This window comes from Odocoileus virginianus, chromosome 16 (assembly GCF_023699985.2).
Source record: "Odocoileus virginianus isolate 20LAN1187 ecotype Illinois chromosome 16, Ovbor_1.2, whole genome shotgun sequence".
NCBI classification, from domain to species: domain Eukaryota; kingdom Metazoa; phylum Chordata; class Mammalia; order Artiodactyla; family Cervidae; genus Odocoileus; species Odocoileus virginianus.
The window spans coordinates 829,594-883,210 of record NC_069689.1 but is presented as its reverse complement, the minus strand read 5'-3'; the positions used below and the strand labels follow the sequence as shown (position 1 = coordinate 883,210).

The 53,617-nt window shown below is 53.2% G+C and overlaps 3 protein-coding genes and 1 long non-coding RNA gene across 4 annotated transcripts in view; 1 reads left to right on the top strand and 3 right to left on the bottom strand.

The window, feature by feature from the left end:
• Positions 1-1,136: 1,136 nt before the first annotated feature.
• Positions 1,137-19,542, bottom strand: CSK (C-terminal Src kinase). The gene is made up of 13 exons (XM_070477558.1): positions 19,346-19,542; positions 6,223-6,302; positions 5,784-5,897; positions 5,568-5,680; positions 5,006-5,225; positions 4,139-4,232; positions 3,869-3,934; positions 3,686-3,785; positions 3,501-3,591; positions 2,975-3,048; positions 2,690-2,885; positions 2,497-2,583; positions 1,137-2,003 (listed from the first exon to the last, which is right to left on the bottom strand). The coding sequence occupies exons 2-13, from the start codon at positions 6,235-6,237 to the stop codon at positions 1,821-1,823; spliced, it is 1,353 nt and encodes a 450-aa protein (XP_070333659.1). The 5' UTR covers positions 6,238-6,302; positions 19,346-19,542; the 3' UTR covers positions 1,137-1,820.
• LOC139038648 (uncharacterized) lies at positions 14,874-22,250 on the top strand. Its single transcript, XR_011491661.1, has 3 exons — positions 14,874-15,741; positions 15,827-19,071; positions 21,971-22,250. It is a non-coding gene; the product is annotated as an uncharacterized lncRNA (long non-coding RNA).
• Positions 19,159-23,508, bottom strand: LOC139038646 (collagen alpha-1(I) chain-like). Its single transcript, XM_070477536.1, has 3 exons — positions 23,362-23,508; positions 19,346-20,421; positions 19,159-19,253 (listed from the first exon to the last, which is right to left on the bottom strand). The coding sequence occupies exons 2-3, from the start codon at positions 20,301-20,303 to the stop codon at positions 19,159-19,161; spliced, it is 1,053 nt and encodes a 350-aa protein (XP_070333637.1). The 5' UTR covers positions 20,304-20,421; positions 23,362-23,508.
• A 24,559-nt stretch (positions 23,509-48,067) lies between these two features.
• The window catches only part of CYP1A2 (cytochrome P450 family 1 subfamily A member 2), a 7,053-nt gene continuing 1,503 nt past the window's right edge, over positions 48,068-53,617 (bottom strand). The window contains exons 2-7 of the mRNA XM_070477557.1: positions 53,025-53,617; positions 52,097-52,217; positions 51,539-51,628; positions 51,146-51,269; positions 49,509-49,595; positions 48,068-48,799 (exon numbers count right to left, since the gene is read on the bottom strand). The exon at positions 53,025-53,617 is cut by the window's right edge and continues 247 nt beyond it. Coding sequence (XP_070333658.1) covers positions 48,502-48,799; positions 49,509-49,595; positions 51,146-51,269; positions 51,539-51,628; positions 52,097-52,217; positions 53,025-53,617 — 1,313 coding nt within the window. The 3' untranslated portion in view covers positions 48,068-48,501. The remainder of the gene's footprint in view (positions 48,800-49,508; positions 49,596-51,145; positions 51,270-51,538; positions 51,629-52,096; positions 52,218-53,024) is intronic.

Sequence of the window (53,617 nt, the reverse complement as noted above, 5' to 3'; positions counted from 1 at the left end):
GCAGCGAATCTGCTGGCTCCTCCCTCTCGGAATGCTGCTACCCACCCCCTTACCCTCTCATTCATCCTTTTGATCTCAGCTTATGTGCTGCCTCTTCTGGGAAGCCCTCCCTGATCTACACATAAGGTCTGATTCCCATGTTACACGTTTCTTTCATAGCACTCATCAGTTTGTCTATGTGATTGTCTTCCCAACTGTCAACTCCACAGGGTCTGTTTTGCTCGCTGCTGAACCCTAGTCCCGCCACACAGCAGGGATCCAACTGTGTGTTGAATGAATGGTCTGGTTTTAACAAAATGCATCTGGCTGTGTGCTGAGAGAACGAACTCGGGGAGGTGAAGAGGCGGCAGCACTGAGCTGCAGGAGGTGATGGGGTCGGACCATAGTGGGCTAGGGAGCAGACCCGAGGCGTCCTGTACAGTCAGAACGGCCTGGATTTCAGGTCCTGCAGGCTGGGAGAGGACAGGTCAGAGCCGCAAGGACAAGGGGACACGCCACCAGCTGCCTGTCTCAGTGAAGGAAGTGAACCCTCAGAGGTCCTGCACTGACCACTGGCCCCGCGGAACTCAGGGCAGTCTGCCTTCTCCACCTGTGCCCCACGGGGCTGGGCACACGTGGGGCGGGGTCAGCAATGCCCCATCTCAGGGGAGCTGTGAGAACGGCCAGCAGCTCAGAGCCTCCCCGTCACGGTCACCTCTCATCGACATGAGATGGCTATCCTGCCTCCTACCGAGGGGAGCCCATGTCCAGTGCGTCACGCCTGGCTTTCTCCCACATCTGCGCTCCAGCGCCCCCTGTGCTGTGGGCCTGAACAACATGGCAGGAGAGGCAGCTGGGATGCCGGCAGGCGGGACCCAAGCCCAGGACGGCCCCGGGGCCAGGCCTGCCCGGCGGTGGGATGCTGGGGGAGGCGGGTGGTGAGAACTCCCTCATGACAGACACAGGACACTTGCTCGTGCAGCTGACACAAGGCGGCAGCTACATCTTCCCGCAGTGCTCCCCACCCCATCCCCCCTCACAGGGCAAGCACAGCCTCACTCACAAGAGACAGGGGGATGGACAAGATGGCACGGGGATGGGGGGCTGGGTGGGACAGGCAGGCTCGGCGGATGAAGCGCCGAGACCGGGCAGCGGCGTCCTCATGGAGTGGTTTATTACGATTCCATCTCACAAGGCAAGTGGGTGGGCGGCAGCGGCACACGGACTCCAAGCCCCTGACAGACGTCTGCCTCGGGCGCATGCAAACAGTGCAACATGGTCAAGCGCAGACACGGGGCGACCGAGGCGACATGGACACGGGACACGGGGTGGGGAACAGGGCCGGGGCGATGGGTCCCTAGAGAGGGGCCTGGTCTCCCCAACCCTCGTGGGCAGGACAGGAAAATAAGATTCGTACTTCTTGTAAAATGCCCATTTGCTGGGTACTTTCTTTCTCCTTATCTTGAAAAATAATAAAAAATAAACACACGGAAAAAAAAAGATCTCAAAAAAAGGAAAGGAATAAAACTCTAGGAAAGCGAGAGATGGGAGGCCAGGGGGAGCCTGACCACGGCAGGGCATCTACCCCCCAGCTCTTCAGCCTCCTCCCATCCGGGCCCGTGGGCCGGGCTCCCAAAGCCCCAGAGGTGGGTCCATGGAAGAAGGTGCCAGGCCTAGGCGGGGTCTCCGGGGGCCAGAGGGGGTGTGGGCTGGGACAGGAAAGAGACCCACTGGCCTCCTGCTGGGCTCAGTTCGGGTTTGGGCCCAGCGAGCGGGGCACGAGGTCCGCAGTCTCTCCGGGTTCAGTCCCCACAGGCCCTCGGCCTGGGCGAGGCCGGCAGTCACAGGTGCAGCTCGTGGGTCTTGATGTGCTCGAGCTGCTCGCGGAGCTGCAGGAAGGAGGGCCGCGTGGCGGCGTCCAGGTGCCAGCAGTTCTTCATGACTTCGTAGACGGCAGGCGGGCAGCCGTCGGGGGCGTCCATCTTGTAGCCCTTCTCCACCCGCGGGACGACGTCCTTCAGGGGCTGCGGGGGCGGGGCGGGGTGAGTCGGTGCGGGGGCGGGGCGGGGTGAGTCGGTGCGGGGGCGGGGCGGGGTGAGTCGGTGCGGGGGCGGGGCGGGGTGAGTCGGTGCGGGGGTGGGGTGGGGTGAGTCGGTGCGGGGGTGGGGTGGGGTGAGTCGGTGGGGGGGGCGGGGTGAGTCGGTGGGGGGGGGCGGGGTGAGTCGGTGCGGGGGTGGGGTGGGGTGAGTCGGTGGGGGGGGGCGGGGTGAGTCGGTGCGGGGGTGGGGCGGGGTGAGTCGGTGCGGGGCCTGGCCCTGAGGGGCCCCGACTCAGCAACCCCCTCCACGACACTCCTGGTTCTGTCTCAGATCCAGGTCCCGGGGCCGCCTGTGAGGACCCCAGGGCAGGTCTGCAGCTTCCAGGCCTCAGATGGGGGAGGCAGGGCCCAGTGAGGCCCCCCGCCGCCACCTTCCCCTTTCTCCAAGCCCCCGTCTCAGCCCCAGCGCCCACACTCACAATTCTTGGATAAGGCACTCGCCCAAAAGAGTAGATTTCCCAGAGAAGGATCCCGAAACTCCACACATCAGACTTGGTGGAGAATTTCTGCCATGTGGATGGGAGAAGCAGTGTCAGATCCTGGGAACTGGGGGTGGGGGTGACCAGGAACCCCACCCACCACTGCTCAGTTCCGGAGGAGAAGCCCGCCCACCTTCTCTCTTAGGGCCTCGGGGGCTGTCCACTTGACCGGCAGCTTGCCCGTGTCCTGGGTGCTCGAGGCCTCCTTGGTGAGGCCGAAGTCGCTGACCTTGGCCACGTTGTCCTCGGACACCAGCACGTTGCGGGCAGCCAGGTCCCGGTGCACAAAGTTGTTGCCCTCCAGGTATTCCATGGCCTCGCAGACGTCTCTGGGGGTGAGCCGTCCACACGTCCCCTCAGACAGGGGTCCCGTAGCAGGGCAACGCCCCCCACCCCCAGTCAGGGTTGCTTCACTCACAGTGAGAACTTGAGGAGACAGTCTCCGCCCAGCACCGAGCGACCCCGCGACCGCAGGTAATCCACTAGACTCCCCTGGGGCAGGACAGACAGACCAACAGGCCCCATAGGTTAGACTTGCCCTCCAGACCTCAGGGGGCTTGGGGCTGGGTAAATGGCGACACTCAAGGGAGGTGTGAGGAGACGGAAGGGGCAGGGGAAAGGTCAGGACATCACTTCTGAAAGAATATCAGGTCCTACACGCTGGACACTGCACTCAGCAATTCTCATGCACTGTCTCTTAATTCTCATAAACCTCTGAGGTAAACTGTTACTACCTCCCTTCACTGATGAGGACCTGAGGTTTGGCGACGTGACACAACGTTTCCAAGGTCACCTGGAATGGTCATTCCATTGGTCACCTCCAATGAATAAATGATGAGCCAGGACAAAAGCAAGCGCCAGTGACTTCAAAGCTCAGTTGGAGAGCAGGGACTGAGGGAGCAGGGGCCCAGGGGTATGGCGGGGGGCTTGGGGCAGGCACACACCTTGGCCATGTACTCAGTAACGATGTACAGCCCGCCCTTCTCCTCTACGATCACGCCCAGAAGCTGTACCAGGTTGCTATGCCGGAGTTGCCTGGGGTGGGACAGGGTGGTCAGAGCCTGCCAAGCCTCCCCATCAGCTCCCGGCTCCGGGGCGACCTCCCCACCCACCCTCTGCCCCAACTCACGTCATGACAGAGGCTTCAGCCAGGAAGGCCTGTGCAGTGGCATCGTTCTTAATGCACTTGACAGCAACTTTGTTCCCTCGGTAGTCACCCAGCATCACGTCTGGGGGAAGACAGCTGGGGCTTGTTCCCTGGACTCCCCACAGTCACCAGCCCCTCCCAGGGCTCCCACCCTCTCTGGCTCACCTCCAAACTCCCCCTTCCCTATGGTCTGCAGCAGCTTCAGGTCCTTCATGTTCAGCGCCCAGCCGCCTGGGTAGGAGGTGACGGGGGCAGGAGGCGGTTGTCAGGGACGGGGCGGGGTTAAGTCAGAGCGGGGGTCGCAGCAGAAGCAGGCTGGACTATGACATGTGGGTTCCCTGGAGGTCTCCAGAGCCTCCGGGATGGGGGTTGTGCCGGGAAGCCTGGGTTGGGGAGGAGGCGGGTGGGTAACAGAGGGGCGGGGGTGGCACTCACTGCGGAAGAACTCATCCTGGGCGGCCACAGTGCCCTCCATGACCTTTGGCTTGATGAGGCGAGTACAGAGTCCGTCTGCATCTGAGGTGTAGTGCTGCAGGGCACAGGGCAGCCCATCAGGACCCGCCCCTGTGCACCACCAGTGGCTCCCCTGCACCACCCTGATCTGACCACCAGAGGGCAGCAGAGGCCAGTCCCACCCAGTCAAGAGTTGCTTTGGGTAGGGAGGGTGCCCCATTTCTAGCAGGGTTAGGGGGGCCCAGACACACAGCCTGTCTCCCACGCCACCCCACACCCCAGGTGCTGGACGGACACCGGCTGTTGCTATCACTTGGCCTCACCAGCAGCCCTGACTCAGTGTAATACCAGCCTCTAGCCAGGTGTGCAGAGGATCCCTGCCCCAAGTCAGGCCAGCCGGGGGACAGTGCTGAGGGTGGGTGCAGGAGGCATCTGAAGGCTGCCTGGGGCAGAGCCGGCCTTGGGAACTGCCGGAAACAGGGACCACCAAGGTGGAGCTCGAGGGGACATGCTTATACACACATGGTTGGGCACAGTTGAGTGGCTGAAAGGAAGCTAGCTCTGGGATCAGAAGACTCAGATCTAGTCCTGGCACCTCCAATTCACAGCAGTGTGACCTGCAGCAGGCCCCTTAACTGCTCTGAACCTTTGTTTCCTGGCCTACATACTGGGTTGCCATCTCCATGTGGAGGCATTGTGGAGTCAGAGGTCAACCCTGGCACACAACAGGGGCTCTACGGAGGCAGGGGAAAGGCAGGCTCGCCGAGGCCGCGGGACCTGCCCAAGGTCACCCCGCCAGTGGCGGTGGGGCTGCAGCCAGAACCCAGCCGGCCCAGGGGCCCTGCTCACCTCCACCAGCTGCATGAGGTTCTCAAAGTAGACCTCTTCATCGATGCTGAGCTTGCTGGCGTGGTACATGATGCGGTAGTGCTCCACCTTGCCGTCACAGCTCACGCACAGCGTGTAGTCCCCGGGGTAGTTGGTGCTCTCCCGCACCAGGAACAGACCCGTCTCTGGTGGGCATAGGAGCCGCTCTGCCTGCTCCCGCGTGATCTTGCCGTGGAACCAGCTGCAGGGAGGCCAGGCCTGGGGTCGTGGCAGCCCAAGGGCAGTGCCGGGCTCCACTTCCCAGAGGCCCTCCCTCTGGCTGGCGCCTCCCCAGGGTTCGTGGCTTGGACAGGCGCTGAGGCCCTCATCCTCTGCTTTCCGCCCTTCATCTCCTCTGAGGTCTGCACCCACGCCCTTCTTGTCTCGAGAGGTCCGCACCCACGCCCTTCTTGTCTCAAGAGGCCCTCACGGACATCCTAGCTCTTACTCCTGCCTCCCTGCTTTCCTGACTCTCTTCCAGGGGACTCAGGGCTCCCGTCCTCCTCCGTCCCAGACTGGAGGACCGCTCCTCGGAGGTACTCACGGCATGAGGCTGAGCTTGGTGCCTGCCTTCACACCCTCCCGCTTCTGGACATAGTTGGCTGGGATGATGCCCTCACGGCCCACCTTGTTCTTGGCTTTGTACCAGTTGGGGTCCTGGGGAGAGGGGAGCCCAGACACTTCTCAGGCTCACCCACCCCTGCAGAGGAGCCAAAACCCAGAGGTGGGTGGTGGGTGGGGGTGTGAGGTCCCTGGTTACCTTGGTGACAGCCACAATGGTGAGCACGTCTCCTTTGCAGAAAGGAAGGTCTTGCTCAGCAGTGCCGTGAAAGTTGTACTTGGCAATACATTCTGTACCGGATGGCCAGGCGGCCTGCAGGGCAGGCGACAGGTGGGCGGTTGCAGCCCAGGGCAACCCCCACCCACCTGCCTGCACGCCTGCAAGGTCACAGCCTCTCGCCTAGCCTCTATGAGCCTGGGTGAGGTGCCCCTCCTCCAAAGAGTGCTGGGTGCCTGCCAGCTGAGTTTCACCCCCTGGGCTCCCATCTTGAGTGCCTCCATCTGAATTCTACTTTGCTGAGGGCCAGGGCTGGGGAGAAGGGGAGCACATCGACCCGCACTCTCACTCCCTCTCCTCTCAGCACCCTATGGTGTGGCGTGGGGACCCCCACCACGCCAGACCCCCATCCCTGTAGTACCTGAATTGCCGACATCTTCTCAGAAGATCTGGCGTCCCCGTGTCACAGGAAGGCCCACCTGTCACTTGGTACCATGAGAGCTGCGGGGAGAAGAGGGGACTGAGGGGAAGCTGAGATCCTGCTCCCTCCCCATAGCAATGTGAAGAGATGCCAGAGGCTTCTGAGCTGGGGTCTGGGGCAAGGGCTGCCCTTTCCAGTCTGGGGGCACTGGGCAGGGGAGGAGGGCTGAGGACCCCCAACGCCGAGCCCACTGTGGCCTTGCAGCCCACAGAATAACCGACAGAGCCACAGATCATCGCCGGTGAGCAGCACCTGCCCTACCAGCCCCACGGCGGGATGTTAGCTACATGGTCTGGGAGGGACCACTGTGGGTGTTCACTGAGGACGGCTGTGAGACAAAGGTGCTTGGGATTTGGGGGAAGTCACTAGTCCTCTGCGGGTTTCTTAGTTCTGTCACCTATGAAAACTCGCCCAGGCAGTATCTCTGAGGTCAAATGTAAGCCAGCTCCATGGCCTGGCCACCTCACTTCCTGCACACCCGAGAGATGACAGGGCAGGTGCTGCTGAGACAGGCCCAGGAGAGCGCGCGGTAGCCAGGTCTGAAAAGTGCACACTGGGGACCGCCCAGATGCTCACCGGGAGTGAGACAGATAAGCTGGGTATGCTCGCAGAACACCGACAGCAGCACACGTGAATGAACTACCACCATGAACCAACACTGACGCGTCTCTAGGCGTCATGCTAACCAAGATGCCAGGCAGGAAGCACACACGCCATGTGATCCCACTTGTATCAGGTTCAGAATCGGGGGATTCCTAGTGCAGGATGGAGCCCTCGGAGGAGGCAGCTAGCTGACTGGAAGGGGGCAAGTTCAACTCTGGCAACTCAGCGAGCTGTACCCTGTGATGGGTGTACTTTCTGGTGTACACGCTGACTTCAATACAGTGGACTCCACCAAGAAAGCTACCCCAGCCAACCTGATGCCCCAGAGCAGCAAATCAGCCTCGTCCTGCACACATACTCTCTGTGGCCCCAGCTCAGCACACCCTCTACAACCATCATTTTCCTACACACAGCCCAGAGCCGCCGTGGACCTGTCTCAGGAAGCAGAGGGATGGGACTACTGTTCTTTGCTGACAGATGAGGAATCTGAGGCTTAGACAGGGCCAGTGACTCTCCCATGCCTATGGTATGCCAGAAGAGAAACTCTTCCACGTGCCTTGTTCCCAGGCTCATTCATATGATGGACAAGGTCTGGGGCCTGGCTGACATGCACAAGCAGTGGAAGATAACGTTTAAATGCAAGTGCCTCGGGGTGTGAAAGGAGTGAGGACTGTAGCGCTTAGGTGGGCCTCCTGGAGGAGGGAGTGCTCGAGATGAGCCTGGAAGGTTGCAGGGCTTGGGAAGACAGGGGCACTCTGGCTGGAAGCCCATGCTGAGGGAGGGTGGGCAACAGATCCTATGGTCTGAGAGCCCCGTCATCCACTGCAGAGGACGGTGAGTACTGGGCTCACGGGAGGACACAGACCCTACAGGGATGTGGGGCTTCAAATGCCAGGGGAAGAGACAAGCTTGGCTTCCGAGGGCCATGGGACCTGGGGCCTGAGCAGGGGGGGCGTGTGGTCTGGGCAACCAGAAGGAGCCAGGGGGAACCACCACCACTGCTTCCAGGCCCTGCTCCTGGGGCTAGGGTCAGGCAGAGCGGGCTCTGACAGTACACAACGGGCAAGACACTCAACCCTTCTGATCCTCCGATCTCACACTCTGAAGGCGGGACAGGGACACCCCGCAAGCAGGCTATGGAGGGAGTGGAATGAGCCCCCAGACTTGGAAGTGTCTAGCATCAACCCCCTGCCCCTGGGGATGAAGGGCTTCCCTTCCTCCCGGAACACACAGTGCTTCCTGTCCCAAGGCCAGTGCGGCAGCCTCTGCCATCTGGGCAGGGAGACCAGATCCCCCTAGACACACACACACTGACCCGACGGAGCCACCATGAGTATAGGAAGCAAATTCCAGCTCCCGAGAACCACCTGTGGGAGCCACGAGCTCCTCTTGCCCCCATTTCATAGAAATGGAAACCGAGGCTCAGGAGGTTGCAACAACTTGCCCTAAGGCACACCACTAGTTAGGGGTGATGGTCTGGAACTTGAATAGGGGTCGCTCTGTGGTTGGTTGGGTCCTCAACCTGCAAGCCCTTCTGCAGAGGGGCTCTGCCAGCTCTCTGCACCCCCACGTCTCCCCCTCCCTCCACGGAGGGCGGAGGCTGAGGCACCGTTAGTCACCCTCTCAGCTGTCAGTTTGCAAACACTCTCTCCCCGGCCTGCAGCTGCCGCTGCCGCCTCCCCACCGACTTGAGGATAATAATAAAAATAATAATAGGCCATGTTGGCTGAGCACTTACTCCTTGCCAGGCTGTCCATGGCACATTATGGCTCATCAAATCCTCCAATAACTAAGAGAGAGGCTATTGTTATTCCCATTTTACAGGTGAGGGTGCCGAGCTAGGCCAAGAGGCAAGTGGCCTTACCTGAGGCTACACCTCCAGTGAGCATCCGGCCTCACACAGGAGTCAGAGGCCTGAGCCAGCAGGCCATCCCACCCCCACGCCTGGTGCCTCTGCCTAATGTGCCCGCACATGTTTACAGGACTGCCGGCAGGCTGGGCCCACCCTGGCCTGGAGAAGAGAGTGCAAGGGAAGAGGGAGAAGTGAGCAGTGCTCAGGGGAGGGGAGAGCCCAGAGAGGTCAGGGGGATTCCTCGAGGGTCTGGGTTTGGAGAGGACAGATCAGAAAAGGAGAGTTATGAGCTAGCCTTCCCCTTGCTCTACTGGCTACGGCTTCAGGACTCAGTTTTCCCATCTGTACAATGGACTGGTGACAGTCTTGCAGCTTCCAGGGCTGCTCTGAAGCCTGCTTTCTGCACACAGAAATCCTGCTGGCGGGAGCTGCAGATACTTTCTGATGGCTCCTCCCTGGCCAAGTCATGAGGCCAGGACGGCCCTGTCCTTAGGGCCCTGAGGGTCCAGATGGGCTATCCCCCTCCAGGTCAGAGGCCAAGAGTCAGCGGCTGAGAGGGGCCACTAAAAACTGTGGCCTCTAGTCTGGCCTTGGTCAGAGGGGCCCTGCCGGGGTTATCCAAACCTTGTTTCAGGTTGCTTTGTGGAAGAAGTGCAGGAACAGTGTCCCGGGAGTCATGGGCTCTCAGTCCGGTTCCTGCTCTGTCACCAACTTGCTGTGTGACCTTGGGGAAGTCCCTTGAGCTTTCTGATACTCACTAGCTCTCCAGCACATGAGCCAGATCCCTTTATCACCTACAGCTCCTAGGACTCTGCCTCCCTGTCTCGACATTCCCTCTCCACCCCTCCCCATTCTTTACCCAAGGAGCTTCCACTCAACATTTGGGGTTACACAGGTGCCCATAAAAAATGTAGTAGGACAGTCCCTGCAGCACTGTTTGGTGTAGCAAGAGGCTGGGAGACAAATTTTATGTCCATTAATAAGGAACCAAGTAAATAAAACGACCAGGTATCCCCAAAAGGGAAAAGGGGCAGCTTGAATGGGGCCAAGACGGACCTCAAGGTGTTGAAACAGAAACCTTGCCATGACAGACTAAGCAGAAATGGCAAATAACCAGCTCAAGTCATGAAGGACATGTTGCTAGGGGTACAGGACAGTGACGTGGCATTTGAGGACCACGCTCCAGATTAACCAGAGAGAACAGCACTTGCCCCACAGTGAGATGTGGTCAACGCCTTGTTCACCAAGTGATCAAATTAAGCAGCACCAATGACGAGAGGGGCATACAGAGTGCCTCCTGCCCAGAGGAGGGCACAACATCCTCAGTGCCACGGGCGCAGGGCGGCTGAACCCGACTCCACTCAGGGAGCCCAAAGACCCAGCCTGGCTTGAGGCAAAGTCATTAAAGACGAAACAAACAAGCGCAGGCTAGGGAATGCTCTGGATTAGGCAGGACAGTAAAGAAACACGACACAACAACAAAATGGTAATTATGGGAGGTGAGGGACGCGTTAGGCGACCTTACTGTGGTAATCGTGTCATAATATGCATGTGTATCAAATCCTCACACTGCACACTACTTAAATCCACATACACTAAGTAGCAATTATATCTCAATAAAGCTGAAAAAGAAAGAAAAGACACCCGACAGCAAGGCTCAATGAGTGATTCTGAATCAGATTCTGGATCAGAGGAAAAAAAATAGCTATAAAGTTCACTTGGGGACAACCTCGAAAAATGAAAACGTTAGATAATATGATGGAATTAATGTTAATTTTCTTAACTGTGTGATCATGGTACTGTGATTATATAATAGATCTGTGCTAAAGTACTTAGAAGAGGAAGGTATGATGCCTGCAAACTCACACTCACATCGGCAAAAAAAAAAGTATACACATATGTCTAGTACACAAAAGAAGAGATAAAGCAAATGTGGCAAAATGTTAAAAACCGGTGAATCTGGGTAAAGTATACATGGGTATTTATGTGTGTGTGCTAAGCCACTTCAGTTGTGTCTGATTCTCTGCGACCCCATGAACTGTAGCCTGCCAGGCTCCTTTATCCATGGGATTCTCCAGGGAAGAAAACTGGAGTGGGTTGCCACACCCTCCAGGGGATCTTCCCTACCCAGGGACTGAACCTGGGTCTCCTGCACTGCAGGCAGATTCTTTTTCCACCTGAGCCACCAGGGAAGTCCATATATGGGTATTTATTATACTATTATTTCAGCTTTTTGGTAGGTCTGAAAAACTCAAAGACTGGGGGAAAAAAAAAAAAAGCAAGGTGCAGAATATCATCCATGGTATATTACAATTCTTGTTTTTCCAAAGGATATACCCTTCATCTCCAACCTCAGAAATGCAGATTATCACTAAAAGACAAAAGAAGCTGATAACAGAGATTATCTATCTCTGGGAGGGGGAAGGAGGAGTGAGGATCAAGTTCAGGGCAACTTCCTTTTCATTGTATATCTGCTGTTCTGTTCTTTAAATTGTTTTTTTAACAACATGTATCTATTGAGTGAGTGAAAGGCGCTCAGTCTGTCCTGTTTGACTCTTTGCAACCCCGTGGATACACAGCCCACAGAATTCTCCAGGCCAGAATACTGGAGTGGGTAGCCTTTCCCTTCTCCAGGGGATCTTCCGAACCCAGGGATTGAACCCAGGTCTCCCGCATTGCAGGCGAATTCTTTACCAGCTGAGCCACAAGGGAAACCCATGTATCTATTACCTCCCCCCTAAAAATTAAGACTTGAGTTTCCCAGGTGGCTCAGTGGTAAAGAATCCACCTGCCAGTACAGGAAACACAAGAGATATGGTCCAACCCCTGGGTCGGGAAGATCCCCTGGTGGAGGAAATGGCAACCCACTCCAGTATTCTTGCCTGGGAAATCTAAATCCCATGAACAAAGGAGCCTGGCGGACTACAGTCCATGGGGTCGAAAAAAAGTCAGACATGACTTAGTGAATTAAACAACAAGAAAAAGAGCAAAAATTAAGATCAGGAAGGAAATAAATAACTTTTTGAAACTTGACTCATGCCAGGAGTCTTCCATGGTCACCTGGCTATGGTGGCTGGCTGCTCCGGGCCTCCAGAACCTCTCATGCACGTCTCATGGTCCAGTGAGAACCTCCCCGACCTTGGCCTGGGAGCCCCGCAGGAGTAAAGCTGGGCTGACTCATGTCCTAGCAGGGGCCAGGCCCAGAGCGGCTGGTCAGTGAGTGAGCACTGAATGAATGAATGAACCAACAACCAACAGGGGGAAGCTAGGCTGGCTGCACCACGCTGTGGTCCCATAACCGACAAGGACTATATTTAACCCCAAAGGGACAGCAGCTGCCACCCCACCCCACAGAGCTGGGGGACAGGGGGCTTTCATTCCGACTTCCTGTCCCAAACCCTGCTCTCGGGAGCCCTTGTGCTGGGGTCCCGGGAACAGGCTGGGCATTGTGCCCAAGCTCTGAGGTCAGTGGCCACAGCCTCAGGCAGGCTTTCTCGGGAGCCCAGGCTGGCAGGGAAGGGGCAAGCCCAGAAACTACCCTCTTCCTGCTCTGGGGCAGCTGCAGACCCCGGAGCCAAGCACGTGCTGAGGGCCAGAGTAGGTCAAGGGGCTCCTGCCCTGCCCTCCTCGCCAAAACTCCACTGCCCAGTGGGGCGTGGGAGCCTTCAGTAACTGTTTACACCCAGCTAAAAATACCCACTGAAAACGGAAGTGCACAGGAGACCTGGGGGGGACTCGGGGGCCACGGTCTCCAGAGACTCTGGTCCTGCCGTAGGACCCGGCTGTAGCCTCTGTGGGGCCGGGGCAGCCCCCTGGAGGCAACAAGCCGGTCTACTTCACCCTCTGGTTCTTTGAGCCATTGTTTCAAGAGCCTCCCTGCGTGCCCAGCCCCACGTGTGGTGGGTCAGTATGGACAGGAGGGTCCTGCCCCTGGGGCCCCGAGAATGCTGCTTGGCTTCTCTCTCTGGTGCCCAGCCCTGCTCGTTGAGCTGCCAGGTGGTCGGCCGGTGATGGCCAGGTGTGCCTGATGCCTCGAGAGAGACAGGGGTTGGGGCCCCTGGGGAAGGGGGGAAGCGGGAACTGAGAGGATCTCAGGTGGAAGATGCTAGATCAGGCCAGGATTCGGATTTCAAACCGCGTGGTACGCAGAGGGTTAACTGAGGCTGAGGAAGCTCAGGGTGGGGCCTACAGGGGCTCTGAACCCAGGCAGTCTGGAAGCTGCTGACAGGTAAGGGGCAGACACAAGCAACACTGTTTCCGACTGGGCACACCCCTCCACTCCCCACCCACCACCCCACCAAAGGGCAGTGCACCTGAGGAGGGCGGGGCACAGCTGGCAGCTGGGCTGGGCTGGCAGCTGGACAATCAGCCCCGCCTCTGGCTTTGCAAGGGGCACCCAGGCTGACGGCGCTGTGATGCTCCTGGCCACACACCAGGGCGGGGGGTGGGAGCTGGTTCCCACTAAGCCGCCGGGTGGTCCCAGAGCCCTCAGCACACCCACTACACAAAAGGTCTCAGGGCCGGGCAGCAGCAGAACTGGTCACAAGACCCCTGGAGAGGCCTGAACCTCCCTGGGGGTCAGGAGAGGACTGGAGGGAGGGTCCCACTCACTTTGCCTCTGGTGTGTGCTGTCCACCCCCACCCCGGGGCTCCCTCAGCCATCAGCACCCCGGTCCTAAGGGGAGGGGTGAGATGAATGGCTGAAAAATGTCAAAAACCAAACTACAGCAACGCATGGGCTTTTTCCTGCCCCCAGGGGCTCAGTGGGACCGGAAATCCTGTCTAGCGGTTGGGAGAGGCGGGGGCTGGAGGAGAGGAGCCTAACGGGGTGCCTCCTCCCCCCCACCCCCCCACCGGCACTGCTGTGGCTGTAGGCTGTCACTCGTGGCCCAGAAAGGTTTCTAATTACCGCTCAGGAGCCTAATTACCTACATGCACCAGGCAAGGGGGACTCCAGGGCTCCCCAGGGCCCTAACCCAGGCCTCAGTCCACCACACCCCTCGGCACAGCCTGTGGTCTTTGCATCTTCATTTGCCTACATTTACATACAGCCTCTCAGCACTGGTCTCCAACGAACCCTTGAAAACCAGACTGTCCTTGCCCCTCACCCCAAAGTCCCCTAGTCACCTTACAGGTGGGGAGACTGTGGCCCAGCGGCCGGTGAGTGTTCTGGAACTTTGACCCCAGATTCCTGTCTCCCCGTCTGAGAACATAACAACCATGCTACCCAGCAGAGGGAGAAGAAGGGCTACCAACACCCTCCCCCATGGGATGGACAGTAAAAATGAAAGCACACGAGCGAGAGCCTACTGACCCAAGCCTGCCTTAGTTACTTCATCCTCAAAAATCCCCTGTGAGGTTTTACTGTTATCTGTTTGACAGAGGAGGAGCCCAGCTGAGGACGATCACCCAGCTTCCAAGGGGGAGAGCGAGGGTTTGAGCGCAGGCTTGTCTGAACTTGGTCAGCAAACCCTCCACCCTCTCCTTGGGCAGGACTGATGACGTCCTGGACAGACAGGTGAGGGAGGGCAGCTGAGGGGAGACCGGCCGGCCCTCCTGTTCTGGGAAGCATGGGTTACATCTGTGCCATACCCTGCCTTGCAGAGACAGGCCAAGAGTTTGTCCAGGGCCACACAGCAGCTAGAGAAGTCAGCAGCCCCAGAGAGTAAGCGCTCCGGCCAAGGACCTCTGCCCCCACCCACCTCTTTCTCAAATGCTTCTTGATTTTCATGGCCCTGCCCCTCCAGGAAGTCCTCCTGGCTGTTCCAGCCTACGCAGATCCCCAGCTTCTGAGCTCCCACCAGCCCTGCCAGGAAGTTGGAACCACAGGCCTCCCCCAGCTGACTCCTCTCTGAGTCTGGCCTCCTCTACTGGTCGGCAGGGGGCTCTGAGGGTTCCCTCTCCCCTCCAGCTTCCCTGCGGCGTGGCCAGCACTGGGGCGGCCACAGATGTCCGGGCCTGGGTGAGGAGCAGAGGTTGGGCTGAGAAGCAGCAGCCAGGGGGTGCAGGTGTCAGGTGACACCCAGGTCTTTACCCACCCGCAGGGCTTCCAATCATGTGGAGAGCAGACCGGTGAGGTGGGGTGGGGTGCGCCAGGCAGCCTCTCTTTTGCGTCTGGAGGCCCAGGGCACGGAAGGGGAGGGGGGGCGGAGGGAAGCTGCGGTTGGAGGCCCAGCCCCACCGAGGCGTTCAGAGCTGGTGTGTGATGAGAAGCCACGTTCATCACAGGACCTCAAAACCAGGAAGAGAAACTGAGCAGGCAGAAGGGCAAGCTGGGCTGCGCGGGGCCCCGTGCCCCGGGGCGAGCCAAGGGGAGCTCCCGGACAAACCACTTGGCCCCCGCTGGGCCTCAGTTTGCCCATGGGAAAAATGGGATTTCTCTCCCTGGTTCTGGCACTCTGGCCCTGACTGGTATGGTCTGCAGTGTGCCTGAAGCCAGGGACCCTGCCCCAAGTAGTGGAGTGCTCCTGGTCCCGCAGGGGGCTCTGGCCTCTCCCGGGAAGCAGGGCTTGGCGCTCTGCAGCCAGCCTTGCCTGCCTGCTTCTCCCCTCAGCCACGCAGGGAGCACACGAGCTCTTCCTCACCAGCTCTTTATTTTTAGGTCTGAATTTGACTTTAATCATTACTTAGCGGATTCTATTTCCAGCCTTTGGATGAAGGGACCCAGAGGAGAGGAGGAGGGGAGGCAGTGCTCCCTGCCTGGGATGGAGGGGTGGCCTGCTCCTCCACCCATCCTGTCCCCAACCAAGAAAGGGGGGCATTGAGAAACACCCGAAGTGCTCACCCCAGCCAGGCCAGCATCTTGGAGAGGACCGCACCCTGTGACCTCATCCTAGCCTGGGCTGTGGGACAGGAGGGCAGCTGTAATGCCCACTTCCCCTGTGCCAAGACCAGGCAGGAGGCGGACACTCCAAAGGCAAAAGTCTGGTGGCCGGAGCCTGAGGTCAGGCGCCGGGGAACCCTGTGCATTGAACGAGCCACGTCGGGAAGGACCCTCTGCCTAGGTCAGTCCTGAGCCATACTGGGGTCATCTGGAGCTACGGTCTCCTAGGCCCCGGGAGTGCCAATCTGAGACTGGTTTCCTCCTAGGGTCCCTGCGGTGGCACTAGGAAGGCACGCCCCCACCCCCGTCCTCCGGTTCTCCACAGAAGCAGAACAAGAGGAAGCAAGTGATGTCACAGCAGTATACACTCAGGTTAGACCCGGGCAGCACCTGCAACAGAGAGGGCTGCCAACACACGAGATTTCCCAGTGATCTGTGGACCATCTATGTTCCCTTCCACTCCCAGCTGGGAGGCTCTGGAGTCTGTGGCCCCTGGCCCCGGCTTTCTTCCCGCCTTCGGCTGCTCGGCGGGAGGATGCGGCCGGCATGGCTGTCCCTGGCTTGAGGCTCAGGATGCCTGGGGTTCCTTGCCCAGTATGCAGTTTTCCCAGGGAGTAGGTCCCTGTCTCTACAGGGGAAACGTGGGGTTGGCCTAGGAAGTAGCTGAAGCTGGGGGACAGGAGGCAGCCAGGCTCTCGGAGAAGAGGCCTCATTCATTCAGCTCTGATGCTGGAAGAACAGAAGGAGAAGGGGTCGGACCAGGCCCCAGAAACCAAACCACAGCCCATCTTCCACATGGTGATGGGGCAGGTGGAAGGCAGAGAGGGGTGACAGGACACTGGCCAGAGCAGTCTCTGGACACAGGGTTTCAGAAGGGCTCCCAGGGCAGAGACCACCCTCGGTTAGGTGAGCCATCAGTCAACCCTGGCCCCGGTGTCTTCTGCACTCGCCAAGGCAGCCAGCCTTGGGCATGCTCTCAACAATACCTACCCTTCTTATAGAGCATCTAGTGGGCGCCAGGGGCTGTGCCAGGCACCTTCCAGTATCTGGGTTAGTTAGTTCAGTGTCCGCCCCTCTGAAGTAGGGATTGCTGTTGTGTATATAAAGGAACTCTGGCTCAAAGGATTACCTGCCCAAGATCCCTCTACCCTGGCCTCAATGGCACAGCTGGGCCTAGAGTCACTTGTTGGCTGGGTGCCAAGTTGCCTACTCTCTCCAATACCCTCGGCTGCTATGGGGGCCTGTAGTAACAACAGTTACAACAGCGACAGACGTGTAACAACAGTGCACAAGCCTGGGGAGACAGTTGGAGTATCGCCGCTATGGCAGAGCTGTCCGGAATATTCTGCAGCTTTTCAGAGGCAAAGTTACAGACTGCGTAGCAACGTGAGAAAATGCCCAGATACAGTATTAAATGAAAAAAGGTGTGAAGGCACATACACCCAAATCACAACAGCGACAAAGGGAAAGAAGATCAGGAAAGGCTGGCTGGGAGCTCCAAGATACTAACAGCCACGGCACTGGGGAAGAAACAGTGGGTGAGTTTTTCGTTTTCTAAACGGTCTGCAGTGCTGTTTTGTTACTTTCTAAATTAAGCACCCTAACACTACACACCTACATACTTAGTTTTCTCGTAAGGAACTTAGGCTTTGCGTTCTGGGGACCTGACTGTCCCCTAGCTCTGGTCCTGGTGTCTGGGACATCAAGGGATGGCCTTTCTGATTTGGGACAGCCCCTGAGACACACGAAGGGTCCTTCCCTACCTCCTCTTTCACAGATCAAGCATCTTTGGGGTATTTTTTTGAAGCCAAGGCTTCAAACCCCTCAAAGATGGAGCCCAGAAGTAGACCCCGGCCATCTTGGCCGATCAGGCTTGTGGGGGCAGTCACGTCACACTGTGGGCCCTGGGCCTCTGTTTCTGCCTGAACTCTGGTCTGCTCCGTGATGGTTCAACCCCTAGGGGCCTGGTACCCTCTGCAGTGATGCTGCAGGCCCTCTCCTGGTCCTTCTCAGTCCCAAGTCCAATGCAGACAGAAGAGCTGGGAGGAAGACAGCAAGCTCGCCAGAGAAGAAGTGAATCCCTGCACACACGCTTCCTGAAGCCGGACCCTTCCTTCGAGGGCCTGGGGACCCTGGGCCGCACCGGACAGCTCACAGGCGTCCAACCAGGTCAGGTTTCAGCCCTAGGCCCTCGGGTTGGAAAGGAAGTCAGGGCTGGGTGAGGGGAGCCTCACAGACCCACCACATCTGTGAACCCTCCACTGTGCCTGTCAGGGCAACCGGAAACAACAGTCAAGGGCAGAGGCCTGAGCAGTACAAACCTGCCAGTGGCCCCCGGGGCCCCAGACACACTCCAGGGGACCCCCCCCACACCTCTAGGAGCAAGAGGATCCTGTCACACTCCCAATCTCCCACCTGCCACCTTTGCCTTGTTCCTGCTGGGGCCCCTACCAAGAAAGACACTGGGACCATCATGGTGTGGGGAGCTTGGAAGAGACCATCTGGGTGTCCCCACTCTGACAATGCTCCAATGCCAAGGCGTAGCGTGGTCCCTACAAGGTTTTCACTTTCCCCTCCAGATCCCAGTCACCAGCTGAGCCAAAGGTGTACAGGAGGGCTGAGTCAGGAGAGCCCACCAGACTGCTTGAGCTCAAAAGCAGGGGTACATCCCATGGGTGCCCCCACGCACTCGCCACATCCCATGAGTGGGACCCAGCCTCAGACAGCAGGGGGAAACCCCATAGATAGGGCCGATGCTGCCCGAGCCCAGACGGAGGCAGAGCTGGGGCCGGAAGCACTCTCCTTTCCCTCCGAACCTCTGTAGGGGAGCACGTGCTCACCCCACAAGGTCCCATGGGCCAGGCTGGGGGGCTTATGTCCCTTGTGGATAAAGGTACCTGTATCGTTTCCCTCTACCCATAGCAGTCTAGCCCTGCAGAGTGGGGGGAATGAAAAGACAGACAACCTAACTCTGCCAGAGGCCTGGGACAGTAACTTCCCCCTTTAAGCCTCAGTCCCCTGGTCTACAGAAAGGGAGGGGAGAAGAACCCCTAGTTAAGCTTCAAGAATCTGATGCCTGGACACGCCCCTTCCTGACACCTGGCCTGGGCCCTGAGGAGCCTGGGAGAATGGGCTGAGGGCTGACAAGGCTGCCAGCAGGTGGGGGCATGGTCCTAATAATGCCCGGTGTCACCTCCACCCAGGACAGAGGCCCTGCCCAGTTTCCCCACCCTAGGGTCAGAGGTCCCTTGGCTTAGGCTTGGTCTTCTGGGAGGCTCAGGGTGACAGGCTCAACCTCTGGCAAGCTCAAGGAAGGTGGCTGGGCCCTGGGCTTCCTGGAGAGGACAGGGCCTCCGCGGGGGTAATGAGGGAGGGGTCAGAACCAGGCAGGTCAAGGAATCTGCAGGGAGGCCCGGGGCAGGGAATGGCAAACCGCCCATTCTCCGGGGGCCCTGGTCCATGCTGACCCCCTCCCTCCAGGTTCCAGTCAGCACCCACGAAACGGGTGCGGGTAAGACAGACTCGGGGTGGCCTGGGACAAGTCTGTGGGGCTAGAAAGGCAGTACCTGCCTCGTGCGCTCCCCTCCCAGTCCGGCTGTCAGTGACTCCCGGGAGATTTCGAACCCGGGAAGGAGGTGGGGGGGGGGGGGGCGCGGTAAGGGAGGTGGGGGATGGGTGTGGACGGCACGGCAGCTGCAAGAGAAGCGGGACGAGCGACCTCCGCCCGCCTCCCTCCGGGAAGCACCCGGACGCCCACCTCCTCTCCCGGCCCGTCAGGCACTCACCTCTCTCGGGGCACTGCGGTCCGGGCCACCTCGCTGCGGGCAGCATCAGCGGCCTGCCGGACGGTCCATGCGGCCAGGGGGGAGGGGAGGGGCGCAGGGGTCCCCGGGTGGTGAGGTACAAAGAGGTCTGGGTGCGAGAGAAGGGGGAGGAGGGACGGCCAGACAGAGGCAGGGGGATGGCCGCGCGGCCCGGGTCGGGGAGGGAAGAAAGGCGGGGGAGAGGGGGCGGGAGGGAGTCGGGGGGAGGAAACAATGTAGCCGGCGCGGCCCCGGCAGAGTTCCGCTTCCAAACGCCGCCACCGAGGTTCGATGTGGGGACGTCGCGCCGGCTGCCCGGGGCGGCCCCGGACGCTGGTTCGAGGCGCCGCAGAAGGTCCCCGCGTTCCACGCCCCGGAGGCTCCGGCGGCCACAGGCTGGCTGGGGCGGGAGAGACCGCTGGCCCGGGGGGTGGCCCCGACGGCGGCGCGGCCGGGAGACCGCCCCGCTCGGACCCCACCCCAGCAAGATCTCCGCGCGGGGTGCGGGGTGGGGCGAGAGCGGGAGGGCGGCGGCGGTCGCGGCGGCGGCGGCGACAGCGGCGGCCAAGCTCGGCTCGCCCTGGGCTCCGCTGGGAGGAAGCTCGCAGGCCTGGCGAGAGGAAGCGCGGCCCGGATCCTCCGCCCGCGGCACCGCGCCTGCGCGAGGGAGCCGGCCCGGCGCGCGGCGGGGCGTGGGCCGACGGAGCAGCGCCCCCTGCCGGGCGCCGGAGACACTGCGGGGGGTGTGTCCGCGCGCGCGCCCTGCCCCCGCCTGCCCGCCCGCGGCGGAGGCTCCCGAAGGTCCCTCGGGGAGGGCCGGCCCGCCCGCCTTGGAGCAACAGCCAAGCCTTCCCCGGTGTAGAAGCGACGGAGGCCAGGCCTCGGCCCCCCTCCTCGGGTCTGTTTGTGCACAGGGGCCCTCACCCGCAGGAGCATTCATTCGTTCACAAGCATTTCCTGGCCCTGCCAATGTGACAGGCCCTGTTCAGGAGTCTGCCCGCAGGGCCGCTTGGTGGCTGTCAAGGAGTTCCCAGCACCGACAGGCCAGCAGACAAGCGCTAGGAAATAATTGATAAAAGTGAAGAAGTGGTGTACAAGGCCCACAGGAAGCAGGAAAGACCGGAGGGCTACCGGGGAGACTTGCTAGAGCTGGGACTTTAGGCGGAAGGAATAAGCGTGGCCAAAGGCGGGAGAGGTGAAAGCGCTTGACCCCTGTGCCTGCTCAGTCTTGTCCGGCTCTCTGCGACCCTGGACTGTAGCCCACCAGACTCCTCTGTCCGTGGGGAGTCTCCAGGCAAGGATGCTGGGGAGGGGTTGCCGTGCCCTCCTCCAGGGCATTTTCCCAGCCCAGGGATGGAACCCGGGTCTCCTGCATGGCAGGAGACTGTCTCAGCCACCAGGGAAGCCCCCTGACGGCTCTGGGAAGTGTAAGTGGCTCAGTGTGGCTGCAAGTTTGCAGGGCAGGTCCTGTAAAGTCGTGGGAGATGGGGTCCCCTCAAGCCACAGAGCACAAAGAGATCCAAGAGGGCTTACGGGACTTTCTTGGACTTTGTTTTCAGCCTGGAGGCAATGAGGAAGTTGTCAGTGACTCTGTGGCCCTGGGAAAGTTACTTAACCCCTCGGAGCTCTAGTTTACCAAATGGGGAAAGTAATAGCACCAACTTCTGAAGGTTCCATGGGGGAGGAAATGAGTTAATATGCCTAAAGTGCTTAGTGAGCAGTGGCAGGCACTTAGTCAGCCCTTAGCTAGCTATCACTTCTTCCTATGTATTATTGTTAATGAAGGACAGGGTGTGATGGGCTCTGAGCTCAGGAGCAGACAGTGAGCGTGTGTGTGTGTGTGTGTGTGTGTGTGTGTGTGTACATGCGTGTGTGTGAGGGGGGAGTGTAGAGCTGGGGGTGAGGGGGGGGGGCGGTCGGGGTGGAGGAGAGACCAGAGACTCCAGTGTAGGTGGGAGGCAGGGCAGTTCCTAAGGACAGGGCCCTGAAAGAAGGTTCAGGGTTGGATGGGCAGAGGAGAAGGTCCTTCTATGATGGGGAAAGGAGGTATACAGGAGGTGACATTCCAGAGAAGTGAGGGAGTCAGGAGTGAGAGGGACAGTCAAGGGTCTTGTGGGAGAGCCAGCTGAGAAGACAGTGTGGTTGTACATTGCAAAGAGCTGAGTTGGGTGTGCCTCCCCAGACAAACCACAGGATGGCCCTCTGACCCAATGCACCCCTGGGCCAGTTTCCAGTAAGAAGCCAGCCCTGCAAGGAGGGAAGTAAGTGTAGTCACACCACTGCCCTTTGAGGAGATGTCCAGTAAGTCTTAGAGATAGCTGTGGTGTAATAGGAAAAAAGCATGGATTTGGTGTTCTCACGGTAAAGTTAAATCTCAGCTGAACCACTTCCTAGTGTGTGACCTTGGTCTAGTTACTTAAAGTCTCTGAGCTCAGTTTCCTCCTCCATAAGATCAAGTTCAAAATGCACCTCTCTTGCAAGAGATGGTGCAAAAAAAAAAAAAAAAAGAAAGAAAGAGATGGTGCAGATTCAGCAAGATAAAGGCCTTGGGGTGGGGGAGGTGGGGAGGGCACTCAATTTGGCTGGTTTCCCTTTCTTTCCTCTGAGGTCAAGATGGAATGATAAAGTGGGACCGGATGGGGCCGCCTCTCAGCCTAAAGGAAAGCACTTCAGCAGCTCTGCAGAAGCTTCGGGAAGGGTCAACCTGACATCTCCCCTCCCCCGACTGGATCAGCTGGCAAAATGAGAAAGGGCTGTGAGGATCCCTCATTCCAGTTTGTCAGCGCTCCGTCTTCCTTTACCCCCAGACAAGTTTGACTTCTTCCCGTGGGTTTGCTGTGGCCTGAGTGTGAACTTTGGAGTCAAATAAACTTGTATTTGCACCCTGGCTCCACCTCTTCAGAGCAGAAATGAAATAGATTTGTTAACTTCCCTGAACCCTGACCCACAAGGCAAATCAATACATGCACGGGCCCCACAGAGCTATCCTATGGCAGAGGAGCCAGTTCACGTCCAAGTTCACCAGCATTCGTTCATTCATTCCCTCACTCAAATAATTACTGAGCACCTACTAAGTGCTTGGCACCCTTCTGGATGCAGGAGTTGAAGGGGTGAGGAGGCCTCCTTGGCTCTTTCCTGGTGGGATCAATAAATAAGCAGGATAATTTGACACTGTTGCCTAAGGGCAATGAATGATGGAGGAGAGAACGTGGGTTGGGGATGGTGGAGAGACATAGAGGGTCCAACAGCTTAAGGGACAGCCAGAAGGTCAAGGTGACAAGACCAGTGAGGGAGGGTTGTATGAGAAGAAGGGGCCTGATTTGGTAGGGTGTTGTGGGGAAAAGATTTTATTACATGAGTTTGGATTTTATTATATGAGCAATGTGGACCCAATGATAGATTTTAAAGTAGGGGAGTAACACGACTGAGCAAAAGTCAAGAGACCAGTGCAGAGGCTTTGTATGGTGTGGCCATTGATGATGGGCCTGGGCCCCAGTGGACAACGGAGAGCCACGTGGCAGTTTTGGTGATGGGGCTGTTTGGGGGGAGCAGAGGCCCCAGGAGAAAATGGACCTGATCATCAAGTACAGCTGGAACATGGGGAAATGCTGGTGCTCTTTGCCGAGGTCAGGAGGACCTGGGAGAGGGGCAGACTGGGGGTAGCGCTCAGGAGCTATATTTTGGACAAGCTGAGGTTAGGACATCCGTGAGACGGGGAGATGTCAAGTTGGTGTTTGGAGCCATGTTTTAAAGACAAGGCCACTGAGGCTCAACCCTGAAGAGCTTTTCCAGAGTCTGACCCCCAGTATTGGGGTTCCAGTCTGAGGACCTCCAAAGCCTTGGGCACCAGACAGCCTCCCCTTTCAGCAGACTCTAGGGAAGGAATTCATGAGAGAAGAATCTGTGGGTTTTAGGATGGGGGGAAATTAAGGAGGAGCCCCCTCCCTCCCAGGCAGGCTCAAGTGCCAGCTTTGCCAGGCTGGGTTACTTGTACCTACCTTGGGAAAATGGAGAAAAGAGGGCAGGCTGGAGACCCCGGAATGTGGGGAACAGGGCTCAGGATTTCTGGCTGCGTTTGATGACAAGGCCACCATACTAGCTCAATGCAAAGTTGGGTTCCTCACCAGAAGTCCTGAGCTTAAGCACATTTATGGGTAGAATGAGCTCTGCCCCCGGGGTCCCCTGGGAAAGGAAGGGCCTCTCCTCCCTCCACCCTGCTTCCTCCCCTCCCCCAGCCTCTTTACTTTGAGATGACAGTTTAGAGAAGCTGGTGTGAAATAGTTTGAAACTCAGAGGTCTGGGCGGTCCCCCAGGGCAGAAAACAGGAAGCCAAGATTAAAGGCAGATTTCCAGCAAAGTCCCCTTCGACTTCCTGCAGAGCAGGTGCTCAGGCTGAGCTCATTGACAACAGCTTCCCTTGCTGGCAGCACCTCTGGGTGGCTCTGCAGAGGCTGGCCCTCCTGCTTTAGGAGCCCATCTTCAGTCTTATCATCACCATCCTCACTGGGAGCTGGGAATTCCTGCCAGGCCCTTGGGGGAGTGAGCATCCTCTGAAAGAGGCTATGGATGGACTGGTCGCTGGCGAAGACGCCTAGTGGGGGCACCAACAGGAACCGGCACCTAAGGACACCTGGGAGGCAGGGAGACCAGGTGGAGAGGACGTGCACTTTGCGATCACTCAGGCCTGGTGTGAATGCCACTTCCTTGCTGTAGGGTCTCACTGACCCTACAGTGGATTAAGAGGTGGATGCAATGGAAAAGGAGCCTCCCGGAAAGGTGGCTGGGGAGACTGGACCAACACTGGAGGCTGAGAGGCCTAGGGAAGGGCAGGACCAGGAGAAATCAAGTGACCACAGTGGCTGTCTCAACATCAGGGGCCACTTGGCAGGGTGGCCTGGCTGATAGCCATAGCTGCTAAAGGCTCAGGGGACTAGGACCCAGGATGGGCTTCCCCTCTGACCTCTTTCCCTTCCTGACCCACAGGAGAGCTGGCTCTTGTGGGCTCTATCAAGCAAGAAGCTATACCTACCTCATGCAGAAGCAAAGCCTTGACTTTCCAGATAAGCCCTTTGCTCTCTGCAAGGGGCCTGAGCCCCCACCCTCACAAAGCTGTCCTTGAGGGAAACCGTTACCCACCTGAACCTAGAGTCATCACATATTGCAAACCTCCCTCTTCTGGCTTGAGTTTAGCCAGAAGAGGCAGCACTGGCCTGGGAGATGCAGGCTCTAGGGACAGACTGGCTCCTGACTTTGCACAAGTTCTCCCCTTGTCTTCGGTTCCCCCTCTTCTGTACGGAAGGGCTGCACCTGATGATCTCCTGTAGCTCTGATTCCTTGTGCACAGGTGGAGGCCCTGGGCATGAGCGGGTTGGGCAGCTGCCAATGGCCTCCAACTTCTGTCCCCCTGGGACCAGCGAACTACCATTTTCTGAGCATCCACAATGTTGCTGTTGTTCAGTCGCTAAGTAGTGTCTGACTCTTTACAATCCCATGGACTGCAGCCCTCCAGGCTTCCCTGTCCTTCACTGTCTCCTGGAATTTGCCCAGATTCATGTCCATTGGGTTGGAGATGCTATCCAACCATCTCATCCTCTGTTGCTTCCTTCTCCTCCTGCCTTCAATCTTTCCCAGCATCAGGGTCTTTTCCAGTGAGTTGACTCTTCACATCAGGAGACCAAAGTATTGGAATTTCTACTTCAGCATCAGTCCTTCTAATGACTATTCAGGGTTGATTTCCTTTAGGATTGACTGGTTTGATCTCCTTGCTGTCCAAGGGACTCTCAAGAGTCTTCTCCAGCACCACAGTTTGAAAGCATCAACTCTTTGACACTCAGCCTTCTTTACGGTCAAACACTCACATCCATACATGACTACTGGAAAAACCATAGATTTGACTACATGTACCACTGTCTGCAAAGTGATGTCTTTGCTTTTTAATACACTGCCTAGGTTTATCATAGCTTTTCTTCCAAGGATCAAGCATCTTTTAATTTCATGGCTGCTGTCACAATGTGCCTGGTACTTTGTTATTATTATTGATCATGATACTAACATTTACTGACACTTACTATGCACAAGCATTTAAAATGTCAGATTAATGTCTCTTCTTTTTACTGTAATAGTTTGCTCTAAGGGAATTTTTAAGGAAGCTTCTTTATTTCTATCATGATGGTAGCAGAAATCTTGGTGGTGATGATTTGGTGGCTTTTTGGCTTTAGCGGTATTAGCGGTGGCAGTGACACAATCGAAAGGCCACCGGGAGCTGGAGGACCTCTGTCTTGTGGCCTGAGGCAGCCTATATATAGGGCCTCCCCGACCACAACACAGGAGTTATTTGGCTGGTCTCCTGACCTCGAAGGTCATGGGTCTGGGCTCCCCAGTTCATAGTCCCTCTGGAGTAGGCAGATACAGAGCTAAGTTCATGGCATGAATTGGTCAAGGAACCTGGGGTTTCTGCAAACTGTCTGGTGTCCTCCCCATGGCATGTGTTTCTTTTCTCTGGGATCCCTGGCTTTGGAATGTTCTGTCCGGCGGGGCTCAGATGCTAAACAGGGTGGTGAGAGTTATTGCTACTAGGAGGGATGTGCAGGTGTATGCAGGTACATAGCAGAGAAGCCCTCCTCACCTGAGAGCTCAGACCCTGCAGGAAGAGAGGTGCTTGGAAGGCAGGCCAAGGGAATAATAGAAACAGAGGCTCTGCAGCTGGAAGGGGCTGGGCTTCAGGAGAAGCAGAAAGAGGCCAGGATGGGCTGAGGTGCAGAGTGTGGAGGGGGGGGTTTGCCTCAGGAGCAGAGGCCAGTGGCCAGAGCCTGCAGGGCCTCCTGTGTTCACTTTGGGGCAGAGGGACCCTGCTCTTTGAGGGTTTCCTCATAGCCTCAGCTGTGTGTTTGCATTTTTAAAAGGTCACTTCTGCTCGTGGATGGAGAACTGACTGACTTATTGTCCTCCAGGAAGCTGGAATAGCCTTTCCCAAATCCCAAGGCTGGGCTGCTCCCCTCTACTGGGGCTCTCTTCTCAGCTTTGTGGCCTTGACTGCCTGCTTTCTGTGGGTTTCCTGGTCTGCCACCGGAGGCTGCAACATGGTGCTCAGATATTGGCTGAATGAATGAATGACACAAATTTTTTTTGGGGGGGCCACACCCTGTGTCATGTGGGACCTTAGTTCTCCCACCAGAAATGGAACCCATGCTCCCTGAAGCGGAAGGCAGAGTCTTTCTTAACCACTGGACTGCTGAGGAAGCCCATGCCATGAATTTTAATAAATAGCAATAACAGTTAACACTAATGTAAGGGTTACAATAAGCCAGACACTGTCCAAAGCATTTTACATATCTTGAAAGTGTGAAATTGTTAGTCACTTAGCTGTGTCCGACTCCTTGCAACCCCATAGAATGTAGCCTGCCAGGCACTCTCTGTCCATGGAATTCTCCAGGCTAGAATACTGGAGTGGGTTGCCACTTCCTATCCCAGGGGATCTTCCCGACCCAGGAATCAAACCTGGGTCTCCTGCATTGCAGGTGGATTCTTTACCATCTGAGCTGCCAGGGAAGCCCCTTTTAAAGATTATCCTGGATTATCCAAGTGGGAGCAATGCAAGAACACTGGAGTGAGTTGCCATTTCCTACTCTAGGGGATCTTCCCAACCCAGGGATTGAACCAGCATCTCTTATGTCTTCTGCATCGGCAGGTGGGTTCTTCATTACTAGCGCCACCCGGGAAGCCACTTTACATGTCTTAAGTGTCAATTAATCCTTGTGATGTATTTGAGAAGTAGGTATCATTACTCTCTCCATTTTGCAGAAAAGGAAACTGAAGGAAATTTCATGAGTGAACTTAGTCACCAGACCCTGGGTAGGGGAGGGAGAATTCGGGATGCCATTGTGCCTTTCTAACCCAAATGACTCAAACAGCTTCTCGATTTGAGTCCTGGTCTCACTCCTGCCCAGCGGTGTGACCTAAAGGAAAGGTCACAGAACCTTTCTGAGCCTCACTTCCCTCATCTCTAAGATGAGAGGCTCACCTCCCTTGTGATGCTAAATAGGGATGAAGAAGAGTTCCTCACTCAGCGCAGTGCTGTGGCCCCAGGCACACTCGCACTCACTGGCAGTGAAACGAATATTTTTCTCTGATTCAGGAAACAAGCTGTGTAGTCCCGGCTGTCTCCTGCTGTCCTCTGAGTGTTCTGTCCAGCTTCCCGAGGCTTTTGTCTATTCCCGAGCCTACAGTTTCATAATGGCTCATGAGCCGTAACCCTCCTGCATCCATTCATCAAATACTGAAGATGTATTTACTTACTACTTCTCAGGTACCAGGGCTTCCCAGGTGGCACTAGTGGTAAAAACCCGCCTGCCAATGCAGGAGATATAAGAGATAAGGTTTGATCTCTGGATTGGAAAGATCCCCTGAAGAAGGAAATGGCAAACCAGTCCAGTATTCTTGCCTGGAGAATCTCATGGACAGAGGATGGTCCATACAGTGACAAAGAGTCCACAGGGTGGCAAAGAGTCAGAACGAGAGTTTCTTGGTACCCGGAGTCCTAAGAAAGCCTCTTAAAGTTTGGTGTTTCCCCTTCAAGGCTACCCTTGAAGCCCTTCACCTAACAAGTGTCCTCTTTGAGCTGGACTAACCTCCACCCAGAGGTCCCCTGGCTCAGCCTCATGGATTGGAAGCCCAGTTGGTGTTGTTTTGGCTTCCTCCTGGGAACTGTTTGGGGAAAGCTGAAAAGGGGTTTTGGATCTTCACAGTGTAGAAGTTGGAAACTTGGCCTAGGCTGAGGATGGGCAAGGAGCTGGAGCAGGAGCCTGGCCTGGCTTGGGCTGCAAACAGCTGGGTGCTGGTGAGCCTCAAGCCAAGCTTTTGCAAATCACATGCAAATCTCTTGCCAGGTGTTGTACCTGTGAATAAACCACTGTGTGTTTGTCTGAGATCAGGGGAGCTGACTGAAGGGTGGGGTGAAACTGGGCCGCGAGGAGATCCTCCAGGAGCTGAGGAGGTTTTACAAGCTGCCTGAGACCAGGATGGGGAGCCAGGGGACCTGGAGGGACATGTCCCTGTCCTTCGGCTTTTCTGCAGAGTGGGTGGCTAGTGGGGGAGTCCCTGTCCTGCCTCTCCATGCTGCACACAGAGCCTGTGGCAGTAAATGCATGTTGAATGAGTAAATGGGAAACTGAATTCTCCTTGGGGTCTCTGGCTACCATTCCTGCCGGAGGTCTCAGGGCTCCAGTCCCAAGAAGAAGGCTCTTGCTTGTCTCCCTGTTGTCCTTCCCCAAGCCCATCTTCTTAGACCAAAGCTCTTAACCACTGGGTCTCCAGGGGTACTCTCCTGACATAGAGGTAGCCCCCTGGAGCTCCAGGTCACATCTCTTTCCAGCTGAAGACAGTTCAGCTGGTAGAGTTAGTCCTCTTGTCTTCAGAGACTCCCCTCCCGCTGTGTGGGGCCATGCAACTCCAACCTCCGGTACAGGCAGGGTGGCCGGCCCTGCCCACCTCCCCCAGCCCTCCACCCATGCAGCCAGTCAGCAGTGAGTGTGGCAAACTTAGAGGAAAGGCAGGCCTGCCTGAGTCTTGGGTGCCTGATGGAGATTGGGGTGATAGGACCAAAACTTGAGAGGAGCTGGCTACATCCTTCATGGTGCAGAAAGAATGTGTGAGGCTTCAGGTCAGCTAGGGCGAGGGTGTGGAAGAGAGGGGAGCAGTGCCACACACACCAGAGGCCCTTAGAGGTTACTTTCGGTTGCAGCTGGGAGCCAAGAGGCTGGGGACAGCATCCTGTTCAAACCGCACTGGAGGCCTGATGCTGGCTGTCTCCTTGTGGTTATCTTCTTTGAGATTCTGTTATTTTGGTGAACAGCACGTTTATTTTTTGCTTGTTAACCAGAGGACGGTTTTTGTTGTTTGTGATTCAGAACCCTGCCCCGTGCCCCCTGACCCCACCCTCATCGTGGCGGCTGGAGGATGAGGTAAGGTCCTGCGTGGGAAGTGCCAGATTCATAGCAGCGATTAGACAAAGGCCATTGTCTTCCCCACGCATTCCCCGCCATGACTTGCCTTTTGCCCTCTCTTAGAATTTGGTCTCTTTAATGATGCTGGCCTGTGGTCTTAGCGGGTCTGAGGGGGAATAGCGCCTCCTGGTGGCCAGAGTGCAGATCCCAAGGGGAAGGGGAAGGAAAACGGACAGGGCTCCAGGCAGGGCAAAGTCTCAAGGTTCTGGCCGGCAGCCCCAGGGCAGCCGGTAGAGCCGGAGTCTGCTATGGAAAAGCTGGCTGCTCGAAGCCTGGGCTGGACCCTGTCCTGGGTTCAACTAGGCTCAGAGCCAGAGCTGACCCTTACCAACTGAGAATGTCACAGGGCAGGCTCTGAGCAGGGCAGGCCACAGTTGATGAGGACAGATGACCCAGAGCGGCTAGAAATGCAGGAGATGGGCAGGCTGGTCATCTCTTCACAGAGGGGCAGAATCCAGTTGTCCCAGAAACCTCCTCCGGTGACTGTTGTCTGGCTTGTTCACATGGGGTACTGGTGGGGGACAGCCAGTTCTGGCTGCCAGAATTCTCCAGGGCCCCCCCATCTGAAGTGTTCTGTGATTCCAAGGCCATGACCACGCTGGCCCCAGGGGCCTGGACTGACTTGAGCATTGCTGATGCCCCTGGGATTCTCCCAAATACCAGGATGAAGGGATGCTTAGTTGAACATGCACTGTATGCCGAGTGTTTGTACATTGGATTTCATTTGATCTTTATCCTTACGGAAAATAGCGGCTAGATCTTATCTGAATGGCAAGGGAGGCCCACAGAAGGTGATTTGCAGAACCACCCCAAAGCCTGGGCTTTCTATCCTGCCCCACGAGGGAGCTCTCTGACAGCAGTTCCAGAGTCCCCAGGCGTCTGCTTAGCAGAGAAGGAGTAGAGAGCTGTGGGCTGGGGGATGGTTGCATCCTGCCTGCCAGTCCCCCTTGGAGGTATAGAGGAGCTGCTAGTGCAGAGCAGGACGGTCTGGGTGGGATGGCCTTGGGCCCCAAATGGGGCACTGTTGGAGGTAAGGAAGGGAGGGGAATGAGGGGGCAGGCTGGGATCGAACTTTTGGCTTTAGCATACAGCATACCATAGATATTCAACAAAGCATGACTTCCTTCCCGACCTTGCCTTGCTCCTGTTATTTGGGAGAATCCCAGGGGCATCGGCAATGACTAGGTCAGTCCAGGCACCTGGGGCCAGCATGGTCATGGCCTTGGAATCACAGAACACTCTAGGTGGGAGGCTCTGGAGAATTCTGGCAGCCAGAAGTGGCTGTCACCCAGAAGCACCAGATTTGGCTGTCTCCCACCAGCACCAGATCTGTCTGTCCCCTACCAGCACCCCATGTGAAAAAGCCAGACAATGGCCACTGGCCCGAACCTTCTCAGTGGGCCTAGCTTGGGTCCAGGTGTCATGCGTTGGGAGCTGGGTCTTCTACAGGAGCCACCAGCAAGGCCAAAGTCAAGTCTGGACTCTGCAAATCACTAGCCATGTTGTCCTGGGAGGGTGACCTCTGGCTCTGCTCCCCACCACCATCTGCCCGGTGAACACACGTGCTCTGACCTCACAGTGTCATGAGCACAAAGTGGGGCAGAGCCCCAAGAAGGAGGGACCTGGCAGAGAGCAAGTGCTCAGGGGGCTCCGGCTGATTCTCAAGCAGAATTAGGGAGGCAGTCAGACTCCAGATCCAGATGTCTCCAAGGTTCCGTGGCTAAATTCCTCAGACCACCAGACCCCTGAGAAGAAGTAGGGGGTGTGCAGGTCCTTGTGGCACTGGGCATGCCCATCTCTGTGCACCCGAGGCCCTTGTTTGCTCACCTGTGGCTCCAGGGGGGTGAGCAGTGTGAGTCCTGGGAGATCGGGGTGGGTCTACACCATCAGTGTTCCTGGGGCTCCAGATCAGAAAAGATGAGTCAGCCTTGGAGAAGTGAGTTCCCTGTCTCTGGAAGTAAGAGAACAGAAGTGAATTCCCATCAGGAAGCTGGACAAGGCATTTCTACTTTAGGTGTGTCTCTGAAGACCAGGCCAGGGAGTGATGGGGAGGAGAGTCCTCTGGCCATTCTTGGTGGGTTCTCCACAATTTCCGGGAAGGAAGGACTTGAGGGTTGTCTTGAAGCTGTGTTTGTGAAATAAACTCACTTTCCCCTAGTTAGTTAGTTAGTTAGTTAGTTAGTTAGTGTTGATTGCTCAGTCGTGTCTGGCTCTGTGACTCTGTGGACTGTAGCCTGCCAGGCTTCTCTGTCCACGGGATTCTCCGGGCAAGAATCCTGGAGTGGGTAGCCATACCCTTCTCCAGGGGGTCTTCCCAACCCAGGGATTGAATCCGGGTCCCCTGCATTGCAGGCAGATTCTTTCAGGTCTGAACTACCGGGGAGATTCTATTTGTTTGGCATGGGGTTCCCAGGACTGCGGGTGAGGGTCAGTGGCTTCGGGAAGCATGTGCTTCTCAGAGTGGCCACAAGGGGGCAGGCCAGCACGCATTATTGCTGCTGCAGCTCCAAGCAGGAGGATGGGGTCAGAACCTGATCTAACATCTGGGGGGCAGGAAGAGAGGTGCAGAACTGGACAGCTGTGAGGTGGGTGGAGAACTTTCCTCCCAATGGATCACAAGCCTGACTTTCTTTGGTGGTAGGGGGGGAGATGGGGAAGCGTAAGAAGCTTTCCTTTGAACAGTAAGTCCAGCTATTGGGGAAAAAAAACTGCAGAATTTGATGAAAACAGTTGTAGCAAGTGTCTAGGAAGCCTTTCAGCTTGGCATTAGAGACAGATTCCTCCAATGAGGCCAAGAGAATGTAAGCATATGGGTGCTGGGAGGAGCGCAGAAGGAGGGGAATGCAAGGGGGCAGTGCTGACCCAGATGGTCAGGGGCAGCTTCAGGCACTGGGGTGAGCTGTGGGCTATGGCCCATCCTGAGTCCCTCACATCATCCCCTGGGAGGGCAGACCTTGGTGCAGGCTTTCCAGTATCCTGGACTTACACACCTCTCCTTGCAGGGAAACAGGCCTTTTTTTGGGGGGGGAGGAGGCTAAAAGGGGACGCTGGTGTGGGAGGGAGCAGGCCTGTGTGTGATGAGTGTGCGAATTTCAGAGCTCCTGGCCTCTCCAGAGGTCAGCTGCTCCCCTGGGCTCTGCAGGGGCTTAGCACGGGCTTAGGACAGGCACAGCTGTGGGGAAGCACAAGGACTGCCACCTGCCCTCAGGGCGGGGCCTGGGGCCTCTCTGGGCAAGGAGAGGGGCTGAGGGTCACACTGTGACACATCATTGGTACATCCCTGGGGGTGCAGGGCAGACAAGGCCAGGACTCCCTTGGGCTACAGGTACAGGAGAGGGACTGGAGAGTTCAGACACATCCCAGGATGGCAAAGAGGAGATCCTGCCATTCCCATCTCCTGCCTGCTGGACTATTTTGGAGCCTGGCGGGAGCGGGACATTATCTTGCAGTCCTGAGGGTGGTAGCACCTTACAGGGGGGAGGGGGGATGCCTGCCTGGAAAGGTGATGGCTAGGTTTCTAGCCTTGCACACATCAGCTTGCTAGGTGCCTATCTAGACCCCAGTTTTCCCTTCTGTGCCAGAAGGCTCACTTATTCATTTATTCATTGCACATTTATCTAGTCTTGAGCTAAGGGCATGGGCTTTGCCATCCCACACTCTTGGGTTTGCGTCTTTGTCACTTACTTGCTGGACAATTTATGTGATGATCTGTGCCTCAGTTTCCTTATCTGTGCATGCATGCTCGGTTGCTTCAGTCGTGTCTCTTTGTGACCCCATGGACTGTAGCCTGCCAGGCTTCTCTGTCCATGGGATTCTCCAGGCAAGAAGACTGGAGTGGGTTGCCATTCCCTTCTTCAGGGGATCTTCCCAACCCAGGAATCAAACCCGAGTCTCTTGCATTGCAGGCACATTCTTTACTGCTGAGCCCCCAGGAAAGCCCTTCCTTATCTGTAAAAAGGGGTAAATAATATAGTGTGGCCCATAATATTGTTGACTAAATTATTATACAGTGAGGAAAATAGGAACTGGATGTTGTTTTTCGGTAGCTCTCAGTATAAACACACCAAAAATACTCACAAGTGAGCTTACAAATACACAACTACACACATACTTGTGTGCCCTGAAGTCTGTGCACAAAAGAAACAGAATTCTATTTATTTAAAAAAAAATATTTATTTGGCTGTGTTGAGTCTTAGCTGCAGCACGTGGGATCTTTGTTTCATCAGGTAGGATCTTTCGTTGTGGCACCAAGCACTTAGTTGTGGAGGCCCAGGCTCAGTTGCCTGGTGGTGTACGGGATCTTAGTTCCTTAACCAGGGATCAAACCCATGTCCCCTGCATTGGAGGGCAGATTCTTAACCACTGGATCACCCAGGTAAGTACCAAGAAGGAGCATTTTACAAGAGGCACATTTCAAAATTTCAGGTAGAGGCAGGTGTCGAGCTTCAGGCCTGATGTCCGTGGTAGGTGAACCGTTCAGCTATCTGGGATGTGCTTGGCGCTCATGCCATGTGTGTGTACATGCTTGCACACGTATGAAGTCTCTGATTTTCCCCTCCCTCAGTCCCTGAGATGGTGGAAAGACACGGGAGTGGCCAACTTCTTTCCCTCTTTCCCTCCATTCTTGGTCTCTGTGATTCTGTGAAAAAGTCCCTAAGTGAACTGAGAATAGCACTGAGTTCGTGGACTCGAAAGATCTAGGTGCCCGTCCTGTCTCGTCGTCTTTCCTGGGGAAGCCACCTTCCCTCTCTGAGCATCTGTCTCTCCATCTCTTAAAATGGAGTTATTTCACTTGTGAGGCTGTGCCTTCCCCGAGATGGGTGGTGATTTGCCCATGGGCACATGGTAAGCCCCTCCCTGCCTCAGGACCTTTGCACATATTGGTCCCTCTGCCCAGAACTCTTTTTTTTTCCTCCCCCTATTCCCTTCCTATTTAATTCTGTCTCCTGGGAGAAACCTGCCTTGATCGACCCAACCGAAGTCATCATGCTTATTTGTCTCTTCATAGTACGTTTGCTTCTTCTTCACAACGCTCACTGCAACTTGTAATTGGTTATTTACTTGCGACTCCTTTTTTAGTGTCTGTTTCTTCACTAGACCATAAGCTCTGTAAGAACAGAAATAACCATGCTAATCTTGTTCACAGCCATGTCTCCACTAGCCAGCATAGCCCCTAGTGCATATTCAATCAATATGATATAAATTCCTTCTTTGGAATAGGAAATCTATACACATGATACAAAATTCTAAAGTTACAAAAGGATAAAATCTCTCTCAAACACATGGCCTCTGGACATCTATGACTTTGTTTAGGGAAGAGGCTTACTTTTTCTTGAACATCTTTGCAGGATCTTCTCCCCATGTCTTAGTATACTGTTTTAAAACAAATGGTAACAAAAGTAGATATTTTGTTCTGGAGAATCTTCCATACCATGCATATTATTTTTGTATGGATCTATCATAATTTATTTGGGCTTCCCAGGTGGCACTGGTGGTAAAGAACCTGCCTGTCAATGCAGGAGTCATAAGAGATGTGGGTTTGATCCCTGGGTCAGGAAGATCCCCTGGAGGAGGGCATGGCAACCCACTCCAGTATTCTTGCCTGGAGAATCCTATGGTCAGAGGAGCCTGGTGAGCTACAGCCCATAAGGTCACAAAGAGTCGAACATGACTGAAGTGACTTAGCATACACACATCATAATTTATTTAGTAATTTCCAGATGATTAGAATTAGTGGAATCCTGCAACAAAGATACTGAACATATTATTGTTATTTGTGTAAACTTAACTGAAGGATGAATTTCTAGAAGTGGTATCGCTGGGTCAAAGAATACATACTTTCAAAATTTTGATGAATACTAATAAATTCATTTTTTAGCAGTTTACTTTTTAACTTAAATTCACTTTCACCAAAATGAATATGAGTGCCTGTTTTCAACACCATGTATTAACATTTTACCTTTGCCAATCTGATTGGTAAAAAATTATATATAATTTATATTTCTTTTCTGATAAATGAGGCCAAGCATCTCTCTCTTTTTTTTTTATTGAGGTATAGTTGATGTACACTAATTTATAAGCATCTCTTTATAGTTTAAAATTTATTTGTACTTTCCTCTTCTGTTAATCATGTTTTCGTCCATTTTTTATGGGATTTTTGGTTGGTTGGAACTCTTTGCATGCTAAGGACACTATTCTCTTTTCTGTATGTCATACAGCATTCCAGCAGGAAACAGATTCTCACGTTAGGTTAACTTGTGTGATGTGCTCGGTCGCTTCAGTCGTGTCCAATTCTTTGCAACCCTGTGGACCATAGCCCGCTAGTCTCCTCCGTCCATGGGATTCTCCAGACAAGAGTACTGGAGTGGGTTGCCATGCTCCCTCTAGGGGATTTTCCTGATCCAGAGATCCAGCCAACGTCTTCTGCATTGGCAGGCAGGTTCTTTATCACTAGCGCCACCTGGGAAGCCCTACTTGGGGAAGGGTTAATGAGGGATTGTTTACAAAGGTATAGGCAGGGAATGGGGCTTCCATGGTGGCTCAGGTGGTTAAAAAATCTGCCTGCAATGCAGGATTTGTGGGTTCGATACCTGGGTTGGGAAGATCTCTTGCAGGAGGGCATGGCAACCCACTCCAGTATTCTTGCCTAAAGAACTCCATGGACAGAGGAGCCTGGCGGGCTACAGTCCACAGGGTCACACAGAGTGGGACATGTCTGAGCACCTTTTTCTCCCTCACTCAGGCAGGAAACAGTGGGAGTTCTCCAGGTGGTTCAGTAGCCTGAAGGATACCACTAGAGGGACCTGTTACTGGAGTCCCAGGGAAAGAGTTGTTGGAGACCGGTGACTGAGAGTACGTGTTCTCCATCTCCCATTAGAAATTCTATTCCAGGAACCCAATTAGAAACCAGAGGGCAAGGGAGCCTGTGGCCCAGGCCACTGCAGGTCAGCTTCAAGAGACAGAGAGCAGGGTAGCGAAGGATAAAGAGGAGATCCAGAGAGGCAAAATGGAAGAGATTCAGCACACTTTTGTTGTATGTCTTTTGAATTTGTTCATGATTCTTTAAAACGTAGAAATGATTTACTTTTTATGTAGTAGAATCAATCTTTCCCTGTAAAGCTTTTGAACTTGTGTCAAATTTAGAAATGCTTTTCTCACTCCCAGTTTATTTTTTAAAAAATCAATTCCATGTTTCCTTCTGGCCTTTTATGGTTTTTATTACCAGCATTTAATTTTGATTCACTTGAATTTATTTTGGTGGTAGAAGGGAGGGAGGTATTCAATTATGCAATAATGAATCTTTCCCCCATTTATTTGAAATCAATGGGAAAATTTAGTAAAAACTTGTAAAAACTGGTTTTTAGTAAAAACTTGTATAAATGAATGAATGAACTGGTAGCATTTCTGGACACAAAAACTCACTGCTGAATCATTTGTTACTCAGCACTAGACCATATTTTTATCCCTGGGCCCCGCCGGGATTCATGTCACACCCCGAGTATTCTCTGAACCTCCAAAGTGGACATGGTGTGGGTCTGCAGTAAGATGGAGTTCCTGGGGAGTGGCCCAGCCAGGAGTACCAGTGGGCTGGTGGGGAGTGGGGTGAGGGTGGACTTGCAATTCAAAGCTAGCCCTGTGGGGTGTATAAGGCTGCACGTGTGGGGACACCCTCTCTCTCGGGCTGCGTGCACATGGGCAAGCACGATCCTAGCACGCCAGGTGTATACGTGTGCCTGAGTTTGCCAGGTGTGCATTCAGGTGCAACAGCACGCCAGCCAGGTATGTGCGTGCTTGCAGCCAGGCGTGTGTTTGCAGGTGTGCCCCCAGGGCCACGGGAGTTGCTTGCTCGCGTGCTTGAGAGTCCTTCCTGCCGTGGGAATTGAGGAATCTCTCAGGCCCCAGGATAGCACGTCCTCGGAGGTGGGGGTGGATGTGGGGAGGCGGCCAGTGGGGTAATCAGGCAGGTTTGCAAAGTGTCTTTCTGCTCCTCCCCCTTGCTGGCAATGGTCACACCTGAGAGCATGCAGACCTGGACTGGGGGATGCTGCTGCCTGGACAGGCGGAGCCGAGACCCTGCCCGAAGCTTTGGTGGGTCGTGGTGTCGAAAAGGAGCAAGACGAAGATCAGACTCAGCTGTGCGCTGGGCTACAGCACCCAGCCTGCAGCCAGGCCAGGAGGGCCCAGCTCTGCGGACAGGCCCACCCAGTCCACTGCCTCCCCTGGCTGAGGCCCAGACAGGGGGCGTCTTGTCCAGAGCCTCTGGTCAGCAACCCACCAGGTGTGAACCCTCTGAGACATCCTGCTAGGTGTGGTCAGGCACAGTGGAAGAGCCCTGCATCCCCCACATCAGAGGGCTCCTAGTCTGGGGGTGGAGGCACTGGACGTACCTGGAGTGGGGGTGATTGTGCATGAAGGAGAAAGTCGGGGGTGTAGGTGAAGATGCTGCTACATCAATGAAACCCTGAGGACCAGAAGGGCTTTTCCAGGGAGAACATCCGTGGCTCCCCCAGCAGTGTGCCCTGTGCTCTCTGGGGGGATTCCTGGGGTCCTGACCTCATCTCTGTCTGCAATATAAGAGTTTTGGCTGAGCCCTGAGCTGGAGCCTTCTCTTTCTTCCATCTTTCCTGGCTCAGCCCCTGAGCCCTGACCATTCCTCGGCTGGCTTCTTGTGTTCAGTCACTCAATCAGCTGGTCAACACTTACCAATCGAGACTGCTCTGGCCAGGCCACCCTGCGGCCGGCCGCAGAGATGAGTGAGAACAGGACCCTGGACTCCTATAGGAGGACCCAGCCCAGCCCCTGGGGAGCGGAATGCCTCTGAAGGGGGGTGGGGGTGGCCAGTCCAGGTGCAGGAACAGAATGTACCCAGAATGAGAGGCCTGGAGTACACAGGTGCCCCCCCTCCTTGAGCAGCATGGGGGGTCTCCAGCCGCCCCTGGGGCAGACAGCAAGGGGGAGGAGGCCAGTCCCACTGGGAGGTGAGTTTCCTTCCGGCAGCTCCTTCTCACGCAATGGGCCGGAAGGGGTTGGGGGCCCATTGTTCCCTGGCACGCCAGCACCCCCAGCCCTCCCCAGCTGCTGGGTGGGGGGAGCAGTGGAAGGAAGTAGGCTGATCCCAGGCCCTGGCAAGACCTCAGTGAGAGGATGCGGGGTCCCAGGAATGCTGGCTCACACATATGGGCCTGGGATATGCATAGCTGCTCATGCCACCTACGTGTCCTGGGTTCAGTCCTGCCTGAGACTTTCCCAGCATTCCTGGTGTGTGTGTACACGTGTGTATGTGTGTAGCACTGACTTAATACCTGACATGTTATACACTCCATCTCCTCCCCAGCCCTGTGGGGTAGGATTATCATCTCTAGTTACAAGTTGAGAAAATGTAGACCTGGGAAGGTTATGCAACTGGTCCAGGGTGTGTGGGGGAGCTGGGATTTAGATCTCTTTCTGGGAGCCAGCCTCCTGCCTTATCCCCACACCCTTTCCCAGGCCTTGCTGGAGATCAGACTCTTATCATTAATTACCCGCCCAGGAGGAGTGGGAGGGTGCAGAGGCGAAGGGTTGGCCTGGGGAAGCATATCGAGTATCACCATGTCGTCCTACTAATACTAGAAACATTGCTGGCATGCAGGACCCAAAGGGAGAGTGCAGGTGGCCTCAAGGGAGACCAGAGGCTGCCTCCCTCCTTAGTGCAGGGTGAGGTGCGTTGGGCAGATGTGCTGCATGCTAGGTTGATCCATTCATGTCCGACTCTGTGCGACCCTATGGACTGTAACCCCGCAGGCTCCTCTGTCCGTGGGATTTTCCAGGCAAGAATACTGGAGTAGGTTGCCATGCCCTCCTCCAGGGGATCTTCCTGACCCAGGGATCGAACCTGCATTTCTTATGTCTCCTGCGCTGGCAGGAGTGGGTTCTTTACTGCTAGTACCACGTTAGGCAGGCTCCCCGCTCAAAAATATCCCCTCCCCTGCACAACCTAAGAGTTGCTGCTACAGCCACACATCCTTGAATTATGGCCCCAATTCCAGGGGCATGCTGTGAATCGGGTGTTATGTTATGGGTCGAGGGGTAACCAGAGTGGAGGTCTTGGGGAGCAAATTTTGAGAGAGGGTGTCATGAAGGGATGGAGAGCTCGGCTCAAGGTGGGGGAGTGACCTCTGGTGGCAGCCCCCTCACAGAGGGGGGGGCCAATGACAGGGTGACTCAGGGATTGACCCTTTGAACTACATAAAGTTTGCAGTGCGAAAATCCAGCCTCTGGTTTCCCCCACCCAGATTGGTGCACTTACCACCCTTCTTTCCGAAGTCTGGTCCCTCCTCAGATTTCTCTGTCGGGTGGAAAATCTTTCCTTGGGAAAAAAAAAAAAGAAAATCTTTCCTTGGGAAGCAAGTTGCCTTTGGACTAAGACTAATCTGGGCAGATCTGGGGTGGGAGGGTTTCCTAGTGACTGGGTTCATTTGCATAGGGACCAAGGGCATCCTGGGCGGAGGTCACCCTGAAGAGAAGAAGGAACCAGGAAGGACCACCCACCCCAGTGTCACACTCCTTTTCAGAGAAGGATTGAGCTGGGCCAAAAATAAGAATAGTTATGTTTTACTAACTGGTTGTGTGTGAGCTCAGTCGTGTCCAGCTCTTTGTGACCACACGGACTGTAGCCTGCCAGGCTCCTCTGTCCATGGAATTTTCCAGGCAAGAAAATACTGGAGCAGGTTGCTATTTCCTACTCCAGTTTTATTGACTACACCGCAGTTAAAAAAAAACAGAATAGTGGTTTTTTTTTTTTTTTTTTTTTTTTCTTTTCAATTTGCCAAGAAACCCAGCCTTTTGGAGTCTCAGGGAGTACTGAGGGTGAGGACAAGATTGCTTTGCACTCAAGGTTTGGGGAGGAATGGGCAGGGCAGGAGAAGATGGCTAATGGGGTCTCTTATGTGGCTCTGCTTGCTTTTTTCTCCGCCACTGTCTTTCCTGGGCCTGGTGTGCAGGGTCCACTTGCCGAGGTGGCAGGTGTGCTGTGACTATTTGGACAAAGGTAGATTCTGTTCTGAGGGGACCCAATGCTGACTGACAAATGGCTGGTTCAATCAAACTCCTCTCTCAAGAACCTGAACTGAGGGGTTGTATTTTAATTTAAAAAGTTTAAAAAAAATTTATTTGGCTGCACTAGGTCTTAGTTGCAGCACTTGAGATCTTTGATCTTCGTTGCAGCATGAGGACTCCCTAGTTGAGGCATGCGAACTGTTAGTTGCAGCATGTGGAATCTAGTTCCCTGACCAGGGATAGAACCTGGGCCCCCTGCATTGACAGCGAGGAGTCTTAGCCACTGGACCACCAGGGAAGTCCCATGAACTGAATTGTATAAAGGAAAGTGCTAGTTAGTGGTGGATGCCTGTGATTAAAGGAGTGAGAGTCTGAACTGGACAAGATAGGAGACTTAGAGAAATCACTTTATTTTCCCTGTGAGGCTGACATGAAATTCCCAGCCCAGGGCTTTTCCCAGTATGGGGGTCTCTCCACCATTTCATCTTTGCCAAATTACCCCTCCCCAGTGCCTTACACCCCGCAGTTTGCCAGATTCTCATGGGATGTTGCCCATAACCTTAAGTGTGGTTGGCAGACCGGGGGTCATTGCCAGCGGCCTGATCTTGGTTTATGTTACGACCTCAGAGCTAGCTGAGGATGGGGGATCGGAGGCCCAGGGAGGGGGAGGGACTTGCCCAAATTTACCACACGTAAAACCTGAGTTCAGGGCTCCTAATCCTCCAGCCCAGTGTTCGCTCCAACTCTCCATATGGTTCACTGATTGTCCTGCATTTCTGAGCTGCCCTGTTCTAGCCAAATAGTGCTGGCTAAGGAGGTGAGGTAGGGGAAGAGACCCAGCCCTGAGTCCCTCCCCCACCAATTCTGAGCCTTGTTTTCCTTATCTCTAAAGGGGCTGTCACAGTATCTGCCTTCTGAGGTTGTTGTGAGAACAACCTGGGATGGTGTGTGTCCAGGGCCTGCCCAGAAAGGGACAGAACTGTTTGAGTCTGCCTCCAGCCCGCTGTGGGGGGCAGAAGGGTGCATGGGGGGCAAAGTCTCCACGTCCCATTTCTCCTCCTCTGGCCCTGGCACGGAGGGAACCCTAAGTCGGCCCAAGTGAGTTAAAGATTGTCCAGGTGTGAGTGAGAAGCTCAGGCCAATTTCTGACCACAGGGAGCCAGCCAGGGCAGTGACCTAGGGTGACCTCCGCTGGGCCTTGACTGAGTCTTGCATTGGCAAAATATGGCCGTGTCTGTTTCTTGCTTGTTGAGGGCCTTTACAAGGGGATGACAGAGGGTGAGATGGTTGGATGGTATCACCGACTCAATGGACATGAGTCTTGGTAAATTCTGGGAGTTGATGATAGACAGGGAGGCCTGGTGTGCTGCGGTCCATGGGATCTCAAAGAGTCAGACACGACTGAGTGACTGAACTGAACATGTGCCGCTAGGGTACCTCAGTGGAGTTTTTCAGTAGTTAGAGGCTCCAAAGGATAGGACCATGTTCCTGACAGGCTGGAGCTCCCGGAGCAAGGGCCCATCTCCTTCCTCAGACAGGGAGGTGTTTCTTGAGATTCCCAGGCCTGGGCTGCAGCCCGATGATCAGACTGGGCCTTGCAGAGCGGCTCATTTCCCCTCAGGCTGGAGCCCCCCGGTAGGGCTGCTGTCTCCTCCCTCAGCTTGCGATGTGCAGGAACGAGTCTCCGGTTCCCAGGATAGGACTGTCCTCTCCCTCGGACCACGATCCCCTGGGGCAGAACTGTGCCTCTTTCGTCTGACAGGTGAGCTGGGTTTCCTCAGAGGTTTCCTTGAGGAGTTTGCTTTGGGTTGAGGGCAGGCTTGGAAATAGACAAGCGGAGCTCAGGGGAGGTGCTTTCTCCTTCCAGGACTTTAACACAGAATCCGGCTGATTTTGTTCTTTTTTTAAAAATTAATTAATTTATTAATTTGTGGCTGTGCTGGGCCTTCATTTCTGCGTGCAGGCTTTCTCTAGCTGCGGCGAGGGGGCTATTCTGTAGTTGCAGCGCATGGGCTCCTGACTTCTCTTGTGGCGGATCACGGGCTCTAGGCACCGGGCTTCATGGTTGTGGTGCACAGGCTTCTTGCCCAGCAGCATGTGAGATCTTCCCACACCAGGGATCAAACCCGTGTCCCCTGTGTTGGCAGGCAGATTCTTTACCACGGGACCACCAGGGAAGTCCTGATTTTATTCTTGTATTATTTTCTTCAAAACCACAGACAGCCGTGATTATTTCCAGAAGGCTGGGGCAATTCCGCCAGTGGGTGAACACTTTGGAAACGAGGTCTGGCTTGTTTTCATCTCTCATCTCAGAGAACTGCAATTTGTAGGATAATAAGGCTGAATCTTGATTAGAAACAAAGAAGGCAAAAACAAACTGAAAGAACGCTTCAGTAAGAGTGCAGATGGCGTGTAGTAGGCAGTGGCGGTCCTGTTGGCCGAAGGTGGCATTGCAGCTTACCCCTACTAATCCTTGTGGTTATTGCTCAGAAGCGGTAGGAAGTGAGGTCCAGCATTCAAGTACATGGGCTAGTTGGAAAGGGGTGCTGGCAGGATCAAAACTCTGTAAAGTCACTCCTAGGACCTCAACACCTAGGGACTGGTCACCATCTGAGCCATCTTCTTACTAAATTTTCAATTTGAAATTAGTGGCTATTTTTCCTACAGAACACATCTCTAATACAGGGATAGGAGGCAATAAGAAAAAGGGATTCATTTTGCAGAACTCACTCGACTGCCCATGTGGATGAGGCTATTTCAGGAGAGCTGTGTGGGCATCTCATTCTCTCCTACCTCCTTCTAGGACCCCCCCTGAGAATTCTTCCATCATTTTCCTTCCTTCATCCCCAACCTGCCAAGGGGATGGGTACTCTGGAGTCACACTATACCCAGTTGATCTCTCAAGCATAAAGATGTGTCCTTGGGAAAAGCCTTGGGCTGGAGGGGCAATAAGGAGGCTGGTGGTCAGTTCAGGGATGTGTGGGAAGAGATGAAGACCAAATCTCCGCATCCTCAAGTTCTGTTTCTCTGTATCCATTTTGTTTTTTGCAGTGTGAAAGTCCTTGCTCATACATATGAAACATAATGAACAGGAACTTCCCCGATGGCCCAGTGGCTAAGACTCCAAACTTCCAATGCAGGGGGCCCAGGGTTCCATCCTTGGCCAGGGAACTAGATCTGGAATGCCACAACTAAAGATCTTGCATGCCGAAATTAAGACCTGGTGCAGCCAGATAAATAAACATTTAAAACAAAAAACATAGTGCACAGGTCTCTGATTTTGCGAAGACCAAAGCAAACTTAGTATGCATTTAGAATCGAGTGCTCTTATAAGACTGAACTAATTCAGCTCTCTGCCTCCATTTTGCAGGTGGGAACACTGGATGTGAAATTAGGGAGCATTGGATGGGAAGAGGGGGCTCTGGAACTATGGACGTGAGCATGGTGAGTGTTCCACCCCGGGGCCACGTGAAGACAGGGGACAGCCTGGGCCTTTGTTCCCTAATGTTTGTGCAATATTTTTGTTGGATTACTTGCCTTTGTGTTCTTAACTGATAGGCCATTTTTGGAACAGTTTTAGGATATAGGAAAATGAGCAGAAAGTACTGAGAGTGCCCTTGTACCGGCCTTCCCTGCTCCCATTTTCCCCTGTTACTAACATCTTGCATTACTTGCAATAATCATAATTATTCTACTATTAATGAATCAGTATTGATACATTTTTAGTAACTAAAATCTGTAGTTTACAACAGGGTTCACTCTTGTACATTCTGTGGGTCAAGACAAATGCCATGAACCCACCATTATGGCACTGACAGAATCATTTCACTGCCTTAAAACCACTCTGTGTTCCTCCTGTTCATCTCCCCCTCGTCCTGCCCACCTCCTTATCCTTGACCTTGTGGCAACCACTAATCTGCTACTGTCTCCATTGTTTTACCTTTCCAAGAATATCATATAGTTGAATTCATAAAAATGGTAACCTTTTCAGATTGGCTTCTTTCAGTTAGCAATATGCGTTTAAAGTTCCTCCATGTCTTTTCATGGCTTTGACGCTTGTTTCTTTTTATTGAACACAATATTTTATTGTGTCTTACTTGCCTTTAAAAATTGTAGTAAAATATGCGTAACAAAATTTGCCATTTTAACTATTTGTGTGCCAGTCAGGGAGTTAAGTATACTCCTGATGCAGTGCGACTATCACTGCTATTCGTTTCTAGAATTTTTCATTATCCCAAAGAGAAACTCTGCAGTTGTTAAACAGTAACTCACCATTCTTCCCTTCCCAACCCCTCCCCCAGCACTTGGTGACCTTTAAAATTCTTTCTCTATAAATTTGCCTAATCTAGATACCTCATGTAAGTGGGATCATATAATATGTGTCCTTTTGTACCAGGCTTATTTCACTTAGCACAATGTTCTCAAAGTTTACACATATTGTAGAATGCATCAGAATGCCGTTCCTTTTTCATGGCTGAATAGTATTCCATCGTATGTCAATGCCACATTTTATTTATCCGCACACCTGCTGTTGGACACTCGGGTTGTTTCCACCCTTTAACTGTTGAGAAGAATGCTGCTCTGGACATTCCTATGCAAGTTTTTGTTCAAACACCTGTTTTCAGTTCTTTTATATAAATATCTTAGACTTGTGTCACATGGTAATTATATGCTTAACTTTTTGAGGAACTGCCAAACCATTTTCCACAAGGATTGTATCATTTTATATTCATCCTTGTAATGCACAAGGGTTACAGTTCTTCCAGGTCCCCACCAACATGTTAATGTCCATTTTTAAAATTGTGAATACTTGACATAACATTATTATAGTGTCAGGTATAAAACATAATGATTCAATATTTGTATATATTGCAAAATGATCACCACATAAATCTAGTTAACATAAATCACCACACATAGTTATAGTTACAGGTTTTTTCTTGTGATGATTACTTTTAAGATGTACTCTCTTAGCATCTTTCAAATATTCAAAACATTATTGTTAACCACAGTTACCATACTATACATAACATCCCCATTACTTACTTTATAGCTGGAAGTTTGTACTTTTTAACATCCTTCACCCAGTATGAAACCCCTGCCCCCACCCCTACCTCTGGCTATGACCAGTTTGTTCTCTAGACACGTGAGCTTGGTTTTTTTGTTAGTTTGGGGTATTGGGACTTTATGTTTATTTTCAGATTTCTCATATAAGTGAGTTCATATGTTATTTGGCTTTCTCTGTCTGAATTATTTCATTTGGCATAATGCCCTCAAGATTGATTCATACTGTTGCAATTTTTAATTATATAATATACAAATAATTAATATATATATATATATAATGTATATAATTACAGATTAATGGGGCTGGAAGATCCCTTGGAGGAGGTCGTGGCAACCCACTCCAGTATTATTGCCTGGAGAATCTCATGGACAGAGGAGCCTGGCAGATTATGGTCCATGGGATCACAAAGAGTCAGACATGATTCAAACAACTTAGCATACACCTCTTATTCTGTCAGTTGCCTTTTTCATTTTGTTGATGGTTTTCTTTACTGTGCAGAAGTTTTTTTAGTTTGGTGTAGTCCTGTTTGTTTATTTTTGCTTTTGTTGGCATTGCCTTTGGTTTCAAACCCAAAAAATCACCACCAAGACAATATCAAGGAGCTTATCACTTATGTTTCCTTCTAGTTTTATGGTTTCAGGTCTTATGGATATATCTTTGATCCCTTTTGAATTAATTTTTGTGTGTGGTGTAAGATAGCAATCCAGTTTCATTCATTTGCATTTGACTGTCCTGTTTTCCCAACACTGGTTGTTGAAGAGACCACCCTTTCCCCATTGGATATTTTTAACTCCTTTGTCATAAACTGATTGACCATATATGCATAGATTTATTTCTGGGCTCTCTATTCTGTTCTATTGTGTCTGTTTTTAGGCCAATAACATACTGTTTTGATGACTATACCTTTGTAATACAGTTTGAAATCAGAGAACATGATGTATCCAACTGTATTCTTTCTTCTCAAAGTTGCTTTGGTTATTTGGGATCTTTTCTTATGCTTCTATGCCAACTTTAGGATTGTTTGTTATATATCTGTTTAAAATGCCATTGGAATTCTGATGGGGATTGTCTTGAATCTGTAGATTGCTTTGGAAGTATGGACACTTTAGAATATTAATTCTTCCAATCCATTAGCACAGAACATCTTTCCATTTATTTGTTTCTTCTTCAGTTTCTTTCACCAGTGTCTTATTGTTTTCAATGTGCTTGTATGCCTGCTTGGTTGCTCAGTCATGTCTGATTCTTTGCGATCCCATGGACTGTAGCCCAGCAGGCTCCTGTCCATGGAATTTTTCAGGTAAGAATACTGGAGTGGCTTGCCATTTCTTTCTCTGGGGTATTTTCCCAACCCAGGGATCAAACTCATGTCTCCTGTGTCTCTTGCATTGTAGGTAGATTCTTTACCTGCTAAGTCATTGGGAAGAAGTCCAGTTTTCAGTGGGCTTCTTTTCCTCCTTAGTTAAATTTATCTGTAGATATTTTATTCTTTTTGAAGCAATTGTAAGTGGGATTGCTTTCTTAATTTCTCTTTCCAGTTGTTCATTATCAGTGTATAGAAATGCCACAGATATTTGTATATTGATTTTGAATTCTGAAACTTTACTGAATTTGTTTATAATTTCTAGTAATTTTTTAGTGGAGTCTTTAGGGTTTTCTAAATATAATATCATGTCATCTGCAAATAGGAGAGTTTTACTTCTTCTTTTCCAATTTGGTTGCTCTTAAATTTATTTTTCTTGTCTAAATGCTCTGGGTAGGATTTCCAATGCTATGTTGAATAAAAGTAGTGAGAGTGGGCATCCTTGTCTTGCTCATGATCTTAGAAGAAAGCTTTTAGCTTTCACCATTGAGTATGATGTTAACCGTGAGCTTATCATATATGGCCTTTATTATGTGAGGTACATTCCCTCTATATCTACTTTGTTGAGTTTTTTAAATATCAAAAATGGATGTTGAATTTTATCAAATGCTTTTCCTGCATCTATTGAGGTGATCCTATGATCACAGTTTAGTTTTTTTTCCCCCACACTGCACAGCTTGCACGATCTTCGTTCCCTGATCAGTGATCGAATCTGCACCCCATGCAGTGTAAGCATGGAGTCCTAACTAGTGGATTGCCAGGGGGTCCCCAAATAACAGTCTGGTTTTAAATTTTTATTATAGTGGTGTGAAATGATACCTCATTGTATTTTTGACTTGCATTTCCCTAATAACGAATAGGGCTTCCCAGGTGGCGCTAGTGGTAAAGAACCCACCTGTCAATGCAGGTTAGACATAAAAGACATGGGTTCGGTCCCTGGATTGAGACGGTCCCCTGGAGGAGGGCATGGCAACCCACTCCAGTATTTTTGCCTGGAGAATCACATGGACCAAGAAGCCTGGCAGGCTGCAGTCCTTGTGGTCACACAGAATTGGACACATGCATGCAATAACTAATAATGTTGAGTATTTTTTTCGTGTACTTGTCCCTTTGCATATCTTCTTTAGAGAACTGTCTATCCATGTCTTCTGCCCCTTTCTTCTTTTAGTTTTGTTGAGATATGACTGACGTATAGCGTTCTATAAGTTAAGGTATACAGCATAATGATGGACTTATAAGCATTATGAAATGATTATCACAATAAGTTTACTGAACATCTATCATCTGGAATAGATACAAAAGTAAAGAAATAGAAAAAAATTATTTCTTGTGATGAGAACTTTTAGGATTGACTCTCAACAACTTTCATATATAATGTGCAGTAGTGTTAATGATATTAATCACATTATACATCACATTTCTAGTACTTATTTATTTATCTTATAACTGGAAATTTGTGCCTTTTGACCACCTTCATTAAAATTTTCCCTTCCCCACTGTAACCACAAATCTAATCTTTTTTTCTATGAGGTTGTTTATTTTTTGAAGTATAACTGGCCTACAATTATATGGTATATATAGTTGTTAGTTAAAAAGAAAGAAAGGAAAAGAAGCAAGTGTCCCTCAGTGACCCCCACCCTTCCCTTCCCTCTGCCTCAGAAGGCCGGCAACTTCTTCACTTGATGGGGAAGCGCAGCCGTGCCTGCACGTGCTTGCAGCGGGCATGCTTCATGGTCAGCCCGTAGGTGGGGGTTAGGTCCACTTTCACACCTGGTGGCACGCTGAACTCCAGCTGCTGCAGCAAGATGGCCAGGAAGAGGAAGACCTCCCACCTGGCCATGACCTCCCCTATGCACCGGCGCTTGCCCATGCCGAAGAGTAACACTTTCTCACTCGAGATCTTATCGATGGTGGTGCCATCAGACGTGAGGAATCTCTCTGGCCGGAACTCAGATGGATCCCGCCAGAGCTTCCTGCAAGATGAACAGAGGAAGTGAAATCTCTGGGTGGGGAGACCCTGCAGGGGAAAGGCCTGGTGGGGGGGACTTCTGTGTTAGAATAGATCTATCTAATAGAACAATGAAAGGAGAGTGGAGAAAGGAGCCAAACTGTTTTCTGATGCTTATTTCTTTACATAGCTCTCTCTAAAATCACCAGCCTTGGAAATAGTGCTTTTTAGTAGTAACTTGCTATTTTAAAGAAATCATACTTTAAAAGAAGTTACAAGAAGGAACATCTGTCCATCTCTATCCTACTCAATATACAAGGGGGACCAGCAGTCCATCTTCATTTATGCTTATGGTTTTGTAGTAATCATTGATAGCATCCTTTTTTGCACTCAGAAGGGCCCTAGTTTGGATGGTAAATTATATGATCCTTCTACTTATAGACTAAAGTGGGATTATCCAAAGAAGTCCCTAAGTCATTCACATCAGAATCATCTGAGGTAATCCACCTTACCTCCTGATGCGGAACGTTGGGGTACAGAGCTCCATAATCTATAACCAACTTCCTAGTCAATGCACTAAAGTTTGAGAAACATGGACCTACATTTTATCCGTTAGAGCAGGCTAACTAGCCATCGAGGCATCTTCCTTTATTGTGTAACCAGTTCCTAGGCGAACAAACAGCTTTCCTGACTGCTGAACATCACACATTTTTCAGTGGGGATTGTGTACTCACGGGTCATGATTGACCTGCCACTGATTTATGAAGACACAGCGTTCCTTGGGGATGAAGAAGCCATTCAGTGTTGTATCCCTTGTTGTGCTAAGGAGGGAAGAGGGCTTTGTCAGGTTCAGGGGCTGGAAAATTGAGGTGTCTCCGGGAGGGTTTTTTTTTTTTAACCATTAAAAAAATTAAATATAATTATTGGCATCTTTTAAAAACTTTTTTTTGGCCCCATGCCTGTGGCATGTGGAACTTTATCTCCCCAACCAGGGATTGAGCCCACATCCCCTGCACTGGAAGGCAGAGTCTTAACCCCTGGATCACTGAGGAAGTCCAAAATTTGACATATAGCTAATTTACAATGTTGCATTAGTTTCAGATGTACAGCAAAGTAATTCAATTTTATCTGTAAAATTGAATCCCAAACTCCTAATTTTATTTGTAAAACTGTATCACTTTGCTGAAACTAATTGAAACAAGTTTGTTTGTTTCAAAGTTTGCTGAAACTTTGATGAAACAAATATCCAAAACTAATACAACATTGTAAATTGATATACAGGTATTTTTTTTCACATTCTTTTCATGATAGGTTATTAGAAGATATTGAATATTCTTCTATGTGCTATATAGTATGTCCTTGTTATTATTTATTTTATATATAATAGTTGTATACACATTAATCCCAAACTCCTAAGCAGGGGACAAAACACGGCAAAGACTGCCGGGGTGGGAGGGCAGAACACGTAGTCCTCACCTGTGGGGGTGGTGAAGGGGGCGAAGGAGGAGTGTCCGAAGGTCTCCAGGATGAAACCCCCCTCCCCCACCTCAGGAGGTTCTTGCGCCTACCTCCACTCCACTCCATTAGCCTGCCCACCGTGGTCTCCCCACTGTACACTCGGAGGGAATTTCAGGAGCAAGGAAGGGTTGAGATGGTTCTTCCCCTTTCTTGGATCCTGTTCTTCAACAAATGTTTACTAAACTTTTGCCTGTAGCCAACTGTGCCCTTGGCCATTCTCCGGAGCTAAGAAGCAGGCAGTCTGGGCTGGTCCTGGGGAGTTCCCAGTCTGGCTAAGGAGTTAGGCCTCTTCCTCTGGGAATAATTAGACCAACATATGGGCTGAAGTAAGTGCTCGCTAACTCTCTTGACATTCTTAACATCCCAGGGCCTAATCCTACAGGACAAATGGCTCTAAGTCCTACAAAATATCAGAATGAAGTTATGCCAGCTGGATGAGTCGAGAAAGGCTTCTAGGGGATGGGAAGTTTGTGTCAGAAAAGGATAAGATAGGATTCTGATAGCCAGAGAAGAGGGTAGAAGGTATTTCAAGCAGAAGTTCCAGCATAAGCAAAATCGGAGGCTGACCAGTTCATGTTTGTGAGGGGTGGTTAGGCCAGTCTGGCTGGGTTGAGCATACTTGAAGGAGGGAATGTGAGTGGAGGTGAATGAGAGCTGAGGTCAGAGTTTGGTTTTCTTCCGAGAGCTGGGTACTTTGATCATGTTTGGACTGGATGGGGGCAGAGTCTGGGAGGAATCTGGTGTCATGGTCAGGAAGGAGACGCCAAGGTCTGACCAGGGCCAGGGCTGAGAGGCAGGAGGGAAAAGGGGGCAAAGACTTCAGGGGTGCGAAGGCAGAAGAAGCAGGCCTCACCTGTGGGGGATGGTGAAGGGGACGAAGGAGGAGTGTCGGAAGGTCTCCAAGATGAAGGCCTCCAAATAGGGCAGCTGGGATCTGTCGGAGAGCCGGGGCCGCCGCGCCCTGCCAATCACTCTGTCTGCAGAGCACGGAGGACAGAGAAGGCTGAGGGGCTGTCTCCCCTGCTCCATGGCATCTGCGTCCCCATTCATACCAGGCATCACCCTACGTGGTACTGTGTCAGTTTACAGGTCTGAGACCCAGTGACCCTCCAGTATCTTCTAGGCAAGGGTGGGCAGAACCGCACGCCCAGGGCTTAGTAGACACATAACAGCTATATGTAGATTGAACAGATGACCTGGGACCCCAAGATTTCCCTCCACCAGAGGGTTGGGGGACGCCACATACCCAGCTCCTCCTGGATCTTTCTCTGTATCTTAGGATTTGTCACAAGGTACATAAGGCTCCAGGAGATGGCTGTTGTGATGGTGTCAAACCCTGGATGACATAGGGCATGGTGAGGAAGAAAGGAAGACAAGAATGAGAAGGCAGTATTTACCAAGCACCCACCATGTATGTAGCAAGCATTGTCTTTCTCTTCTTCCTTTTCCCCAAAGACCCTCACCTTGAATTTTCTAAGGGTTGAGGCAGAGTCTCCTCTGCACAAACTTGAGTAACTGCTTTTAAGTTTAGCTGCTGGGATTACAAGGGCCCAGACTTATAGACCAAAGAAGCCTTTATTGTTTAGATGGGGAAACTGACCCAGAGGAGGAGAGGGACTTGGCTGGGCTTTCACCAGGAGTTGGTGGTAACTTCTAGGCTCAAACCTTGAGTCTGGGCCTGGTCTCTGTGTTCTATACCACCTGACTTGTGGTTGATGGGTTGTCTGATGGACCCCAGGGCTGGGCAAGGCTGTGGGTGAGCAGCAGGCACTGAGGGATGGAGGGGCAAGGGTCTGGCTCCTACCGGCCCCAAAGAGGTCGTTGACAAGGTTGACAGTCTTCTCCTGGGAGATGAGGCGACTGCTGGCTTGGGAATTATCTTCACTGTGCTTGAACAGGGCGCCTATGATGTCCTGGATGATGTTCTGAGGGGGCATAAGTTTAGGGTCACCCTAGCACTCCTGGGGTGGAAGGCTGGGGTCCCTTGTCCCATCCCTTATGGCCCCACCAGCTGGCCTCTGGGCAGTAAGTTGGGCTCACGGCAGCAGCTGGTAGTAGCCCCATGTGTGTGCTGTCACTTCAGTTGTGTCCAACTCTGTGACCTTATGGACTGTAGCCCGCCAGGCTCCTCTGTCTATGGGATTCTCCAGACAAGAATACTGGAGTGGGTTGCCATGCCCTCCTCCAGGGAATCTTCCCGACCCAGGGATTGAGCTCACATCTCCTGCATTGGCAGGAGGGTTCTTTACCACTAGCACCACCTGGGAAGCTCAGTAGCAGCCCTAGGTAGGGCTTAAAGTATCATTTCATTCTCCATTGACCCTTCCTCTCAATAACCCCAGGGGTCCAATTTCACAGGAGGAGGTTGGTGTGAGTACAGGGAAGCAATGTGACATGTGAGCTGGGAATAAGCCTCGATCAGGGTTCAGGTTCCTGTAAAACAAAAGCCTTCTCCTAATAACAGCACCCTGCATTGTGGGCTCTGCCAGGGCCCCTTGCATGGGGTTACCTCTCTGGGGCTTTGAGCAGCCCTGAGAAGGATGCTGTAGGCCCGAGGAAACTGAGGCCAGAGAGGGGGAGGGACTGGCTCCAGGTCACACAGCTGGCCCGAGGTGTCCCAGAGACTTTCTGGGCCTTGGCCACATACAGCTGTGTGGGTGCCTTGGTGCTGGGGGAGGGGGGCCACACCCAGACTCTCGGGTGCCCTCATACCGCCTGCACCCTGGACTCACCTTGTCAAAGTCCTGGTAGTTCTCCTGGACCATTTTCCGCACAAACTGCAGGAACCTCTGGTTGAAGCTCTTGAACCTTTGCAGAGCCGGGTTGGGCAGGTATTTAAGGATGGGGAAGAAGTCCACAGGATTCCCAGAGCTGGCGGATTCCACGAACTCATGGCTGTGCTCCACCAGACTGAGCATCTCCTCACTGCTCTGGGGGAAGTGCTGCCCGAAGCACATGGCACCGATGACGTTGGCCACCGATGCCACCACGTGGCCATAGGGGTCAAAGCGCCCAGGCCCTGCCATCAGGTCCTGGAACTTGCCCAGGAGGGCCTCAGCCTCCTTGCTCACGTGATCCTCCAGGTAGCAGGAGGACGAGGAAGACGGGTCTGAGGCGACTGAGAAGGTGTTGAGAGCATTCTGGGCCAGGCGTCGCCGGGCAGCCCACACCGGTCCAGAGTCTGGGTTGAAGGTCATGCTCTGGCCATCAGTGATCAAGGTGAAGCTGTAGAGGTCGGGCCGGCCCTTGAAATCATCGCCCTGCCGCACCAGGGCCTGCCGGATGGTGTCCAGGCCACTGAGCACCAGCACGGGTGTGCAGCCAA

What these genes read in the sequence shown, in the direction of transcription:
- CSK (XM_070477558.1), bottom strand. An exon ending in GCTGAAGCCTCTGTCATGAC is followed by an intron (nt 3,592 to 3,685) that starts GTGAGTTGGGGC and finishes GTCCCACCCCAG; the next exon opens with GCAACTCCGGCATAGCAACC. An exon ending in CCGAGGCCCTAAGAGAGAAG is followed by an intron (nt 2,584 to 2,689) that starts GTGGGCGGGCTT and finishes TCCACATGGCAG; the next exon opens with AAATTCTCCACCAAGTCTGA.
- LOC139038646 (XM_070477536.1), bottom strand. Translation starts at nt 20,303, where the DNA reads ATGAATGCTCCTGCGGGTGAGGGCCCCTGTGCACAAACAGACCCGAGG. An exon ending in ACCGCAGTGCCCCGAGAGAG is followed by an intron (nt 19,254 to 19,345) that starts GTGAGTGCCTGA and finishes CTTCTCTTGCAG; the next exon opens with CTGCCGTGCCGTCCACACCC.